This window comes from Pseudorasbora parva, chromosome 3 (assembly GCF_024679245.1).
Source record: "Pseudorasbora parva isolate DD20220531a chromosome 3, ASM2467924v1, whole genome shotgun sequence".
NCBI classification, from domain to species: domain Eukaryota; kingdom Metazoa; phylum Chordata; class Actinopteri; order Cypriniformes; family Gobionidae; genus Pseudorasbora; species Pseudorasbora parva.
This window is the reverse complement of record NC_090174.1, coordinates 24,567,145-24,639,233: the sequence shown is the minus strand read 5'-3', so window position 1 is coordinate 24,639,233 and position 72,089 is coordinate 24,567,145. Positions and strand designations below refer to the sequence as shown.

Sequence of the window (72,089 nt, the reverse complement as noted above, 5' to 3'; positions counted from 1 at the left end):
AAGCACAGATGCTAGACGTGCCCACCTGTTCAAAAACTAATTAATCACAAGACTTATGATACCATTCTGTCTGTAAAAGAAGGGTGGTATACTACTTATTTTCTTCTCAATCTAAAATGACTTACTATCAAGGTCATTTTCACTGTATCAATAAGAATTGATTAAATTGAACAATTTTGCAAGGATGAAATTTGCCCCTTGTAATGTTCACGTTCAGGGAAGAAGGAGGTGGGAACAGGTGAATGATCAACGTAAAGTTTAATTGTAAAAAAAAACAAAAAAACAAACAAAACGAAAGTAAAGCGACAGCCCGTCACGGACGACTGCCGTATATAAACATGATAAAACTACACCATAAAGTCCAGGCCTGGTCCTCTCGACCTTCAATGTCACCACTCTTCATTTAATCCTCCCGAAGCGCATCCATCAGACATGCTCATTAGCACTCGCGCCACTGGCCTTGCTCCGTTCCCACGGCTCTCGCCCCGCCCTTCTTGCCATATACTGCCATTGCCCTTCGCCACCGGCCGTGGCCACAGCTCTAGCACCCAGGGCAGACGAGGTAAGAGAAAAGGAGACAGAAGGATGAAGAGAGACAGAGACAAGACAGGGGGGAGAGATAAAAAAATAGCATCATTACTTAAGGCTGATTTATACTTCTGCGTTGGACTTACGCCATATCCTCTACGCCGCAAGTTACGGATTGGTTTTCATTTATACTTCTGCACTATTGTCCGCGTCAGTATGCAATTACACATGCAGACTGCTAGTGGGCAGTGTCCACAGCCATGTTGATGGTAACCCCCAGTCTCAAGGCAAAAGCCGAAAAATTTACTTGTTTACACTGTTATTGCATGCGTTTAAAACACACCCGAAATATCAGCAGTGAGGGTGGCAGATAGAGGTTTACTTGCACCTTGAGTTGTTGTATGTAATACAAATTAAGCATCTCTAGTTGATTATTAGATTAACATAAGGCGATCTGGCACTGAATGCGTTTGTGAAGTCATGCAGAGTGCTCGTGGCCGCTGTTTTCAGGTGGCTCATGCACCGACTAGCACTTCAATCGATTGCTGTTGCGGAGACTATTCAGTCCGTTGAAATCACAAAATGAAATGCACCCATTGTGATGTAACCATGTTCTTGATATACATCACTGATTAACATTTTTTGGTTTTAATAAGTGTCAAGTTGTGTGTGCTTTTTATGGCTGACCACAGCTCTGCAGAAACTTGAAAACTGCTTTTTCCTTGATGAACGCAAAGGACAACTCAAAACTGTTCACTTTATGATTTTTTATTCTCATAAGGATGGAACAGAATAGGTTGATAACCTTTAAAATACACAGACAAAACCATGAATTAGTTACAAATAAATCTCAATTTCACTTTCTCAAAATAAGTACAAATAAATGTTACTGAATCCACAAACCAAACCAAACAATCATTTAATCATTTAGATTAACCTGGGATTTCTTAATAGTTAACAATCAATACCATGATTAAACTTATCTAAATTCAACAATGCACATGTTTAAACCTTCAAGTGCTATGTTCACATAAAGTATTCACTATTTAACTTAAATTGTATTTTACAACCAAACAAACGTAATATAAAAGCATGAATTTAACAGATTTCAACACATTCCATCCTATTCTGTCCTACCAGTTGCGTCTTCGGATGATCAGGAGCTGTGGTCATTAGTATCTCCTTTTAGGAATGAGTAAGAGAACCAAGCAAGCTTTTACCAAGCATCTCAATGCCATGCACATGCTCTCCTTGTGGGTGCACAGTTAATATGGTCCCCCAGAGCACTTCCTGTAAGTTGGTTCCAACAGCTCCGGTTGCATGGTTGCCCCCTGCAGTTTGGGAGTGCTTTGAGTGCCCTGAATGAATTTAGGCTTAACTGCTCAGTATAGCTTGTAATCATGACTTGACACAACACCTCCCACTTGACCTCCTGGTTCTTCAACCCAAGGAGGTCACACAGTACTGTGATGTTCAATTTAGTTACTCTCTATTTGATCACGTTGCTGCTCTTCTACTGGAAGCAAGACAACTATCCGTCTGACATCCCTGTGAAGAACTGTTGCAGGTATCTTGATTGAATGTTCTTTCACCTTTTTAGTGGGCTTCACAGTTGGGACTGAGTAGCTGGGGAAGGATCGGAGATGTACATCCCTAACAATTCCTTTATTGTCAGTGTTAACGTCAATGACTCTGGCAAGCCTGAACTGACCTCTCAAGGCGTTCTGGTCAGCCATCCAGACAACATCTCCAATTGCCACATTCCTGTGAGCTGTGTGCCACTTAGTCCGGACAAACAGGTTTGGTCCGGCTAACTGACTCCATTTTCTCCAGAACCTGTCAACTTCTGTTTGGATGGTTCTTAATCTCTTGTAAGAGTAGCCTTCAAAGTCAAAGGTTCCTGGATCTCCTCTGGGTCCAGTTCTACCGAGAAGAAGTGAATTTGGGCTTATGTATTCTACACAGTCCTCCCTGCTCTGAGTCCTCGCATCAATAGGCCGTTCATTGGCGAGGTTGGAAGCCATAAAAAGGAACGTTTGAAATTCCCCCCATGTGAAGACTCCATTACCTCCCAGATTTTGTAAAGCTCTCTTCACAGTCCGGACAGCAGCTTCAGCAGCTCCGTTTCTGTGAGGCGAGTCTGCTGGATGAATCTTCCAGCTCCATTCTGTGCCATGTTTGGAAACTTCGTTTTCAAGCTTTGATTTCTCCAGTCGGTCCAGAAACATGTAGAGCTCTTCAAGGGCAGGTCTGGCTCCAACAAAGTTTTTTCCAGGATCCGACCACAATTTCCTCGGATGCCCTCTCAGTGCTGTAAATCTTTGGTAGGCTAACAGGAAGCCTTCAGCTGACTGGTCACTGACAAGGTCTGTGTGCATAGCTCTTGACACCATGCAGCAAAAGACAATTCCCCACACCTTGAGTTTCACTTTTTTCCTCACCTCATCCTTCACTTCATAAGGTCCAAATAAGTCCACTGTTGTGTACTCAAATGGATTGGCTGGTGTTATTCTCTCCGATGGAAGGTCACTCATGATCTGTTGGCATCTTCGGGCCTTAAGTTTCCTGCATGTCACACAATTATCAACAATCTTCTGAGCTAGTTTCCGGCCTCTTAACACCCATGCTTTCCTTCTCATCCGGAGTAGTGTGCCTGCGATATCTTCATGGTTTGCCCTGTGGGCTTCTTGAGCTAGAAGAGTAGATACCCATGATGTGCAGGGCAAGATTGGTACTGCAGTTTTTTCTTCATTAAAGATTTGGAATCTTCCTCCACAAAGCAAAAGTCCAGTGTTTTCCTCCTTGACTACAGCGAGCCTGCTGAGTGTGGTGTCTGGCAAGGTTACCTCCTTTTGAGCCGCAAGGAAGAGATCCCTGAGTGCATCTTCACACTCTATGATGGTAAGTGTAGCTTCCTTTACTCTGGACTTGATCTCAAGAGCTGAAGAAATCTTCTTCGGCTTGCTCGTGGTGGTGGTCTTGGCCAGCATTCCTTTCCACTTTGTGGCAGCTCTCCACACCCAGGCAGTGACTCTTATCAATTTGGTTAAACTGCTGAATTTACTGATATTAAGGATCTTCCCCACTGAAGAACCAGAAGGTAGTCTCCGGACTTGGATTTGGGGCCCGCTTCCGCTAGGGCTGCTTTGCAGGTCTTTATTTTGGTCAGAGGTTGGAGATTTTGGTATTGTAGTGCTATGTGGAGCATGTTGGGGCTTTTTCCCCACTTGTGCTCGGGTCAGTGCTGCTGTAAAACATTTTCTTTGGAGCTTGTTTATACCTTCTCTTGCATCTGCAGCGACCTCTTTGGCTGACTTTGTCGGCCAATCCTCTACAGGTCGTTTCAAAAACTCTGGGCCATTTTGCCACACAGAGTTCTCTTTGAGGTCCTCTGGGGTTGCTCCTCTTGTTGTGAGGTCAGCAATGTTTTGCTCACCTGGAATCCATCTCCAGTCCTCAACTGATGTGGACTTCTGGATCTCTCCCACTCTGTTTGCAAAAAAGGTCTGGTACCCATAACTGTCTCTTTGGATTGCACCCAGCACAGTTTGACTATCTAGCAGATGGAGCCAACGTTCTACTTGCATCCGACTGTGCTTTTCAATGTATTTCCTGAGTCTTGCAGCGAACACACCACCACAGAGCTCAGCCTTCACTGGTTCTCCCTTTTGGTCAAGTGGTGTAAGCTTGGCTTTGGACTCAACAAGTCGGACTAGGATGCCTTGCTCTGTCTCCCATCTGAAGTATGCCACAGCTCCATAACTCTGGTCACTCCCATCTGAGAATGTTATTCCCCAGGGTTCTCCAATCCTTTTGACTGGTGTAAGGCTTCTATGGAAGGTAATTTGGTTGAGGCGTGTGTATTCCTCAAACAGGTGGATGGCTTCTTCTCTAAGTTTCTCAGACAGAGGCGTGTCCCACGTGTCTCTTGTTAGAGTTTTGCCTCCAGTTTCTTGAAATGCTTTTCTGACTAAAATGGCTCCTTTCTGTTTGGCAGGTGTTGCAAGGCCTATTGGGTCATACAAACTTGCTACTTGGCTGAGCAGTTGTCTTCTAGTCAGTGGATTTGGAGTTTTACTTCTCACTTCCTGTCCAACGAGATTTTGACTGATCCTCATCTTCTTTTTTCTCTTTGAGAAGTTTATTGAGGTCATGAGGTACAGTTTGTCTGCTTCGACCAAGTACCCAACTCCAAGCGCTCTGTTGTCTCCTTCTCTTAGTTGATTGGGGAGGATGAAGATTTCATCTGGATGTTCTGATGCAGATGTTTGCCTCCCACTTTGGCCTGATCGGACCCACGGCTTGAGGAGGAATCCACCTGCCTTCAGAATTTCTTCTACTTTTTTGGTTGTCCCGTCGAGTTTTTCCAGGTCATTGTGGGATGTAAGGATGTCGTCTACATAGGAATCCTCTTCAAGGACTCTCTGTTCCTCTTTCAGATGAGTGAACATGGGCAACTTCGCTGTCTCTCTCATGGCTAGTTGTGCGATGCACCCTGCTGGTCGATCGCCAATATTGACCCTGGTGATGGCATATTCCTCAATTTCTCCATCTTCACTGTCTCTCCAGAGAAATCTATGGAGGTGCATCTCCAGGTCTTCAAGCCACACTGAATTATACATCTTTTTGATGTCGCCGATAGCAGCATGGATTCCTCTCCTGAACCTTAGCAGTACTGCTCGAATGGGATTAAGTACATCAGGTCCTTTCAGGAGAAGGTCATTCATGCTGATTCCTCTAAACCTCTGGCTGCTGTTCCATACCAGTCGAACAGGTGTTGTTACAGAGTGTGGGTTTGGTGCTATCAAGTGACTGATGTACCATACTGGACCTTTCCAGTCAGTAATGTTCTTTCTAGTGAGTTTCTTTGCTGCCTTCCTTTCCACCATCTCATGGACTTGAGTTGTGTATGCTGCACGCCAACCTGGTTCTCTTTTGAGCTGTTTTTCCGTCCTCAGAAACGTGGCTTCCACTGCGCTTCTGTTGTTGGGCAGGGAACTTGGATCTTCAATCCAAGGGTATTTTGTGTCCCAGTGAGGCTCCTGACTATGCTCATCTGACTCCACATACCTGAGGCCTTGCCTGATTATCTCAAGCTCTCTTTCTTCACTAAGAGTCATGTCTTTGCCTCCTGGTTGACAGTTACCACAACGACATCCTCCACACATGGGTTCGCAGGCTGCACCAATGCTGTCCCACTTCCACCAGTCCAAGAACTCTCTGCCAATAACAGTTGTTCTGGTTTCAGCTCTCGATTCTTGCATCTGAGCAATTTCTTGATACTTCACTGCTGTGATTCTCATTGATCGTGCAAAATGAGTTTCAGAATTGTGCAGGGCCATGTCCACTACTTCACAGAGGTCTGGATGTGCTCCACCAACGATCTTTCCTAAAGGGCTTTCCCACAGGACAAGATCTCCTACTACCTTTACTCTCTGTGGAGCAAGTCTTCCTTCACGGTGGCTTATGAGAAGCTCAACATGTTCTGGTCTGTGAAGATCTTCCAGGTTGGTATCAGGGAAAAACTTCTTGAGTTGTTGTGCATTGATTACTCTGTGAACTTTTGCAATTTCATCCAACCCATAACAGATCATTTCATGAGCTCTCTCCGTGCCTCTAGGTGTCTTGACTCTTACCTTGAGTAAGTATCTTTTGGTCTTTACCTTCATGGCCATGCCTCCAACTCCATGGACGACGAGCGTGATCTTTTCACTTCGAAGCTTTAGTCTCCTGGCAGCTATGTGAGTGATGTAGTTGGTGTCTGATGCTAAGTCAATGAGAGTTCCAATTTTCTGCCCTGCGTTGGTGGTTACTTCGAGAAGCATAAGAATAACTGGTAATTCACATGTGCTTGAGTCCATCACTCCAGGAAGGCTTCTTCCAGTGCAGTGTGATTTTGCAGCCATGTTGGTGAAAGCTTTCCTGAATTTTTCTGCCATGTCTGGGGTAAGATCACATATTAATTTCTCTTGCTCCTCTGTGAATGTTTGCCTTCTGGTGCTGGGTTTTTCCACTTTCATGTGTTCCTTCCCCTTGACCCCTCCGTTAAGGCAGAGAAAGAAATGGTGATCCGAGGAGCTTCCTCGCCTGCAGTCTCTGTTTCTGCACAGGTAAGTGTCCGTACATTCATCATCCTCTCCATGACATCTGAGGCATCTTCTGCATGCTCCCAGCCTTTCGACAGCATTCAGCTTCTCACCAGGCTTTAGCTCTTTGAACTGCTTACAAAAGAAGATCTTATCACGGTGCTTTTCATCTCCACACACAACGCATCCTCCCTTTCTTGTGGACCTTGTGAAGGCATACCGCTTCTCCGGGTACGTAGCTTTCTTTTCAGGTTTTTCACTTACACCCAACTGGTCTAGTCTCTCTAGAATGTCCTCTTGTGTCTTTAAAAAATGTAAAAGGCTGTCGAAGTGATTGTCAGGTGTAACTCCATTTCTTGGATTGACCATGAAAGTCACCCAGTCCCTCTTCATGTTATCTGGCAGCTTACTCTCTATGGATCTGATGACAAGGGGATTCCTTATGGCTCCAATGCTTTCAAGCTCTGTGAGGTCATTCAGGGCCTTTCCCACTGCTTGAATTAGGTCAATTACCTTCCTTGGTTGGTATGACTTCAAAGGAGGGATCCTCTCCAGGTCCTCAATTATCTCCAAGGCAATTGTTGGCTTGTTTCCATACCTGTTTTGGAGTACTCTAAACATGTCTTCAGCACTGTTGTATGTTGACAGGCGCAGGTCTCTACATATTCTCTCGTCCACACTGTCAAGGAGTTGAAACTTCTTCACTTCCACTGAACCAGTTGGCTCTCCCTGCTTTTGCAGACTCTCCCAGTCTTTCCTCCATCTGTGGAAATTCCTCCTAAACCCAGTGAATTTAGGTAGACTGGTTGGCTTTATTCTCACCACTGGTTGTGGAACTGCTGTCGGTTGAGGCTCTGTCTGTCTTCTTTCCTCTTCTGCAATTTTCTGTGCGGTGAGGAATTCTGCTCTTCTGGCCTCGAGGTTGCTGCCGAATATTTTCAGATCTTTTACTCTGCTTTTCAAGTCTGCAGTCTCACCATGTGGGATCCATTTTTCCCAGTCTTTCAGGCTTTCACTTGCATCATGGATTAGCTTCCTTGCTCTTTCCAGCTGTAATTCATAGCCGTCTCTGCTGATAGCAGTGATGGGGATTTCTGTGGCTCTGTCACAGGCTTTCTCCGCTTCTTGAGTTGCAAAGTCTACCTCCTCTTTACCATATCTTGACCAGAGGTTGAATCGGACTGCCTCACGGATGTCCTCTAGTTTCATGTTGCACTCTTCAATCATGCTTTCAAGATCAGCCTGCTGGTGCTTGTCAAGCTTGACCTTTTCCTCTTCCTTAGTTCCTGCTTCAGCCAGTAGGCCAGCCGCGTAGTCCTCATTTGCATCGCTGACATTCCTCGCCAGGGATCTGAGCTTGCTGAACTCCTCTTGTAGTTCATGCTTAATCATTTCTGCTGCAGCTTTGCTCAGGTAGTTTGCTTGCTTGGTGAAAGCAGATTTAGCTACGGTCCGCTCTTGCTTCAGTTGCTTGACTGTTTTCCCAAGAGTTTCCTTTGCCATGGTGAAGAGTTTTACAGTTAATTCTTCCCTTGCGTCGACAGCTTGACTTCAGGCCTTTGATCCTTGTTCTCACTGCCACGCTGGTTATCAACTGTCAAGTTGTGTGTGCTTTTTATGGCTGACCACAGCTCTGCAGAAACTTGAAAACTGCTTTTTCCTTGATGAACGCAAAGGACAACTCAAAACTGTTCACTTTATGATTTTTTATTCTCATAAGGATGGAACAGAATAGGTTGATAACCTTTAAAATACACAGACAAAACCATGAATTAGTTACAAATAAATCTCAATTTCACTTTCTCAAAATAAGTACAAATAAATGTTACTGAATCCACAAACCAAACCAAACAATCATTTAATCATTTAGATTAACCTGGGATTTCTTAATAGTTAACAATCAATACCATGATTAAACTTATCTAAATTCAACAATGCACATGTTTAAACCTTCAAGTGCTATGTTCACATAAAGTATTCACTATTTAACTTAAATTGTATTTTACAACCAAACAAACGTAATATAAAAGCATGAATTTAACAGATTTCAACACATTCCATCCTATTCTGTCCTACCAGTTGCGTCTTCGGATGATCAGGAGCTGTGGTCATTAGTATCTCCTTTTAGGAATGAGTAAGAGAACCAAGCAAGCTTTTACCAAGCATCTCAATGCCATGCACATGCTCTCCTTGTGGGTGCACAGTTAATATGGTCCCCCAGAGCACTTCCTGTAAGTTGGTTCCAACAGCTCCGGTTGCATGGTTGCCCCCTGCAGTTTGGGAGTGCTTTGAGTGCCCTGAATGAATTTAGGCTTAACTGCTCAGTATAGCTTGTAATCATGACTTGACACAACAATAAGAAAATAAATAAACTATACAAAGCGGATCTATGTATTTATTCACTAACATAAAGAATCTCTGCACTACAAAATAGTGTTATATAGCAGATATAGGATAATTTCTGAACTATAATTTCTGGACACACGCACTCCTGTCACAGATTTATTTATCTATAGACCTGAGGGAGGGGTTCTGGCAGACCAATCACAGTGCTTGCGGTCCGCATAGAGTTGACCCGTAGTTACATTTTTGGAGAGGTGCGCATCAGGGTATGGCGTATATGCACTTGATCTTGATGCAAAAGCATAAATTGGGCTTTAATGATCTGCTATTTATATGCCAAGTGAAAATAGTTGATAATTATATCTATAATTATATTATACTCATATAATTATCACCATTGGTGCTGTAAACAACCTAGTCTTCCATAATTTTGTCTGGCCCAACCATGCGTCAGTGGGTGGAGTTAGTGTAAATACTGTAGCATTTGCCAACAAGGTTACTGTAAAAATACACTGAAAAAAATATTCTCCCCCACATTAGTGTGTGGAAGCAAGGTTTTGATTAGTAGAATATTCAGATTTATTGTTTAAGACAAATTAGTAAAAAATTTTTTTTTTTTTAATACCAACTTTTAATTTAAAAAAACAAACAAATAATAATGTCACATTTGTCATTGTTTCATGTGAAATAACTCTAGATGTAGTTTCTCTGTCTCTCTGTTTGCGACCTTCTGTCACTTTCTGTTAGATCAGGTGAGCAAAAGAGGAAATAGTTCCTATCATACACAACTGATTGCTAGCAACATTAATTTTTCCACTTCATCATAATGCTATATAAACCCATACACTGTCTATTTTATTAACACTCTTTATGACCCTAGCAAAACCCTGAACAGTGTTTTTGGTGTTTCTAGCATGCCTATATCCTTATCCTGACTTTGTTGTGCTGTATACCTTCTGAGTCCTTTTAAGATTAGAACAAACAGAGTGAAATGTTAAATGTTCCCACTGCTTACTGCTCCTTTTGGGGCGTTGGTGGTCTTGGGTTGGGCCCTGCTTGCAACGTGCAGCATAACGTGTAAGTGTGGGTGGCCCAAGTGCCTCTCCTAATTCAATCATCGCCTCCTCTCAGCTTGCTTTTTTATTCCAATTTGATTAGCAGAGCTAAAGCCATCACGATTTCACCCAGACAAAATGAATGCTTGTATTAATCCTGCAATTTCCATTTAAAATGCGGAGCATTGACTTGATTAATAAGTGGGCCGATACTGAATAATTACGCTGCAAACATCGGCTATGGGTGAGAGCGCAGCTGGGGTTGCTTACAGATGCCCTATGGGATCTCAGAGGGGTCAAACCAAAGCATTGGCCATGACTGAGGTGATGAATCAGTTAGCCAATCTTTTCGACAATTAACAATCTGTGGCCCCTGTATTAATTTGCTGCCCCTGGAGTGGAGCCTGATCAGATGTGTCAGGGTCAAGGGTTAGAGGTCGAGAGCACAGGTCAAGCCCGCTGATTTGCCCTGGCAAAAATCAAAAGAAGAAAATAAACACATTACGTCGAAACACATTACCCAACCGGAGCTTACCGTATCAGGTGGCTTGCAAATTAACATTCGGATATGAAGGGGCGAGCTGAGAAACATAAAAGGGAACGTTCTGAGAACGTTTAATTAGTGGTGATCAATCTAGGTGCACTGTGTTTGAGCATTCAATAAAGTGGAATCGATGGCTGCGAGGACAAACAAAGCAGGTGTTCTTAGTGGAGGGATTATAGGTTAACATTTATTCGGAAGAGATATTGTAATGCTCGACCTGCTAGATGTAATATTAAACCGAACAATCCATCGCCATCCATTACAAGTGTCCCATTGATCCTCCGCCCATCGACATTTTGCTTTACCGAGGTGCATTTCGTTCCATCTTGCCTGCTTTATCGAATGCTTCCTGGCTTGTTTTGATAGGCATGTTGTAGATGGGCTGCTCTTTTGCACATGAGCTGCATTTAACTCTTCGGGAACCCCTTGTCATACACTATAGCCGCCGTGGCTCTGTGATTGTAATGATTGCAATGTACACACTGCTATAATGTCACCATTCTTTCTCCACTTAATGACCGTGGTTCAAGTAGAGTTCAAATCCTTTCACACTTTGTGGCAATCACCTCACCAGGGTCAAAATTCGAGCTCACGTGCCATTTTTCAATAATGCTGCCGTCATCGTCAGCGTTATTGGCCTCGACCAGGTTTTTTCCTCACATCAGAGCCCCAAGCTTCAAAGATGCGGGGTTGTCTCAAGGTTAATTCTGGACAAAACAGTGCGGAGAGTTGTCAAAACGAACATTATTTGATGGTAGCTAGGCTTCCCATTTGGGAATAGGTCAGCTTTTATGTCAGAACGAAAGCATTCCCACATGTTTGAAAATATGCTTAATGCTCCTGGGATCGTGTTTCGTGGCAGCCTCCTAAAACCTGCTGCATCGCTCATTGTTAAACGCTGTCTGTGGGGGAAATTAGCCCTGACACTGTTTTTATTATGAAAACAGTTTAGATGGGCCCAGCCTCCCAACTTTACAGCTTTTAAATAGCACTCCTCTGTAAAACTGTCCTAGTGTCTCTGTGCCCCCTTTTCACTTTCTCTCTCTCTCTCTCTCTCTCTCTCTCTCTCTCTCTCTCTCTCTCTCTCTCTCTCTCTCTCTCTCTCTCTCTCTCTCTCTCTCTCTCTCTCTCTCTCTCTCTCTCTCTCTCTCTCTCTCTCTCTCTCTCTCTCTCTCTCTCTCTCTCTCTCTCTCTGTGTGAGTGGCTCTTGCCAAATAGGGGCACATATGTTTCTCTGTAATTAAAGCTCTTGTCATACAGTGCTGCTTCCTTCAAGTAGAAATGATTAACTAATGGAGCGATTGAGGGGAAATTAATAGTTATCTCTTCCCGTCATTCCCCCTCCCTTGTTTTCTGTCTAACTCTCCCTCTGTTGAAACACTGGCACTTTTGTGCAGAGTAATCGTTAACAGGTTGTGAGGGTTACAATATCCACACACAGGTGTGACAGCATACAGTTAAACGTACAATGACAACCAAACAGTATTTGAACACTTAAGAATGTAAGATTGTCGTTGCATTTGACTAAGTAGCATATGCATGCACATTTTTCTCGGAACTAACTTGATAACTTTCATTTTTAAATCCCAAGGTTATTCTGTACTGGATAATTGAAGTAATTTCTTAATGCAGGTGTCCTGAAAGAGTAGTCACAGATGTAGTTACATCGCATTAACCACAAGCATGAGCAACTAACATTTGACCACCAGAAAAAATGTATCATTTTGACAACTATGTTGTTTATGTATATTTTAAAAACCAACAAATGATGATTGAATTGAAGAGCTCTTTGGATCATAAACTGTATCTGAGATCATAATTCACAATTGTTTACTTATTCACAATTAATACATTTTGTATTATTATTAATTATTATAAATATATTATTTTTACAATTTCTGTATTAACTTTGAATGAGATGAAGATAAACATATTGCTTGCCTAAAAGCGCTGTATTCTTTCTTTGTACTCTGCACACTATATGTTCTTTGCTTATTGATTTCTCTGCACAAAAGTGCCAGTGTCTCAACAGAGGGAGAGCTAGACAGAAAGGGTGAATGACGGGAAGACATAACTATTCATTTCCTCTTAATCGCTCCATTAGTTAATTAATGAAGATAATAGAAATAAATGGGGGAAAATTCTGAATTATGTTTATTCATTTTAAGCAATTGCTCATACACTGCCATTCAAGGTTTAAATTAAATAAATTAATACTTTAATGACTAGAAGACAAACTGACCACAAGTGACAGTAAAGAGATGAACAAAAGTTGTGTTTCAAATGCTGTTGGTTTGATCTTTCAATTAATCAAAAATATCATGATTCCCACAAAAGTATTAAGCAGCACAATAGTTTTCAATATTTAAAACAAAGCAACAAATCATATTAGAAAGAAAAGCTGAAAAATCAGATTCGCCATCAAAGGAATACACTTTTAAATTAGAAAACATTGAATCTACATTGTATTAATATTTCACATTATTACTGTTAAATGCAGCTTTGGTGTGCATAAAATACTCTCTCAACATTTTTTTTTTTTTTTTATCCTCCCAAAAATTCATCTAGAGTTAATACAAGTGATATTGGCAGTGATAGACAAATATCTTTTCTTTCTGACTGACACTCGTTATGTTAGCCTTCCGACCTACAGCAGCACCTCACTTCACGGCTCTTTTAGCCATTTTTTAACGTTTCGTCTCCAATTCCAATTCTTTTTCCCCATACATTTACCCAGATTAAACATCTTTGACTGAGCCAGCTGTTGAAGACCTGCCACATCACAGCAAGTTCACTAATAAAACAGGCAGAAAAAAATCCAGCCAGAAGCAAACAAAGTAGCACAAACAACATATGCTTATACTCTCATGATTTAAGAAGCGGTTCCTCTCTAATACATCTTATCACAGCTGAGTGACACGCTCTGCAACGGTGGCATTTCTCCCATCTGCCAGTGTTGAGCCTACACACTCATTACGAGGCGGAGTGAGAGGACTGTTGCACCCTGGGTGCGTTCGCATGTGTGTGTTCGAGACAAGCGAGATGGGTTGCTGGTATCGATCACTTGCATACACAAACTCACTTCCACACCAAATTCTCTCATTGGGATGTGGAACGATCCTTCATTGTTTCCCTCATCTCACCAGACCCCTCCTCTCTCCAACATGGTGCTCCACAGCTCTCTCTCTCTCTCTCTCTCTCTCTCTCTCTCTCTCTCTCTCTCTCTCTCTCTCTCTCTCTCTCTCTCTCTCTCTCTCTCTCTCTCTCTCTCTCTGTCTCTCTGAGGGGTTGGAAGGTGTAGGGATATCTGGAGGATCTGCAGAGGAGAATGGGGGTCAGTCTTGTACTGGCGGACCTGAAAAGGCCTTAAGCCTGGCTCAAGGGGGCTTATGCTGATACCTTGACCTTTCTACCAGGGACTACATTTCACACTGAAATTACCATTACCATGCGGCTCTCCCCTGAGGTCTGCCGTCAAGGTCCCTCCTCTGGGGTTAAAAGTCATCATGGCATGATACCCGCCCTGCATGCTAAATGGCCGAGACACATGTTAACCATGAAGTGGACCACATTCCCACTGAAATCCCCATGCATTTCTGCATGGACTTGCCTTAGAGAGCTGATGCTGAATGGTTTGATATTTGACCTAGCTAGGGATGGTCTTGCAATAGGGAGCACTGGGACTCCAAGATGGCTGGTCGACATGTGGGCCAAATAAACTATGTTCTCAGTAAATGTTAGAAAGATTTAAAGAGGGAAAAGGGTAATAATCATAAGACTATCTTGGGATGCAATGATGGATATGAACAAAATATATACCATAGTTACATTTACTGTTATTACCACATTTTATTTATCATGGAGAGACCATAACTAATTTATTTCAATTCAGTTCAAAATTAAACATGCATGATAAACCAATGAGCCACACAAATATCTAATCATTATTGATCTGAGTCACAGAGGTCTTACACGCTTGATCCACATCTTTGTCTGAAATATATTGCTCTTGTAAATACTTGCCATCATTAAAAGAAATACAGTTCTAGAAATCCATCCAAATGACAGCAATTACATCACCAAACGACTTTGGAGTTTGTCAAAAGCAGTAGGTAATTCGGCCGGGGATTTTTACATTGGTGGTGAGAAACGGACGGCAATAAAATCACTGACTAACCCCAGTAAATGATGGCAATACCTTCCGACCCCTCGAGAAACAATTACCGTCTTTGGCTTCAGCCAACTCCTTCACCACTAACGGAGCGAGTTGGAAAATCAAACTTTTCCCGAATTAACCCTGTTGGGGAGGAGGGCCATAAAACCATGGTGACCAACAAACCCCAGCAAAGATTGTTCTTGCTCCAACTTTAACTTCTGGATATTCGGCAGCGGTGCCACAACGGAATGAATAGTATGAATGGTGAAATGCCATAAAATGCGTATCATATGCACGCGAAAAAAAGCATAGGCACGCCAAAATGAGTTTTGAGTACTGAAGGAAAACATCTCAGTTACGTATGTAACCTTAGTTCCCTGAAGAGGGAACGAGACGCTGCGTCGAAACACTGTGAGAACGCCTCTGCGTGATTGCGTCATGAAGCATGTGTCAAATTAGTCCAATCGGAAGACAGAACGTCATAGGCGGGTGATGTCATAGACCAGGAAACTATAACGCACCCGTGAACACAAACAGAAATTAGCTTCGGAGTGCCAGAAATAAGTGATCCCGGGCATACAGGGAGTATGGCAGGGTGACACAGTGATCGTATGTGTGAAACCTCAGCGCACACGACTACGACAACACCTGTACCCCAACCATAGAGCCTACGTCAAGTTCATAGAATCTGACAAAGGTAAGTGGCGAGGACCAGCCTGCCGCATAATAGGGGTTAAACGATTTTCATTTTTTTAAAGTCGACATTTATGTGATGAAAGTCGAGTCGACGTCGACTAGTTGCTGATGATGTCATTAATTAAAAATAAAATAAACCTGAACCTTGAGCTGAAACTCGAACTCGGGTCTTCTTGTGCACAGCACAGCTGATATGGCATATGACACAGCGCTGCCCATAAGGTTATTGATCCTACATGACAGCTTTTGTATCAGTTTTGTCTTATGGTCGTTATTTATCTCACAGATTTCTGTTCGTTCTGAATAAGATACAGATAAAGTAGCACAATAAAGATTACATGTATATGAAGGCATTAGTAAGTGATTGTGTGTGAATTAATTCTAGATCAGCGTCTCTTTACTAATAGTGAAGCTGTGAGTTTTAGTTATCAAGAAATATATGCTAAAGTTTCAGTTTCTAAGCTATTTTTTTGATAAATCACAGAACAGTGTTGACAATACATTTCTGCGCTACTGAATGGTTTTGTGTGAGGCGCATGGTATCTCCGCGTGATGTGTGATTGGCTATGTGTGTGTGTTGCAATATGCAGCACGCAGTTAAGCGTGATGATTAACTTACGTGTACAATAAGCGTGCATTCTCCCGATCAGTTTTGAGCATCCAGATGGTAATCAAACATGTCTTGTGGAGAGCTCATGGAGTATGCATTTATTTGTAATTTTTAACTGTTCAAAACAGAGCCTGCGTGTCAGGAATTGTTGATCCTCTATAGGCCAGCAACTAGTCAACGTCAAGCTTAAAGCGTCATGGCAGAGCATTAAAGTCGACTAGTCGATTAGTCGACTAGTCGGTGCAACCCTTACCGCATAACAAACATCCTGGAGCGAAGCTCCTGACAACAATGCTTTAGAGGTAGCCATACCCCTGGTAGAATGGGCCCGGACAGTCAAGGGAGACGGCTGACCGACCGCCTCATAAGCAAGCGAGATGGCCTCGACCACCCACTTGCTCATTCTCTGCTTGGATACCGGAGCACCCCTCTTAGGTGCTCCAAAACAGACAAACAGCTGGTCAGTCTTTCTTCACAGGGCAGCTCTGTGGACATAACTGGGCAAAGCAGATTAAGCTTCTCTTGGTCTGACGTCACGAAGGGAGGAGGACAGAAGGCCTGTAGAGTGATAGGACCCCAAGGGCCAGTAGGGACCTTAGGGATGTAACCCGGTCTAGAATGAAGAAAAGCCTTCACCATCCCCGGTGCGAATTCCAAACACAAGGGACTCACCGAGAGGGACTGAATGTCTCTGATTCTTTTAAGAGACAGAATAGCCAAAAGGAAGATAGTTTTTAGTGTCAAAAATTTGTCATACACCTCCTCTATAGGCTCGAAAGGTGCCACAGATAGGCCCTGGAGCACAGTGGCCAAGTCCCAGGCCGAGACCCTCGAATGCACTACCGGCCTCAGCCTTAAGGTACCACGAAGCAAACGAGTAACTAACAGGTGTCTCCCCAAAGAAACCCCACCCAAAGGAGTGTGGAAAGCAGCTAAGGCCGCCACGTACACCTTTATTGTGGAGGGGTTTCCCTCCTGTTCGGAATCTCAATCGGAGAGCCTTCTAGGAGGGATATCAGGTCTGAAAACCATACTCTGGTCGGCCAGTATGGAGCCACTAGCAACAAATGGACCCCGTCCCGGCGCACCCTCTCCAGAACTCCCGTAAGCAGAGCAATCGGGGGAAAAGCATACAGGGGCAGCCACTGCCGCTCCTGTACCATGACATCCAGGCCCAGTGGGGCTGGGTGTGACAGAGAGAACCACTGAGGGCAGTGAGAGTTCTCTGCCGAAGCAAACAGATCTATCTCTGCTCTTCCATACTTTTTCCACAGGAGCTCCACCATCTCGGGGTGGAGCCTCCATTTCCCTGGCCTCGGCCCCTGCCTCGACAGTATGTCTGCTTCCTGGTTCAGGACCCCCGGGATGTAAACTGCCCTGATAGAACGCAGTTTCCCTTGGGCACACAGGAGGATCTGACGTGCCAACTTGTACAAGGGGTGAGACCAAGGGTAGACCAAAGGGAAGCTAGACCAAAGGGAAGTACTCGATATTGGTATGCCTCTGCCCTGAAGGCAAACCTCAGGAACTTCCTGTGATGTGGAACGATGGAAACATGGAAATAGGCGTCTTTGAGATCTATAGTGACAAACCAGTCCTCGGACCTGATCTGTGACACGATCTGTTTGAGTGTAAGCGTCTTGAATTTGAGCTTCGCTACAGAACGGTTTAAAGGACGCAGATCTAATATCGGGCGCAACCCTCCATCCTTCTTTGGTACAATGAAGTAACGGCTGTAAAACCCAGACTCCCTGCTGGGAGGAGGAACCCTCTCTATAGCCCCCTTTCGCAGAAGAGTCTCTACTTCCTGTGCCATAACCAGAGCCTGCTCCGGGCCCACCTCTGTAGGTAGGACACCACTGAAAGGAGGTGGCCGCCTTCTGAACTGAATCGCGTACCCCCTTTCCACTATCTGGAGGTACCAACGAGATATATTTGATAGACGTTTCCATTCGTCTAGAAAATCTACTAAGGGAACCAGCCTCTCGAGGCTGGCCTCTGGTGTACTTCGAACAGCAAGTGCAGTGCCCTGAAGCGGCGAACCGGCAGGGAACGACTGACCTGACTGCTCGAATGCCCTCCGAGAAGGGGGCGGCCCACCCTCAGGTGGCCCGTGGAGACCATCTGCGCCCCGGCATTGCGGCAGGGTTAGCAGCGTGGCCCCCTGAGGGCACCGAAGGAGGGGATTACCCTCACCGTCCTGACCCGTCTGGCGTCAGGACTTCTTCGACGAGGCCATCTTGGTGATAATGACTGTCCTCAGATCAGCCCTACCCCTCGAAGACCTCGCCTGTCTTTCTGGGGAGGAGCACGGGCAGCGACGCTCTGCCTCTGCTACGCCCTGTGTGCGGAGCTTGTACTCGGCTTGGGCTGCTGTGCTGCAGCAGCCCCTGGGACCTGGACGCGGAGAGGGAGAAAGCCCTCCTGCTTCTTTGACTCCTGAAACCTCTCGGTGACCGACTGTACCAAATCAGAGGCCAGTAGGAGACACCGGCGCATCAAGCAGAAAGCTTTTCTCCCTCTCCTTGATTTCAGTGGGGTTGAGCCATAGATGCCTCTCCATGGCCACCAGGGCTGCCATAGAGCGGCCCACACATCTGGCCGTCTCCTTGGTGGCACAGAGAGTTAAATCAGCTGACTGTCTAAGCTCATTGATCACATCACCCCCCACTTCATCTCTGCCATCCAGATCCCTTAGCAGGTCGGCCTGGTACGCTTGCATTATAGCCATCGTATGCAGGCCTGACCTGCCGCCGAGTACGCCTTGCCCACCAAAGCCGACATTGTTTTTAACGGCTTGGTAGGTAAAGGCTTTTAGGGACAACATGGCTGAAGGCGAGAGATGGCTCACAAGTGTCTCTTCAACCTTAGGCATCGCCCCATAACCGTACTGTTTCAGCCCTAATATATTTATATACGTTGATGTTTGCCGGCTGACCACACGATATGACGCCGTTTTTTTCCAGGACCTAGACACCTCAGTGTGAAGGTCTGGAAAAAAACGGCAGGCCCGGACGTTGAGGTTCTTTTGCATGGGATGGTAAAAAGCGCTCATCTAATTTGCTCTTTCTGTGATGAGGCTCTGATCTTTCAACCAGCCAACAATAATACAATATTTTGTCTTACATATGAGTTTGCCTGAAAACTGAACTATGATGTTGCTAGTATCATTGTAGGACATGGTTCAGCATTATCTATTCATTTTTAAATAAATAAATACATGCACTTCTGATGCTGTTTATAGATGTTGTTGTTGTTGATGGTATATTTCATAATAAAATGGTCTGGCTTTTGTCTTATAAAATGGTCAGTGTGAATGTATCTTTCAAGATAATCTGTAAATATATTGACATTAACTTTAAAATGGTTGGTTTGTTAGCTAAGGCCGATGTTGAGATTCAGGTAATTACATTATTACCTTCCTCTGGTGCTGTACAGTCAGTTGGGACACCCTCCACTGCGTTGAAAAGACACAAGGAAACGAGAGGCTGTGGGGTAGCCACATCAAACACAAACACACACACACACACCATTTACCGCTGGTTTATTTGTCTTTAATTCTCTCGCAGGTGGGGGTAATCAGAAAGCAGTGACAGCTGTCATTCTGAAATGACCTTCAATGAGCACTGAGTGGTTGTGGCATGATAATTGTGATGGGTGAGTGTGAGTGAGAGAGTGAGTGAGAGAAACTATTACACCCCTGAGGGCATGATGCCAGTGTGCATTGGTGCCACTTGCCAGCAATTCAAAGTGACAGAGTGCCAAACAAACAAGCATATGAACCCAGGTGGATGTGACATGCAGCTATTAACACTTACTGTATACAGAGTGCACTGTATAATACTGTATATGAGATATGTGTTGTATTGTCACATTTGAGCAGTCAACGCTCACAGGAGAACAGATATTAAACAAATTAATCAATGTTCATTTTATCACCTCATGACAAATGTTCACATAATTATACATTTTGTTAGCAACCACTCAGAGAAAGTGATATGACAAAACTGTCACCATAGCTTATCTGCAAAAACAAAGAATCACACAATTATGCCACAAATCATGTTCATCCATTCAGAAGATTAACACATTAGTAACAGCCACTGAGCTTTCACAAAAATAAATAAATAAATAAATAAATAAATAAATAAATAAATAAATAAATAAATAAATAAATAAATAAATAAATAAATAACAACCCACTATCATGCAAAAGTACTACTGTTTAAAAGTTTGTCATTAAGTCAACAAGGGCAATAAGAATTGTTTTTTAAAGAAATTAATGCTACTTAATACATTAAATTGTTTAAAAAGTGACGGAAATCACAAAAAACAACCTATAACAAATGTTTTTCCTTTGAACTTTATATTAATCATAGAATCCTGAAAAAATGTATCAACGATTCCATAAAAATATTTACCTTTAAATGCATGACATCATTCACTACCCTCCTCCTCATTCATTTTTTAAAGTTAGACATCAACCTTCTTAGTATTCCTCAACAAATCCATTTGAAACAATATAATAAGATAAATAATAATAAAACAATTATAATAAATGAATGCCTGTTTTTCCACTACTTTTTTTGTCAAAATGGTATAGGGTCGCTAACGACCTGAGGTGTGTAAGATGTATTTTTATTTATTTTTTTATTTTTTATTTACACAAAAATAAATTCATCTTTAATGACAAAATAGGTGCAATTCACATTTATTCCTCAAGGTGGCAATGTCTAATATGCAATGATGAAGTGATGGTTCACACAGTTACCTCAGACAGAAAACGAAACATAATAATTATAATTTGCAAAACTTGAAATGGCTTAGTGATTTACTGCAGAGAGCAAGTAATGAACGCAATCATCAAATATTAGTGTCACTGTCTCTTGATGATGGAGGTGGTCAAGAAGCTGTCAGTGATCAAAATATTGATTTTGAAGACGTTGAAAATGAGTTTGGAGAATATGTGTGAGATGGCGAATATGAGCCAGATGCTGAATGTACTGGTAAACGAGCTCTGACGAGGACATGATGATAGTATTAAACATCTGCTCAAATTGAATAATTCCAAAAGGTAATGAAATATATAATATTTTATTCTTCTGTAATTGTTACTCTAATATCAGGAGTTATATACATATATATATATATATATATATATATATATATATATATATATATATATATATATATATATATATATATATATATATATATATATATATATATATATATATATATATATATACACTGTAAAACCCAACAAGTTACGGTAACTCAAACCATTTGAGGAAACCGATTGCTTCAAACCAATTAAGTTTTAAAACCATTAAGTATGAGTACTGAAAACTCATATACATTGAGTTAAATTAACTCATATTTTAGTGTTGTTTAAGTGTTAAAACTTATATTTTAGTGTTGTGTTGATCAATTATTAAGAGTAAACTGAACTTAAAGATTTTAAGTTACTTTTATTAATTCAGTTTGAATTCAGGTAACAAATCTAACTAAGTCTTAACAACTACATGGTTACTTAAATGGTTTTAGGAAACAGATTGCGGCAAATGGTTTAAGTTCATCAAACTCAAAGTGATTAAGTTACATAAGACTAAGCACAAGCTAACATTGGTACAAAATGAAGACAGAACAGGAGGGTATTTTTAAGTAATTTATTGAAATATAACATTTACATCATAAATACAGTATGCCATATGTTCACAAATATAACTAGACAAAAAATATTAGACTTTTTCACCAAATAAAACAGCACAAACATGTTTAAAAAAGTCATAACATTTAAATAACCAAACATATAAAATAAAAAAAATTATGTAAAAAGGTACGTTTCCTCAAAAAGCAAAAGCACTGTATGATCTTTAATGTACTCTAAGTGTATTGCACTGACCGAAGACTTGGCAGACATCACCACCTCATCTTTAAAGACAATCAAAGCATCCAGTGGGTTTAAAGGTAACGTTCCCTCTTCCTCCTCGACAGTAAGGATGGTGACTGTTGGCTTCTGCACCTGGTCAAGCTCCTTTTTCTATATGCATTGGAAAAAAAGTTTGTATGTCACCACATATAAAAATAACCCTTGTCAGGGCAGACACCATATTTCAATTTTCATAAATAAAAAAAACGTTGTTATAAGGAACGGATTATTGTTGATTTAATTGGGCGTGTGCTTATTTAAAACCCTGTAGTTCAATTTTGTAAAGATGTTAAGTTGTTTGTCAGCAAGGTTTAATTGGGGGAAAAACATTTTCAGGGGTGTATCAGCCGAATGTTCTAGACCTTGAATTGAATGACGAATTGAATTGAATTGAATTCAAGCGATAATGCACACATTGCAAAACATTTGTTTTTCATGTCAGTATGTCATAAATAGAAAGAGGCAACAGTTTACTGTCAAAGATTTGTCGCTCACATCACGCCGCATCCAGTGTAGACAACATAACGGACTATAAGGGGCTCTTTTGTCCTGTCGCGCTGCTCACATCCGGTGTAGACAAGGTGAAACAAGACAGATTTGATTAACAAATTTTAAATGGATAATGGCAAGACATCCTTGGTGTAAATTACGTTCTTCTTTCAGATTAATATAATCAGAGCAGTATTAATAAATGTCCTGGTTAATCCAAGCATTATAATGGCAGTAAATGGCTGTCCAAAATTTGAAGCCAAAAAAGTGCATCTATTCATTATAAAAGTAATCCACATGACTCTGGAGGGTTAATAAAGTACTTCAGAAGTGAATCGATGGGTTTATATAAGAAAAATATCCATATTTAACTCGTTATAAAATAAGAAAATAACTAGTTTCCGGCGCAACGATGACGTCGGATATAGCGTAAAAAAGCTTAACAGCCACGGCGTTGACGGCGGACGCAGCGTAAAAAACATAAATGATGTGACGATGATGTCGGGCGTTGCACAAGCGTTTTGAATCACGAGAGGATATTTTTCTTACACAAACCCATCGATTTAATTCAGAAGGCCTTTATTATTCCCCCGGAGCCGTGTGGAGCACTTTTAAAATGGATGGATGCACTTTTTTGGGCTACAAATTTTGGGCTGCCATTCACTGCCATTATAAAGCTTGGACGAGCCAGGACACGTATTAATATAACTCTGATTGTATTCGTCTGAAAGAAGAATGTCATTTACACCAAGGAGGACTTGAGGGGGGGAGTAAATCAGGGTGAACGATTCCTTTAAGCTTGAGCTGAGATTGGTTTATTATGTGTCAAATAAGCTTTTGCTGTGCTCAATGTATATGCTAATGAAAGCCTAAATTAAACGTTTTGAAGACTAGATTTTCAATGGACAGATTAAAAAAATTCTTATGTGTTTGGAACAATATGAGGGTTGGTAATTTATGAATCATGACTGAATTTGTATTGGCAAGTGGACTATACATTTAAGACAACTTGAATGATCAACTATCAGTCACTGTAACCACACCATGCATTTATGCTGGTGGCAGCTGAAAGGTTAACATGTTGCTAAATAAATGTAATGTAGTTTTGACATGTGTCCTACCTTGTGTCTTGAAAACATCTCCTGACTCTTCCTTTTAAATAGTAACAGACCTGCCAGGATCGTAGTTTTTTCTATGATTCATGACAAGACTTCTTTCAACCACTGCAAATCTAGCATTGCCAATTACCTTACACCTTTACAAACCCAAGGCAACTTCAGGATAACTGCCAGTGAAAATATAACACACGAAATGTTTCTGTTTATATTAGGAAAGCCGACTATAACAACAACTTTCAAGACTTGACCAGTATTCTCCTGAAGCAATACAACATGACTTTGAATGATAGACAGACTGGACTTTGGACTTTAAGCCTTTTTAAAAAATCATATTGCTTCAGAAGACTTACAAGTTGTGCTAAAAGACATTTATGGTCATAATTACGTTTGCAAAAATAGCAATTCATTCAAAATTTTAAATTGAAGAACAAACTTATATTTGTATGAACATTATGTAACTGTTCATAACGTTATCATTTGCATTTTGCACAGTAACGTTACAAAATTCCATTGATTTGTTCAATGTTAATTCTAACTTACTTACTCATAGAATTGTAGCCACGTTGCTGCCATTGCACCTTCGTCTTTGCTCTGAAAAGATTTAAAAGCATGGCAACAATGTGTTAGTGTGAGTTTCAAATGAGAAAACATCATGAGAAACAAATAACAGTTTAAAATTTTATCTAACGTTAGCAAAACAGGATCTAAAATGCTCCTCAAGTCACTTTGTTCACCCCGGAGCTTCAGCTGCTTTAGTCAAATTAACTAGCATCACATATGATAGAGGAAACTCGAATTCGATTAACAATACATTTAAAACGGTTGTAATATAAGGAATGCGTGAGTTTGCATTAACGTTACCTTTTGCTTTAACATAAGTTAGTTAACGTCACTGTGGCACGAGACGAGAGACATGGAAAGATGGCCAACGGTCTCAAAAGCCAGCGTTTATCTGTCCGACTGTGAGAAAGCACAAACATATATTTTTTAATTCCCCGCTGACAAACTGCAGTGTAAAACAGCATAATTAACTCCAAACGTGTACATTACCGTTGATAACACTGGTGCAATAGCGCATTTGCTCCTAATGTTAGATTGTTTGCTGGCTAACTTTACACACAACATTACTGAGCTGGTTAATCTTCGGATAAACATAAAAGAGTTACGAAAATAACACTGAAAACGTTCAAACATGAGCGAAATATGAATAAATAAGTTTGAAACGCTTACCTTTTGTTTTTCTTGACTGTAGCGCGAGCCGTCCTGCTGTGACTGGACTGAAGGAGGGAAAATGGTGCGGTTTTTGTTACCTCGGAAACTCACTGGGATGATACTTTGACATGACCAAATGTAATGACTTTAAAAGAGCTTAATGTAAGACTGTAGGCTTAATATGAGGTAGATTAATGTATATACTATTGTTTATTTATTTATTTTATCAGCTTTTAGTCTTTCCTGTAGCTCAATGAGTAGAGCATGCATGGCGCAACGCCAAGGTCATGGGTTCGATTCCCAGGGAAAGCAAGACTTGACAAAAATGTAAAATGTGTACCTTGAATACAATGTAAGTCGCTTTGGATAAAAGCGTCTGCCAAATGCATAAATGTGAAATGTAAATGTAGTTATTTAATTGGCCATAGATGTAAAATACTAGATTAAATAAATATCTGTAACTTAAACCATTAGAGTTAAAAAGTTTTAGTAACTTATTTAGATTGAGGTTTGCTTACAATAATACATTTTTGAGTTAACATCACACATATTTGTTAAGTTGAATTAACTTTTTTGGTAACATTAAGTAAAATGAACTTATTTCATTTAGTGAATTTCACTGTTAGGTTTTACAGTGTATATATACATATTGCAACAGGTAGTGATCTATTCAATTATAGATCCGGGTCTCTAACGACCCGAATATGTAGGAATGTTTGGCGAAACAGTCATGCATTTAAGGGTTAAACATTGATAATAATAAGAAATATTTATTGAGTACAAAGTTAGCTTATTATAATGATTTCTGATGGATAGTGTGGCCCTAAAAGCTGGAGTAATAGCTGCTAAAATTTCAGCTTTGTTATTTGCAACAACAACAAAGAATTACAAATCAAAGGGAGTAAAAAATAAATAAATACAATATATATATATATATATATATATATATATATATATATATATATATATATATATATATATATATATATATATATATATATATATATATATATATATATATTTAAATATTGTCTTCTTTTATGTAGACTATAATTTGTATATTTGTGAAAGTTACTTTGATTTAAATCATATATCATTGGATCAATTACAATTTATGTAAGAACATTTAAAATATGCCACAATGGTAGTAGCAATAGTCTACATCATGCTAGACACATGCAATATAATGTAAGCAATATTTTAAGAAGCAAAGAGAACACCCAGGAGATTCACACGAGTAATATAAATTCTAACCACATATAGCTTTAAAGGTTCCCTAGAATGAGTTGAAACAATATGATAAATTGTTCTCTGATATCTATATAGAGGGTATGTGGCTTATTTAAGGTCAAAAATTGTCCAGATACAGTTTTACAGGTCCATTTACAACACTATAAATTGTCCCTAGGATGTAATGCTCTGTTTTTGCCTTATTTGGAAGAGTCATTAATATTAAAATTAGAGCTCTGCTCTGATTGGCTTATTTCAGCAGCTCACAGCACACAGCAGTTCAGTTGTTCAGCGAAGTGGCTCGTGAGTCCTGACCATCCTGACAGAACATAGACCGACTGAATGACACTTTAAGCAGAACATCTCAAATGGAGATAGCTAAAATGCAGCCTACTTGTTTATTGGTGTTTGCAGATCATCCGCGCGTGAGACAGAGAGAGCTCACGTGCATATGGTTGCCAGATTGTAGATTTAGGTTAAACACCGGATATACGTGTTCTTTTCACAGAAAAGCTCTGTTTGGGGATATAAATTACTGAAATCTGGCAACCGCAAGAACGCTATTCATTGTCTCAGACAAAACCAAAACCAGTGATTTTAGACTCGTCTTTTTTCGTCAACGATATTGCATGTTTATATAACGTTAGTCACAATGTAGGTGTGCGTTAGTTGATGCGTTAATGTATATAACGTTAGTCACAATGCAGCGTTCCGCAGTGACTGTGATGTACTCTGAAATACAAGCATGCAAAAACATCATACTTAAGTTCTCAAAAATATAAACATATATATTTTTACAAAATGAATAGCCTTGTCAAATGACTATCGTGTTAACTTATATGCTGGAAAAGGTGTCGTTTGCTAGAAGGATCGAGTGAATTATCTGTTAGCAACCTATCTATGGTTGTATTTTGTAATACAAAATAATTTTAACCTTTGTCATTAGACACACTATTTCGTTTTGTATAGTACTTGGTGTTTCCAATTGTTACTGTTCTAGCATCTTGCTTCATCTAGACAATGCAGTGTCTGTAAGAAACTTTTAATTTAATCAGAAATTGTTTAAACAGTCAATAAGTGGATAAAAGCGCTGCTTACCGCTTGCAGGACTACAGTTGTAATTGCCACTTTCTTCAGTTTAAGACGCTGAGCGAAGCTTGCTTGAAATGGGCTGAACAAACGCACCATCTTGAATTAAATTGTTGTGGTATCCGATTATAAACATCAACCATGACTTTTGACATTTTTTATCTGCGTGTCCATGAGAGCTGCCGTTTTTGCTATCCTCAAATGTCGCATGTTTACCTGCAGTCCTGATGATTTGGCTGCAGTTCCGCCTGACAATAGCTGTGTCTCATTTCGTTAAATTTCGAAGGCTGCGTCCTCCGGAGGACACATCCTGTGTAGGATGCAGTATACGGAGTGTCCTCAACCAGAATTAAACGAGACGTCCTTCGTAGGACACACAGGCAGGAAGTATAACGTTGCTATCCCAACACGTTCAACCTCGTTGCGCTCTCATGCCAGTTATATGAATAAAAATGATTTATAACTTGAAAATGACTATGAAATGTTTCTTGTCTTGACAGCAATGTACTGTCCTAAACCTTTTAAAAAAGCACTAAACAGTTGTAATCCTGTTTACCACAACTATCTGTTTGAGGTATTAGAGCTTAAAAAACAAAAACAAGCTTGAACTACTTACATTTAAACACCACATCTACGCTCGCATGTATATCTGACGGTGGTGGCATTTTTTCATATAATATTTAAAAAAAAGATGGTTGTTAACGCCGACGCAAAGAATTGTGGGTTATCTCCAGCCGTGAAGGATACACCTCATGCACACCCCGAATACCTGTGAAAGAAGGACACATTCGAAGGTCGTATTTGGAGTGTCCTTCTCACTTTTTTGAAATGAGACGGCCTTATGACGTATGCAGCCTTCAAATGCGACCTCCGGAGGAAGCAGCCTTCTGAATTGAGACACAGGCAATGAACATGTTTGGACATATGCAAATGTTGGGCACGTACATGTAAATGATCCCCAACGATTGCGTCACTGTTGGCGTTATGTTGAGAATCACTTATTTTTCGATGGTGTTTTTTATGCACAGGATTTACATATGAAAGAGGAGGCATTGATGTTTGAGACTCACAGTATGTGATGTCCATGTACTGAACTCATATTATTTCACATGGGCAAGGTTAATTAAATTTTTAAATCTAGGCCACATTTAACACAAACCAGAACCGACAAGCAATAGAACCGAACAGGGTGTATACACATGGAGAACTAAACAAGACTCAGGTGGGGCTTATCAGTAACTAATGCAACCGACAGAATGTTATTAAGGTGTAACTGAAGGTTAAGGTGTAGACACCAACGAATGAATGATCCTTGTGGAGCCTAAAGATGGTGGACCAGAGCAGAGGTAGCACAAAGCCAAGCTGGAGCCACAGGCTGAGGTGAAGAGATAGGCCTGAAGGGGTTCATCATTGAATCTGGGGTGGACATGATGGTGGGCTTCAGCCTCGGGGTGGATATGGTATCTTGGTCTGGCTTGGGTATGGAGTTGGTGGCTGGCTCTGGCTCCGTGACTGGAAGTGGCAGAAGGTCATGGTCCGGGGCGGGTGCTGGTTCGGGAAGGATTTGGTGTCAACGCTGGGTCCTTGGCAGAAAATCTTCTGTCTGTGCTGGGAAGATGAGGATTCCGGTCTGGAAAGGGCAAGGAAATGGTTGCTTGCGATGGTACAGGCTCTGGAGAGTCTGAGTTGTTGGTGTCTTCCTCAACAGCTCCCACTGTGATGAAGGATTCACACTCCTCCACAAGCAGCATCTAGCCTAATATGTCATGTATCCCACTCTTCCTCATCCCAGGACAGCTCAGGGTATAAATCCAGGACAATGTCTAGAGTCATTTTGAGGATTGGTTTGGAGGATACCTAACAGTGAGTTATTAATGTCAAACTGAAATGAAACAAAAGACAAGAGATGACACAAGAAATGACACACAAAAACAAACCTAGCATAACCGTAACAATGACCTTTATCAGAATCGATTTGCTTTTATTTTATAAATTAATACATTATACATTTAATTATGTTTTAAAATATATATTTATTTTTTTAAAGCAATTAATTTAAAATATGTAACTTTTTATAGATTTTTTTGGATCATGCCTTGGTTAGGAAAAGAATTGAGCAAGTCTACGCCTGGTTCACAATTCCCCAGCATGCACATATTTCTGTTTTATTGTCTCTTTGCTAACCTGCAGGAGGGAATTTAGTCTATGCTTTGTGTGGATGGTAGAGAAACAGACAAAGGTGGTGAGGTGATGGCTTGAAACTTTGTATCAGGAGGAGAGAGAGAGCGTAAATCCACAAATCAGCCCAGACTGGGTCTGATGACTGGGTTCATCCCTCAGTTCAGCGCTTCCACTGGGAGAGGTTGGTGGTGGGCCGTGACTGTGTTAAACCACAGGAAAAGGTGATGTGATAAAAAACACTTTCATCTGTTCATATTCCACTAATGTTGTAGTTGGAAAGCAGACCCTTGAGATGTGTAATTGGGATGGTGTATGGCACATAGAAGCACACACCCGCACCCATCCGCACCCACACACACATACCCTGCTGCTACAAGTGATGAACCCTGGGTGAGGTGAGCATTGAAAAGAGAAAGCAAAGCCCAGCCTCTGTTATTGACCTCTTTCTATCTACCCTCCGTCATTCAATGTGTGCGTGTGTACACTTGCCTACGCTACAGAATCCATACCAAGCCGCTCACCCTCCTAAAACGATTATATGTCAGCAATCCCCCCCAATTTGATACTCGCTAAAGCGGGCTGTGAACTCATCGCTCCCATCTGGAGATTTATGCAAGAAAAAAACGCAGCTCTCACCTGACAGCGTGGCTCAGCCCACCGCCGCAAACGGCTGCTGGTCATGTGATAAGTCGACCCTGACCAGTTCAAAGCTGATTCGGCGACAGGCTGATTGCTGGCAGCTAATCATTTTAGCAACACCTATGAGCAGAGAGCACGGCTCAAGCGAGGGGAAAGAGAAAAGTTTTCCCTGATTTGCCTTATTCTTTCTCTCTTCCTGCTCTCCTGTCTTACTGCTGGCCTTCCGCCGCTGAACTTGGAGTGAACCTGGCTATGTTATTTATATATTTTATGTCTTCTTCCATGCTTTTTTTCTTTTTTTGGGGTGAGAAATTTGTTATTCAGCAGAGCTCCGCATTGTTCTGCAGGCCTTGCCGCAATAGGTGATGTGCACAAGGTTACCTTTTGAACCGGTCTAGCATTATAAGCCTGACTTCTTTCAAAGCATTTCCAGGAGTGGATGGGGATTTGAAATCTTTATTAGCGCAACAGGGCTAAAAGTGATTAAGCTGGAGTTTTTCGAAGTTCCCCATCCATCTGAGATATTTATGAAATCATTAGTGGCTCCATTTATAAAAGCTGATCTGTAATCAGATCTTTGGATTAATGACTACAGGTCGCAAGTAAGCAAAATCCCAAAACTGAGTTGGAATAGTAGGAAAGCTGGCAATCAATGCAGTGTCTGTAACCGTCTGTAACGAGAGAATGGCAGTGTAGCTTACAGCTGTAAAGAAATCCCACAATTCTCACTCACTTGTTCCTCCTGAGTTCTGCATTCTCTATAATGAGCTCTCTAACGGCACGGATAAAGACATGGAAAGAGGGGGAAAGGAAACAAGGGATGCTCTCTCCGTCATTCCGACTGCATTAGGTTGGGCTCCCTGGCCGGCTTCCTATGTATTTCTAGCATGCAGATATCCTCTATAGGAGTTCACCTGAGGGTTTTCTTCTCTCCAACTTGTACTATTAGTATTCACTAATTCAGTCATATAACATGATGTGTAAATATGTTTTATCTCTCTTAAAGAAACATTCAGTAGTCTCATGTATATGTAAGATATTGCATTTCACATAGCAAAAGAGTAATGTTTGCTCTCCAGCAGCAAATTAAAGAGACATGAAGCTGGATGCGGCACAGCAGGTCTCATAGAAAAAACAGCCTGTCGAATCGTATGTCTTTAAATTAGCATCTTGCACCCCACTATTGTGATAAAAATTGCGTCGCTAACATATTTTCATAATATATTCACCCAAGACACACTGTGAAACTCCATCTTGTAGCAGTGTGTCGATATGCTTTCGTGCAGGGGAGTTATTGCGCAACAGCGCTGGTTTTTGCCCAGAGCACAAACCACAAGTGCACAGAGACTACAAAGTTACTTTCTCATCTTTTATTTATTTATTTATTTATGTCTTAAGCGGGCTGTTTTATTTTATTTATTTATTTTTTATAAAGGAGCAGAAACATGAGAGTGTTGTTCATTTAACATGCCAGCTTTTGCATCTCCTTTGCATTTTTAGGACCAGAAGCGGTGAAGATTTCTTCAGGCAATTTGTTTCAGGTAACGAGAGCTTTCAGGTGCAGCAAAAGGTATCCTGGGAACTGTTAGAAAAGAGAGGAAGGAGAGAATGAAAAAAGGATGGGAAGAGCTGTTTAGATCCTTCATAGATTCTGCTTCGCGAACAAAGTGAATAAGGTGTGCTTTGCACTTGATATTGAAGGCAAGTCTTTTAAAAGCATTTACTCATCTGCTGTATCTCTTGGTAAAGGTTGCCATTTGGTTTTAATACACCAAACAAGGCTGCTTTTGAATGGATATTCAGACAGACACTAGAAGTGCTCTTATGTTGTGCATCATTAAAGCAGTTTTGATGTTACTACATACAGTCATTAAAAGAGGTAGTTCATCCAAAAATAAACATTCTGTCATCATTAACTTATCCTTATGTTGGTTTAAATATGTTGACTTTATTTCTTCTGCAAAACTCTAGCTGTGAAAAGAACATAAAAGCATCATAAAATGCTTGGAGGCTCCGGGGCCTTGGGTGGCCATGTAGGGTCTGGGGCCTCGGGTGGCCATGGCGGGTCCGGGGCCTCGGGTGGCCATGGCGGGTCCAGGGCCTTGGATGGCCATGGCGGGTCTAGGGCCCTAGACAGGGCTGGAGGCTTGGCCCACCCCTCTGTTCCCCACCCACAAACCTATAGCTCCCCTAAAAAATAGTTTTCCAAGTTTAGGGGCTTGGCTGGGGGGGCTCGTGGGCGGCTGGAGTGGGGTGCACGTGGGAGTCTGTAGGCGGCTCTGGGAAGCCAGGAGGCGGCTCTGAGAAGCCGGGTGAAGACATGCTGAGGGCTGGAGCGGGCTCGCGAAGGGCTGGGAGTGGGCTCGCGAAGAGCCAGGAGTTGGCTCGCAAATTATATATATATATATATATATATATATATATATATATATATATATATATATATATATATATATATATATATATATATATAATTTAAATAGGTGTTGGTCATATAATTAGAATATCATCAAAAAGTTGATTTATTTCCTTAATTCTAATCCAAAAGTAAAACGTATTATATATTCCTTATTAGTGCAACCCACCCTTAAAATGCCTTAATGTACTATAACAGAGATTTTAACAGATCAAATTTACCTTTTTCATGATGCATACTATGCACAGACAAGTAGATGAGCCAAGAATACGTGTTTACTTTATACTGGTTTTGATTGTGAAAACTATGAATATGTAGTTATGTATATTATATATTATGCCTACTTATGCCTACGTAATGCCTACTTTAACATTACTTGAAACAGTGTACTAGCGGGTGGCGCATGGGGGCTATGATGAGCCGGAGGGAGTTTCACTTTTATATAAAGTCGTCACACTGCCAGTCATTGCAACACACTATGAAACAAAATTAAATTTATTGTTGTGTTTGTTGATTTTGCAGAGTGTGATGAAAATAAAAGACCATAAGTGCCACCAGAAAACACTGTCTCTTCTGTGTGTGCAACATAATCATGGCGAGTCATCGGGATAAGCTGATTGGATAATTATGTGAAAAAGACAGTTCCTACTTGAGACAAACCTGGAAATAAATGTTACTGAATAAAGGCCATCAATACAGACAATAAAGTACATTGTAAAGACTAAATAAAAAAAATGAAGCCTGATTTGAAGTCTGTCGCCATCTAAAATGCAGTGAACTGGAGAATGTCTGTGAGTTACACAGTCTTTATTTAGTGAAATTCATTGTTCTTATTTTAAGAAAACATTAACTGTGTGTGCAACATATACTTCTTTTTCCTCAAGCTTCGCAGTGTCTAAAATTTTACATAAATTCAACACGGTCATAGCTCTATTTCTCTGCTTTGCCTCAATTGGAACAAACTTTTCTCATTCAGTTCTCTGATAGCATTTTTCCCCAACAGCAAAAAGGAGCAGCTTAGGTCTAAGCTGAGTCTTTTATGTAGGCCACAGAATCCTCTGAGGCTGAGAGTTTAAGGAGTGGGAACATTTAGCCCTGTGCATTGAAATGTCATGCTAATGGAGTGGAGAATACTCTTATGGTGCCAGGCTAGTACGGAAAGCTCGGCTTGACCTGTGAGGCACACAGGAGTAATTAGGACATTTGAAGCCTAAGGAAGGGGGCATCTCAGCGGCTTTGACTATATGCGGAGATCCTGCAGCATGTAGATAGGTCACCATAACCTTAAAGAAGAGAATGTTAACCGATACATGGATGGTAGATGGTACATGGAATTTTTTTTTTTTTTTTTTTTTTTTTGACAGCTGTTTGCAAATGTTGAGAAGTGAAAGAGTCAAGGAGCCATTCCCTGTGAACTTAAAGACAAGTTTGGCATTCCACAGAGCGCAAGCAACTTTTATAAGACAATGTTGGAAACCGTGTGCCCCTAAACCACATTTGCTTGTTCTCATTTCAACTTTGACAGCGACACTAGCCTCAAGAACAGCTAAATGAGTTCTCGCTACATGGGATTTTTCATTTGGAGATACAGCAATATGTGCCATTCAATATATATTTCAGTATATGAAAATAGTTTTTGGAGGTCACAAAGCACCTCTAGCAAGCTGACAGACACACAGTATATGTGTCTCCTTTATAAAATGCCTGAGAACTTTGTTTGACCCCCATTTTGCATATCTGTCATTGGCAATTTGCAGCTGTAGCAGTGTCCTGGGCAATGCAGGAAAGAAAGAAAAAAGCCAATCTACAAATATGTCAAGGGCACGCTTTGAAATGAGACAGGCACATTCCTTTTTTTTCACCTTATGTTTCAGAAATATCCAGGGCTATATTAATGAAATCTACTACACAATGCCACCAAGCCATAGCTTCTGTGACAAAACAGTTGAGTTCAGTCTTTGTGGCCTCATAGTGTATGTTCTTGTTTTAGAGAGGTCAAACCTTCACAAAGTGAAGGTGTCATTACTGACATCTTCTCTGGACTAAAATAAGTCTTCTCGCAATAGATAGTGGTATTGGGCCAGTTGTCTGACCCTCTGGCGATCTAGTTGCCCTTTCAACACAACTTAGCTGCAGTCCACTCCACAAACCACGCCATCCGACCTGGCAGGTGAATATATCAGGAATGCTCCTGGACCTTAGGCACTGAGACGTACACTAGTGACAGCTCTCAATAAAACTCTTGGCGGATTGCTGTTTCTTTAATCCCCGTAGGCAGGTGATGGCACGAAGCCGGCAGACATTAAAATCCCTTCATCAGCAGAACGTATTGGCTGATATTTAGGCGACAGCCCAGCCCGTGCTGAACGTTTCTGCGTACGCGCACCCAGCCGGTAATTATTACCGCGGCCTTCTCGGCTTTGATCTCAGCGGATGATCGTATGCAAAACCATCTGAGAGTGAGACCGGTCGCCCAAGTGCCGGGCGAAAGAAACGATTTTGATTCTCTTTCAGGCCTCTCTCTCTTTCTCCCATTCATCCTGTCTTTCAGAATAAGTTAATTTCTCTGTATGCCACCTTCGATGAGGTGAGTGAGAAAAAAAAATCTAAACTTTTGAAGATTTGCACAAGCCTCTCAGACATACAAAAAAAGGAGAAGAGAAAGAACAAGAGCTCGTTGCTAAAGAGCCATTTCATCAAATCCCACCTGCAAGTGTAAAATGTCTTCATTAGGGCCGGCACTACTAAAGAAAATACCAGCCCTTGCACAATGCCGAAGGTCTGCTCCTGACCTTTCCTTGGTTTTAATCATTGCAACTCTTGACAGCTTAATAAGTTGAAGGTGCTGGATTGCAGCCTAACTTAATAAGGCCTCACAGCCCGAGCCTTGGCCACCTATGATTGCTCCCATAAGTCTTTGCACATCTGGTGCCATGTCCTTGGGAGAGAAATATTTTCCATAACTTTGCCTCTGCTCCGAAGCCCTACTGCCGGCCATGCCTTTATTAGCGGAAGAATGATACAGTGTGTTGTGTGACACCATGGCAGGACCCGTACGCTTGATGTCAGACATTCTTTGTGACCCGCCACTGCTGAATAAAGACTTCAGCATTGCCCCAGACTCGAATATTCAACCTATTAGATATTCCAGTAATTTATAGGTGAACTTTGTAAATCATATTGTCATGTTTAATCTATTCCAGTGAGGTGTATTGTTACACAGGATATATGCTCTCCTTATTCTGGAGTTTATTACTTTATAGATGAATTACTCTCCTTTTATGATACACATAAGCTAGATAATGCTATAAGCAGTAAAGGCAAGGTTTTATGGGGCTTTTCTTTTTTTTCTCACTTGCATGGGCATAGTTTCACTCTGTCTCAAATAAGGATGTGTTTTCAAGCGGCATTTCACTACTACCAGACTCTTAGTCATTCAAAATAGACCTTTACAAGCAGCATCTTGTGTATCCTTAAATATGTGTAAAATGTGCATCTTTGCATCAAGGCAAATGCTGCTTTTCAGTGTGAAGATAAATGTCATTTTCAGCACGTAATATTTCTAGAGCTGGTACAGTGTTTGATTAAGGATTTTTTTCTTAATAAATTGTCTTGTGACATAGCATATTGCATGTTAGACAATGCTGTCATTTTACCATAATCGTTACATTTAAGCAATTTTTCTTTTTTTTCTTTTTTACATAGTATGCAGTATAGAAGTGACAACTGTATCTTTTAGCCTTGTACAAAATACACTCACCTAAAGGATTATTAAACACCTGTTCAATTTCTCATTAATGCAATTATCTAATCAACCAATCACATGGCAGTTGCTTCAATGCATTTAGGGGTGTGGTCCTGGTCAGGACAACCTTCTCAACTCCAGACTGAATGTCAGAATGGGAAAGAAAGGTGATTTAAGCAATTTTGAGTGTGGCATGATTGTTGGTGCCAGACGGGCCGGTCTGAGTATTTCACAATCTGCTCAGTTACTGGGATTTTCTAGGGTTTACAAAGAATGGTGTGAAAAGGGAACAACATCCAGAATGTGGCAGTCCTGTGGGCGAAAATGCCTTGTTGATGTTAGAGGTCAGAGGAGAATAGACTGACTCAAGCTGATAGAAGAGCAACTTTGACTGAAATAACCACTTGTTACAACCGAGGTATGCAGCAAAGCATTTGTGAAGCCACAACACGCATAACCTTGAGGTGGATGGGCAACAACAGCAGAAGACCCCACCGGGCACCACTCATCTCCATTACAAATAGGAAGAAGAGGCTACAATTTGCACAAGCTCACCAAAATTGGACAGTAGAAGACGGGCAAAATGTTGCCTGGTCTGATGAGTCTCAATTTCTGTTGTTGATTATTTCTGTTGAGACATTCAGATGGTAGAGTCAGAATTTGGCATAAACAGAATGAGATTCATCATGCCTTGTTACCACTGTGCAGGCTGGTGGTGGTGGTGTAATGGTGTCGGGATGTTTTCTTGGTACACGTTAGGCCCTTTAGTGCCAGTTGGGCATCGTTTAAATGCCACGGCCTACCTGAGCATTGTTTCTGACCTTGTCCATCCCTTTATGACCACCCTGTAACCATCCTCTGATGGCTACTTCCAGCAGGATAATGCACCATGTTACAAAGCTTGAATCATTTCAAATTGGTTTCTTGAACATGACAATGAGTTCACTGTACTAAAATGGCTCCCACAGTTACCAGATCTCAACCCAATAGAGCATCTTTGGGATGTGGTGGAACAGGAGCTTCGTGCCCTGGATGTGCATCCCACAAATCTCCATCAACTGTCAACTGTTATACTATCAATATGGGCCAACATTTCTAAAGAATGATTTGAGCACCTTGTTGAATCAATGCCACATAGAAAGGCAAAAGGGTCAAACACAGTATTAGTACAGTATGGTGTTCCTAATAATCCTTTAGGTGAGTTTATATATTCTTAAATAACAGGTCTGGGCCTAACATTTTTTTTTTTTTTTTTTTGGTTGAGACAAAATGTATGAGCAAACTGGCCAATGTATAAAAGCAAAATCACAGTTGCGGATATGAGCACAACTGTGATATTGGATATTAGCACAACGGTGATTACCTACCACAACACTCTTGAGCATGCAATATTGATTGATAGCATTTCCCTGTGCATTATTTTAATAAACAATAATGAATAATAGATAATACAGACGAAAGGTAATCCTCTCTGTAATTGGGAATTGATACTACCCACCTTGTCTTGCCAGTACTATACTTGAGACATAATTGGATTGACACTGGGACAGAAAAAATGGCAGTATCTCTGGCCATTGTTTTTGTTTTTTACTGTAGTTTTGTGCATAGCTGTAGGCTGACATCTGACCCTGTGTTTAGAGTTGAAGGCACAGGAGGGATTTCAGCAACCGCAGCCTCGATTTTCTGTCATCCTGGCCGGAGAGTCTTGCATCTTGGCAGACAAGAGAGAAAAACAGAGGAGGGGCATGTAGAGTGAGAGAAGGAAAAGGAAGAAAAAAAAAACATTAGGCCTAGAAGGGGGATCATCATTTTCCCCCTCATTTCCTCTGTGTGGAGGAGCTCTCACCTGAGAGAGAGACAGACTGAGAGAGAATACAGTTTATGATACAATTTATTGCCCTATGAGCAGAGAAAAACATCATCATTCTTTTACCTTTCATTATCTAGGGCAGGGGTTGTCAACCCTTTCTGAACCAAGGACCTCCCACTCAGAAGTTTAGCCAACAAAGGGACCCCTAAAAAATGGAAATAATTATTTATGTCTAAGTAATAATAAATTAATTAATTAAAAAATAATTATTATTTATATATTATCAAGTCAAGTCATACTAGTCAACTTTATTAATATAGCGCTTTTACAATGATGATTGTTTCAAAGCAGCTTCACAGTTCAATTCTTGAATTTAAAATTGAATTTGAACTGATGTCAAAAACAGGATATAGAATTACAATTTGAATTTGAATTAAAGGAAGTAGAATTTAAATTCAAGAAAAATTCTAAGAAATCCATATGCATGTCCATCTCTCCATAGCAGTTTCCTCTGCACCTGTTGAGAGAATCTTTAGTGTTGCAGGAAAGATCTTCAGAGCAGAATTTATAAACCGTTTGAGAGTAATTGAGAATTAGATGCATCAACGTTGCTCAGTGAGTTTTGCAGTGGAATTAATGATAACTGCATTTACAACAACTTTGTGTTATTTTATTACTTAAAATGAAAATAACATGAACAAAACTAATTTAACAACATTGAGGGGGTAATTTATTTCAACTGATCATTATTTATATTTTAGAACAAAATGTATGCAGGGTTGAGGAGTGACACTAACAAATTAATCATGGGTCTTGTAATTTTCACACAAAAAAATAAGGTGATAATTAAAAAAAGTGTGTATATTTTTATATATAATTACTATTATATATTATTTATAAGAAAATTGTGGTTCAGTGTTGTATAGAAATAAAACCAAGAGATAAAATAAAAACATTTTTTTAAGGAAATGTAAGCAAATGAACGGAGGAACTGATTAAGCTGATAAAATTAAAGGAAAATAGGGTTACTTGTATATTTTAAGAGAATTAGCTCAATTGTGCAGTTTTATTTAGAGACACCATTGTTAGTTCCCAACATGCTTTGCTTAATTAAGACTTGTATATTGAAATGAAGTGTTCCCTTTATCGAGGGAACTCGCACGGCGTGACGTCTCTGAAGCATGAATGAAATCTGTCACCAATCTGATTGGTGCTACGTCATGACGTAGTAAGTGACGGCATATGCGGAAGCTATTAGAGGACGCTGTCACATAGTAAAGACAGCTTTTGCTCTTCAGCGGAGGCGCTCTGTGTGAAAAGCATAGTGTTTGTCTATTTATTGTTTGTCTGTCCCATATATATATTGCTAAAACAAGCATGGCAAGCGAGCAGTTTAGACCAATGCCCATGTTTCATTACGGGCACGGACACACACCAGCTGTTCTCGGTCGCGACTGGCCGTGTTTACTGAGACCGGCCAGGCTCGTGAGCCCCAGGGATCGGGTCACGCGTCTGTTGAGGCAGCGCAGCGGCGGCGATCACGGGGTGGATCTCGCGACGGGAGGCGTGCATGCTGAGGCATCTTCCCAATCCTCGTCTGATAATTCAGAAGCTCTCCCGCCTCGTGAGGAAGCCTGCGGCGCAGCTTCTTCCTGCGAGGCGGATAACCCAGTGAGGATGCTGTCTGATTCTGAGGGGTCAGATTCCGTTCCATTTGGGTGGAGTGCAGGTGGATTCACCTCTTCACTCCCCCGCTCAGGAAGAGCTTGTGGAAGTGCTGACTCGCACTGTGGCCAAACTTAACATCGAATGGCCACAGGAAAAACAAATCGTGGGAAAAACCGTACTAGGCGTGCCTAACGAACCCCTGGTGTGTCATGTGCGAGAGGTTAGGTCCAGTGGAGGTGGATCTGTTCGCGTCTCGAGTGACGTTCCACTGTCCACTGTGGTTCTCCTTCAGGCATCCGGCACCCCTGGGGCTGGATGCCATGACACAGACGTGGCCGAGGTTACGTCTGTACGCATTTGCCCCGATCACTCTGCTCCCGGGAGTTCTGGAGCGGGTCCGCCAGGAGGGCATCAGCCTTCTTCTAGTAGAACCCCGGTGGCTGACCACCGGTTTCGTTCTCTGACATCGTGGCACTCCTAGATGGCCTTCTATGGCAGGTCACTCTGAGGAGGGATCTGCTGTCTCAGGCAGGGGGCATGATCTTTCACCCCAGGCCCGAGCTGTGGGACCTCTGGATCTGGCCCTTAAGAGGGCACAGTACCAGGGGATGGCCTGCTAGCCGATGTCGTGGAGACAATTCTCAGCTCTAGAGCTCCCTCTACGAGGAGACTCTATAACCTTAAGTGGAATGTCTTTTCCAACTGGTGTCTAGAATGGGAGGTGGACCCAGTCAACTGCGCTGTAGCCTCAGTGCTGGAGTTCCTCCAGGACCGTTTCTCCGCCGGGCTAACCCCATCCACTCTGAAGGTGTATGTGGCTGCCATAGGGGATTTCCACTCGCCTATAGGTTCTGGACCTTTGGGGAGGCACCACTTGGTTGTACGGTTCCTCCATGGGACCCGGAGGTTGAGGCCTGCGACTCATTCCAGAGTCCCAGCCTGGGATCTGCCAGTGGTTCTTGAGGGGTTGGCCGAGGCCCCCTTTGAGCCACTGAAGTCGGCCAAGGCAAGAAACCTAGCCCTTAAGGTGGCCTTTCTCCTTGCCATCACTTCTCTGAGGAAAGTGGGGGACCTCCAGGCCTTGGTGGTGATGCCAACCTGCCTGGAGTTTGCCCCAGGTGGGGTGAAAGCCATCTTACACCCCAGACCGGGCTACGTGCACAAGATTCCATCTGTGGGGATGAGGTCAGTGTTTCTGCAGGCTTTTCATCCTCTGCCTCACGCGACGGCTAAGGGAGTTAGGCTGCACCTGCTCTGCCCGGTTAGAGCCTTGAGAATTTATCATGAGAGGTCAGCACAATGGAGGAGATCGGACCAGCTGTTGGTGTGTTTTGGCCCACTCAAGAAAGGGCTGCCTGCTGCGAGACAGACCATCAGTAATTGGAATGTCCAGGCTATAGCCATGGCTTATCAGTTGCGCAGTTTGCCTTCACCCATGGCCGTGAGGGCTCACTCCACGAGGGGCTTGGCCTCCTCGGTGGCCCTCCTTTTGGGACATTTACATTTACATTTAATCATTTAGCAGACGCTTTTATCCAAAGCGACTTACAAAAAAAGGGTAGAGCAATAGAAGCAACGAAACAAACAAAGCCAACAACCTGTAAGAGCTGTAAGAAATCTCAATTAATTAGCAGAGTACACAATTTTTTTTTTTTTTTTTTTTTTAGCCAGCTACAACAAATACTCACGTACGGAAAATACAGAACACTGGATTTGGATAGCTAAGATAACAACCCATTAGGACTAAGGCTGATGCCCCAACTGTTGTCGTTAATGCGGATTCAGTGGCCCAATGGGTTGGTTTTGTATGGCATTCTAGCTAAACGCGCAGCAATAGCCATCGACAGCAAAAACTCACGTACGCAAAATACAGAACACTGGGTTTTGGTAGCTATGATAACTATGTAACATACCCGCCTGAAGGCACAAATCCGGATGAGAGACGTAGATATGATCAGTAAGTGCTATTCTGTATTGGTCAAGTGCAATAGGAAAAGTGCAATTGGAAAAGATGTGTCTTAAGATGTTTTTTAAAAATGGCTACAGACTCGGCAGCACGAATTGAGATCGGCAGGTCATTCCACCAGGTGGGAACGGTCCAGGAAAATGTCCGTGATAGCGATTTCATGCCTCTTTGGGAAGGAACCACGAGGCGCCGCTCATTCGCAGAACGCAAGCTTCTGGAGGGTGTGTAAGTCTGAACAATTGAGTTTAGGTATAATGGTGCAGAACCAGTGGTTGTTTTGTAGGCGAGAACTAGAGCCTTGAATTTGATGCGAGCAGCCATTGGCAACCAGTGCAGTTTGATGAAGAGAGGCGTAACATGCGTTCTCTTCGGCTCATTAAAGACCACTCTCGCCGCTGCATTCTGGATCAGCTGCAAGGGTTTGATAGTGCATGCTGGAAGCCCAGCCAGAAGAGCATTACAATAATCCAGTCTGGAGAGAACAAGAGCTTGAACCAGGAGTTGTGCAGCCTGTTCTGATAGGAAGGGTCTAATCTTTCTAATGTTGTATAAAGCAAATCTGCAGGACCGGGCTGTTGCAGTAATGTGGTCAGTGAAGTTTAACTGGTCATCAATCACAACTCCAAGGTTCCTGGCTGTCCTTGATGGAGTTATGGTCGATGAACCAAGCTGAATGGAGAAATTTTGATGAAGTGCTGGGTTGGTTGAGAAAACAAGTAATTCTGTCTTTGCAAGATTGAGTTTAAGATGATGCTCTTTCATCCAGTCAGAAATGTCTGTCAGACAGGCAGCGATACGAACACTGACTGTAGGATCATCTGGTTGAAATGAGAAGTAGAGTTGAGTGTCATCAGCATAGCAGTGATAGGAAAAGCCATGTTTCTGAATGACGGAACCTAATGATGACATGTAGATGGAGAAGAGAAGTGGTCCAAGGACTGAGCCCTGGGGAACCCCAGTAGCTAGATGATGTGACTTAGACACTACACCTCTCCATGACACCCTGTAGGACCTACCAGAGAGGTAAGACCTGAACCACTGGAGGGCAGTTCCTGAGATACCCATCGTCTTAAGTGTTGACAGGAGGATCTGGTGGTTAACTGTGTCAAAAGCAGCAGACAGATCCAGCAGAATGAGCACTGAGGATTTGGAAGCTGCTTTTGCCAGTCTCAGTGCCTCAGTTACCGAGAGCAAGGCAGTCTCAGTCAAATGGCCGCTTTTGAAGCCGGATTGGTTGTTGTCTAGGAGGTTGTCCCTTTCAAGAAACATAGAGAGTTGATTGAACACAACTCGCTCAAGGGTCTTTGCAATGAAAGGCAGAAGGGATACCGGTCGGTAGTTTTCTAAAAGTGCTGGATTCAGAGAGGGTTTCTTAAGCAGTGGGGTTACCCGAGCCTGCTTAAATGCTGTGGGAAAGGTTCCCGTATGAAGAGAAGTGTTGACAATGTGAGTGAGTGCAGGAGAGATTGAAGAAGAAATGGCCTGAAGGAGGTGAGTGGGTATAGGATCAAGTGGACAGGTAGTAGGGTGATTGGAAAGGATGAGTTTAGAAATATCTGCCTCGGAGAGCGGAGAGAAGGATGGAAGCGTGTTCGTGTTAGTTGTTGAGATGTGCTTGTCAGTTTGTGATGAGGAGAACTGTTTGCTGATGAGGGATGTTTTGTTTGTAAAAAATGATGCAAACTCATCAGCTGTAAGAGTTGATGAAGGAGGGGGAGTAGGAGGACAAAGGAGAGAGGAGAATGTTTTAAAGAGTTTGCGAGAGTCAGAGCATTTGTTGATTTTGTTGTGGTAGTATGTTGTTTTAGCAGTGGAGACATTTGTAGAGAAAGAAGAGAGAAGTGACTGATACAAGGTAAGGTCAGTATAGTTTTTAGATTTCCGCCATTTCCTCTCTGCCGCCCTGAGTCCAGAGCGATGTTCACGGAGAACATCAGACAGCCAGGGGGCAGATGGGGTGGGGCGGGCTGGTCTGGATGAGAGGGGGCAAAAACTGTCTAAGGAGGATGTCAGAGTGGAGCAAAGAGTGTTGGTAGCACTGTTAGTGTCCAGTGCTGAGAACTGAGCAGGTGGAGGGAGTGAAGATGATACCATAGTGGATAGGCGAGAGGGAGAGAGGGAGCGTAGATTACGCCGAAAGGTGATCTGTGTTGGAGTGCGTGTTGTATCAGGAGTCAGTATGAGGTTAAGAGTGATGAGAAAGTGGTCTGAGGTGTGTAATGGAGTAACTAAAGTGTTGTCCGTGGAGCAGTTGCGTGTGTATACAAGGTCTAATTGGTTACCTGATCTGTGAGTAGCCGTAGTAGATACTAACTTAAGGTCAAATGAAGTCAGTAGAGTGCTGAAGTCTGCAGCTAGGTGTTTATCAAGATGGATGTTGAAGTCACCAAGCAGAATCAGTGGAGTGCCATCCTCAGGGAAGCTAGAAAGTAACACATCCAACTCCTCCACAAAATTACCGAGGTGACCTGGAGGACGATAGACCACTACCACATGGATTTTAACAGGGTGAGTAACAGTGATTGAGTGCGATTCAAATGAACTGGCCGGTAGAGATGGTAATGGATCAAATTTCCAATCATTTGAGATAAGCAAACCAGTACCCCCACCCCTCCCAATAGGCCGAGGAGTGTGTGAAAAAGTTAAATTGGTTGAAAGGGCTGCAGGAGTGGCAGTGTCCTCTGGTTTGATCCAGGTCTCAGTTAGGGCCATGAGGCTGAGCTGAGAATGAGTCCCAATAGATGAAATGAAGTCTGCTTTGTTTACAGCCGACTGGCAATTCCAGAGACCAATTGGAATAGAGAGTAAAGTAGCAGAGGATGTCAGGATATAGCGCAAATTATTAGGATTGCGGCGTCTCATGCGTACAGCGCGTGAATTACGAGTGCTAGTAGTTATAGTTGAGATTTGGAAGCACATGGTGCATACAGATTAGAGAAAAGGCCAGATCGGAATTAGAAAAGAGCCGAACACAAATAATGAAAGGAAGATGATACTCAAGTGGCTTGTCGAGGTCCTTGCTCGAGAGGAGTTGCACAGGGAAGAGTTGAAGTCTTTACACTCGTCGGTCTTGCACAGGGAAGAGTTGAAGTCTTTACACTCGTCGGTCTTGCACAGGGAAGAGTTGAAGTCTTTACACTCGTCGGTCTTGCACAGGGAAGAGTTGAAGTCTTTACACTCGTCGGTCTTCACACAAGGAGGGCTTCACACTGCCGCTTCCGCTGCCGCGGACTATCACGCTATTTATACTCACTTGAGTATCGTTATTGAAAGCAGCTGGGAACGCCCCCAACAAACTGACTCCCAACGTGGCAAAGACCAAACAAATGCTAACTCAACAAATGCTAACTCCCACACACACCACCACAATACACCAAAACTACTAATACACACTACTGCACCACACAGACACACTTATCCAACACCAAATGAACAAACAATCAAAAATGAGAAAAGTTACAAACACTTACACAGTAGTTGTCTATCAGTCAATCAATGCTTCACCTCTAACCAGCTGCTAACAAACACACGAGGCTTTTAATACCTCGCTGGCCACGCCCCCAACAAACTGACTCCCAACGTGGCAAAGACCAAACAAATGCTAACTCAACAAATGCTAACTCCCACACACACCACCACAATACACCAAAACTACTAATACACACCACTGCACCTGTAAGAAAGGCCCCCTTGTGGCCGCTAAGCATCAGACACTTTACTGTGACTCTCTCTCTCTCTCCTACTGGAATATGCCTCGCTTCACCTGGACTGTTAGCCAATCACAAGTTGTCTTAGGAGCGCTGCACGTTGGTAGCGTTCTTTCCGGGTTTTGAGTTACAACCCACCTTGATACAACTGCGTAATGCTGTGTGCGTCTTTACAAGTAAGAATCTATCTATTTTGTTGTTATTTTACTGCCATTGGTAAGGTTAGATTGGTAGCTTTTTGTCCGTTTAGTGTTGCTAAATGTAAGCTCAGATTTTCCTGCCTGGCTAGGCCTCGTGATGTCGTGATGCTTCTTTCTAACAATGTATAGATTGCCACTCGGGCATTATTCTTTGTTTAAACATTGTAGAATACCAGTTAAGCACCATCTGTGTGTATTGCGTAAGCTATCGCGGTGATATTTGCCTGCGATACAGTTAATTAGTTATAGGGCACGCACCCCCCGCATGCACACGGGTCGTCACGTGACATCTCTCGGAGCGGCCTGGTGTAGTTCTTTGCGCGACCAGAAGAGGGAGACATTGTATTGCGACTGGATCATCCTCTCTCATTGATATATTTGTAGCTGCTTAGACCCACAGCACAGTCCTTTTCATTCCTTTAATGTCAGTTTTGGCTATGTTAAAATATAATTGTATTTTATTTCTGCTATATTATTGGAATAGAATACAGTTACTACAAATAGAGGTTTGTTGCATGATAATCATTTATTTGCATTTAACTAATTATGTTTGTTTTATTTCTTTATTTGTCCAGAACCACTCTTCACTGTACATATGCAGTTGTCAATTCAATAAATACTTCCAATGAAGAAATCTTGCGTGATTCTGATCAATCACCCGCTGTGAGCTCTATCTAACGATCCTCAAACTATCTAAACCAAAGAAGCCAGTCCTCTTCTGCACAAAGTGGTCCTTCGAGCCGGAGCCAGAGCCTGCAGCGGAGCAAGATGTTTACCACTTCGGATAAAGAGTCTAGTGTTCGATCCAGGAGGCAGCGGTCCCTCCCTAATTACTTGCAAGATTATGACTTATCTGATCTCCCGACCAGCTCTCAAAACAAGAAGCCTTCTGAATCACAGTCTAGAGAGCCTCTAGACGAAGAGGATAACCGTAGACCTGATTCACGTTCTACATCCCCAGAAAGTCAGCTGCACCACAGCCCAGCGCGATTGTCAGTCACTGATAAATGGGAATCTTCAGCAGCTGAGTGGAGAAGGGAGTGCTGCATACTAGAGCGTGAAAGGGAAGATCTCTTGGCATCAATGGAGGAATTAAAAATACAGAACGAACAGCTCAGAGCCAGAGCAAAACCCATCAATTCCCGTTCAGAGCCACGTATTGTAGCTGCTAGAGATAGACTTTACAGAGAAGGGCTGGATTATGGAGGTGCTTCAACCCAGTTTAAATCAGTCTACTTCCGGGACAGAGAGACACCAACACAACGGCCCTCAGATAGGCATCATGACTACAGTAGAGAGACAAAGGACTACAGGGAATCAACCAGATATGACTTTCCTTCACCTAGGCGCTCTCCCGAGCCTGTACGCACCAAGCACCAGGCCTTGCGACGACGCTATGACTCCACAGAAGGTTGCTACAGTTCTCATTCAAATTATGAACAGTGCAGCCACCACCGCTCACCTGAGCACTACTCCAGATACAGAGACTCTTGTTATTCCTCCAGAGAATACAAAGAACCATCAAGCCGAGGTGACTACTCTCCTGCACGCCGCTGCAGCTACTCTCCAGACCAGCGTGAGAGACATAGACCCCCTTCACCCCTGCATGAGCCCCGACGTTCATTGACTCCCCCTGGTGGACAGGAAAGAACATACAGAGGGCCCATTCCTACAATCCTGAACTTCAACAGTCCTAACCCAAGAGACTTTGCGAGACTCCGTATTGCCCTAGACAATCTCCTTCCTAGAGATGCCACTGAACGTTTCAAGTTCCAGATATTAGTGGATCATCTGAAGCTGGAGGAAGCTTTGCTGGTGGCAGATTCTTACAGCAATTCTGACTACCCATTCACTGACACTATGGCAGCTTTAAACCAGCATTACGGGCAGCCACACCAACTCGCCCTTCAGCGTATTGCCGAACTGATGGACGGCCCCAACATTCAGAGTGGAGACATCAAGTCATTCAGGTTGTTCGCACTGAACGTCAGATCACTTGTGAGCATGTTGGAGCAGCTCGGTTTAAAAGGGCAAGTAGAGCTGGACTGTGGTTCTCATGTCATCCGTCTACTGGGCAAGCTACCACACGACTTGAGGTCCAGTTTCAGGCGCTACATCCACCCGCTCCGTATTCCTATCCCCACTCTTCTGGACCTAGCAGATTGGCTGGAATACGAGCTCCAGATCCAGGAGGATATAGCACAATATCGCTTGAGGAAGGACACTGGATCTAAGCCCAGAGATCTCAAGAGTAATGTGAAGTCGTCACCTAAGGCCTCAGTCCTCATGCTGGGGGCTGAACCCAAATCGATTAGGGATCCGACCAAATTCACTCCTCCAACCAGTCTAGATGCAAAGAAGTTCTGCCCATTCTGTGAGAACTACAAGCATACTCTGAATAATTGCGCAAATTTCAAACTGCTCAGCGCCACCCAGAAACGTACCTGGATTCAGGACAACAACCGATGTTGGCGATGCGGCAGAGAACACAGATCTGCTGAATGTGATCTGAAGATGTGCTGTAGAACATGCAACAGCAGACACCTGCTTGCTCTACATGATGTCAGCGAAAGAAGTTTAGCCAAGACTGACAAAGTTGAGAGAAGACCTGACCAGGTGAAGTCCAGTGAGAGCAAACCTTTGTCCGTTCCAAGTGCAGAACAAGTGCTATACATTGGCAAGCCACCGCAGGGCCATCGTGTGCTTCTCAAGGTCAGTAAAGTTATCCTTCGCCACGGTGACCAAACTCTGGAGACATACGCTGTGCTAGACGATGGGTCCGAACGTACCCTTCTCCTCCAACCGGCTGTCCAACAACTGGGAATTGAAGGCCAGCCCGAGGATTTGCCCCTACGTACCGTTAGACAGGAGCTGCAGACGCTTCACGGGGCGGCTGTCTCATTTAGTATCTCTCCAGCCTGTTCTCCAGCCATGGTATACAACATCAAAGGAGCCTTTACCGCACCCAAGCTCGGGCTGGGCCAGCACACATATCCCTTCAAAGCACTGCAGAGCAAATAGAGACATTTGAAGAAACTTTCTATCCCTTCATTTAAGGACATTGTCCCGCTACTGCTTATTGGCTCAGACCACCCTCACTTGGTGACTCCAGTTGAGCCAGTCATCTTTGGTCCCCCTGGTGCGCCGGTTGCTGTCCGCACCCGTCTCGGATGGACGCTGCAAGGTCCTACCAACAATCTAAAGCAGCACCTTATCGAACAACATTGCCTTTTCACCACCTTCGGGGCACCTCCGGCTGACATCTACCAGCATGTGGAGAGGCTGTGGCAGCTGGACGTCCTCCCATGGCGCAGCGAAAAGGCCAGTATGAGGTCACAGCAGGACAAGGAGGCCCTTGAATGCTTGGATAAACAGACTGTGCGAGTACATGTTAATGGTGTACACCGCTATGCTACTCCTCTCCTACGCGTGAAGAACTTTCCCCACCTCTGCGCACCAAAGGAGGCAGTACTGCCTCAACTTCGGAACACGGAAAGGCGGCTGGCGAAGAAACCAGAGACAGCCCAAGTCTACAATGCAGAGATCCAGAGACTTGAAAAGGCTGGTTATGTGGAGAAACTACCCCCTGGCACAGAGAACACCTCAAGCAGCTGGTACATCCCTCACCACCTTGTGGAGCACAATGGCAAGCACAGAGTGGTTTTTAATTGCTCCTTCCAGTACAGTGACGCTAACTTGAACAAACTCCTGCTTCCTGGTCCAACTCTTGGTCCACCACTCCTTTCAGTTCTCCTGCGATTCAGAGAGCATTGTGTGGCCTTTAGTAGTGACATACGGGGTATGTTTCACCAGGTCAGGCTCCTTCCTGAGGATGAGCCTCTCCTCCGCTTCCTCTGGAGGGAGCTCAAGCGTGATGAACAACCCACAGTCTACCAGTGGAAGGTGCTGCCCTTTGGGACTACCTGTAGCCCCTGCTGTGCTACATATGCCCTGCAGAAGCACATTATGGACCATACTCAGCCAGCGGATGCAGTGAGAGACTCTGTGTTAAGGCATTTCTATGTGGATAACTGTCTACAAAGCATGCCTACAGTTGAAGATGCCAAGCCCATCATTGACAAGCTGCAGACTCTTCTTGCCGAGGGAGGCTTTGAGCTTCGCCAGTGGGCCAGTACACATCCAGACACCATCCGTCACCTCCCTGTTGAGGCAAGATCGGCTAGTGCCGAAAAGTGGATCGCCCAAGGTCACCCAAGCCAAGAAGAATCAGCCCTGGGCCTGCAGTGGGACTGCCGAGAGGACACTCTGTCCTTCAAGTGTCGAGAGGCTGTAGCCAATGAAGAAGTGGTCACTATGCGCTCAATCTATAAAGTGGTGGCAAGCCAATACGACCCCCTTGGTTTTCTAGTACCTTACATAACCAGGGCCAAAGTTGTCATCCAACACCTGTGGGACAAAAAGCGTGACTGGGACGACCCTGCTCTGCCAGATCACCTGCTAGCCGCATGGAGAGAGTGGGAGGATGAGTTACCTCACCTACAGAACATAACACTTCCGAGATGTTACACTAGCTGTGAGTTAGATTCTCCCACCTGTGAGCGTGAGATCCATGTGTTTTGTGATGCCTCAGAGCGAGTGTAACAACAACGAGCTTATGAGTTTAATGTCTCGGGGAATAATTAACTCAAAAGGGATTTAATATTCAATATTCATGAATTTATGAATATGATTTGCCAGTTGTTCATTACGTATTAAAATTTTCCAATAGGGAAAATTGTTTAATTAAATACAAGTAACCCTTTATGAAATTGCTTGAAATTATCCTACTAAGTTTGTCCTGCAAATTAGTTATAGACTTTTCAAATCAATTCTCAATAAAGGGATTACTGCTTTACGAGCGCATAAGAAACATTAACTTTACTGATCAGGATAAGTTCAATATTTCAAATGGTCATACAGTTTACTTTACTAACATAGTAGCATAAGCAGTTAGGTAACGTTTAGATCGCAAGTTTCATTGACTTTGTGTATGTGGCAGAATAACAGATTCAACTCATTAAATGTCTTTCGGAGGTTTAATAAACACAGACTAAAAATAACACTACAATTCACACAGAAAGTACATACTAAATATGCATCAAGAGAGTAGAAGTATAGATATTAACGAAAGAATACATAAAAGAGAATAATGAATAGACTGAAGTTAGAGAGAGATACAAGAGAGAGAGAGAGACAAAGAGAGAGAGAGAGACAAAGAGAGTGGGGGAGGGTAAGAAACAGCTTTCCTTCAGTTCAACCAAATACGACCTTCACGGAGTTAATTTATCCCAACGGGAGAATAACACACCCTCTTTACAGCAGTAAGAATAAGAATACTTGCATTCTTTTTGGTTTCGTTTTGGCTTCTCGCTTGTGTGCGTATGTGTCTCTGCGTGTCTCTGCGTGTCTCTGCGTGTCCGGCGGTCCTTTCCGAGGTTGGGAGGGAAGCGGCTGTTTGCTTTAGCAATGCTTCGTGTTCTTGAAGATCGGATTGTAGAAGAGAAGATTTTTGGAGGGGCTGAGGCCTGCTTGGAGGGCCTGCATTGGTGGCATGGCTTAAGTGCCAGCCCCCCCCCCCGTGGGTGTTGGCTCCCACAGGAGAGAGTTGAAGAAGTGAAGAGAGCGGAGTAAGAGAACAAGAAGAGAAGGAGGGCATCCGAGGTCCTCCTTTTATGGTCTGGCCGTAGTCCCACCCTCCAGGGTTAGACTTAACCAATGAGATTGTTGGGATTTCCCGGCGGGAAATTCCTCAGCAGATTTATGGCTCTTTGTTTGAAAGTTCGACTCAGTGGGTCTCTGAGTCTTCATACTATAATTAATGCAACAAACACACATTGCATTTTCTGAATAAGTGATATACATGGAAGTGTAAGTCGTGAAGTGAGCATTAATTTGATAGGAGACATGACATATATGAGGTTATCTGAACTAGTACTTTGTTAAGACACAGACAAAAAGATGCAAAATACCATACAGAAGAAACATTTTACAAAACAGTTATGTGTTTACATATAATGTCCTGGGGTGCATGTTCATCTATAGATGGTTTGTCTATAATTTGAGGCAAAAGCTCTGTGTCTTAAGCTCTTTGTGTCTGAAACTTCATGTGGCTAAATTCCTTTCGGGGCCATAAACACCTTATCAGATGGTTTCCAGGGTGACTGAAGAATCTCCCTCTGTTGTGTTGGGGGAAGGTCTGCCATCAGCACAACTTTCAAAGCATATTTGTTAAATGTAACTGGCGATTGTGTGTTTGATTCGCCTGAGTCGCTACATAATCCCCCCTTTCGCTAGTTGTTGTCCCTCCTATGGACAACAACGAGCGATATCAAAAGTTCAGGAAGATCAGACACACCATAGCCATGTTAGGCTCCAGTTGTTTGTGTCTCCTGAAGTGATGTTCGTTCCACGGCAGATAAGGCAGACAGTAGCCAGTTCAGGTCTCTGTGCTTGTGCAGCAGGTGTCGAGGCAGCAGGTGCCCTGACGGTGCGTCACCTGTCATCCAGAAGTCCGTTTGTGTGGTGCAGGTGTGCTGTGGGCTTTCTGCAGCCCTGGGTGGAACCATGTTCCTCGCAATGGCCAGTCAGTCCTTTAGGTCTCCTGCCTAGGAAGATGGACTGTGTATCTTGACACTTTTATGTCTTATGCTGACTAGGAACTTTTCCAGAGCGTGCCTCGCATTGTGGCCAGGCTGGGTGCCTTCTGGTGATCCACTTTGGTTTCTCTGTTTCAAAGTTCAAAGTCATTGGGGTTTTGAGAATCCCTTCAGAGGCGGCCTTGTGTTCGTTAAAGGCCTTCTTTCTCAAATCACATGCATGACATAGTGTGGGGCTTGGCAGTATTGCCTACAAGGTGACTAACTGGTGTTGGAGGAGAAGGTTCTTGAAGCTGGTATAAGGTTATTCAGAGGGCTTGGGCTCCTCCCCCCCTTTGTGTTTGTGTGCAGGGCTGGAGGAGCTTGCGCTGCTGATGTGAAGTTCAGGAGAGTACGTCTTTCTTTTAAGGATTCATTTGCAGTTGGTGATCAGCAGTCCAGGTTGCTCTCTCAGTGCGATGCCCGAGGTTGGACCCGGTGTGATGATGTCTGGTGGTGGCTGGCCTCTGATTGTCTGGAGGCACAGGAGCATGATCACGGCCGCGTTTCTTAGGCATTTCCAGATCTGTTGCATGGCCTCAGTAGTGAAGTGGATGCCTCTGTCTGAGTTGATTCTCAGTGGCAATCTTGACAGGAAAAAGATGTGATTCATCAGGTGGTATGCCGTGGTCTGGGCGGTGTCGTTGGGTGCTGGTTGACACTCCACCCACTTGGTAAACTGGCACACCACTGTGAGAAAGTACTTTTTGCCTTTTGTGGACCTGGGCAGGGGTTCTACCCAGTCGATTTGTAGGTTTGACCATGGGAACGTGGTCCCTCTGTGTTGCAGTGGGGCTCTGTGGTTCGGGTTTGCTGGTTGGAACCGGCAGCGAGCTAGCCATTCTCTAACATACTCTGCCGTCTCTTGATGCATCCCAGGCCAATATGCCACCTGTTTCAGTGTATCATGCGTGGCTCTGGTGCCGTGGTGTCCAGCACATGGTGTGTTGTGGGCGTACATTAGCATCACCCCCCTTTGCGACCGTGGCACTACAAGCTGTGGCGCTGTGTTGCCATCGGGTGCACACCAGAGAATGTTGTCCATAATACGCATCATGTGTCTGGAGTTATGTAGATGCTTGTGGCTAGAGTCATCAATGAGCTCAGAGTCAGTGATAGGGTGGTTGGAGGGGTCTGAGAGGTGGTCAAGAATTGTCTTTATTGCAGTGTCAGAGGTTTGCATATCCGCAATATCGTTGTTGGAAATTTGCGGAGTTAGCGATAGCAGCTGCAAGGCCGGCATTGTAGCCGGTGTCGATCGCTTGCTGTGGGTTAGCACTGCAACAATGGGGCTGGATGTGGGGTTCGGGGGTGCCCACATGTCGCCGTGTGTTGTGTTTTTACTGATTGCATTGCACAGTGGTAGACTTTTGGTTGAGTTGTCTGCCCACAGTGCAGGGATACTGTTCGTTGTGATAATGTCATTCAGCTGTAGGTCATTCATGACCTGGGGGCAGAAGGCATCAGAGTCTTTGGATAGCTGAAATGCGCAAAGTAGCGAACTTGAACTTGGCTTTGGGGCTGAGGCTGTGTTGTCACAGTGTGCTGCAGGGGGTCCCGTGGCCTTTGTGACCTGGCAGTCTGGCTCTGTGGGAGTTCTCGTGACCTCTGTGACTTGACAGTCTTGCTCAGACGATGTGTGTGTCTGAAGGGGCAGAGGGTCACGCACTTGAGCCCAGACTTTCAGCTGTTTGAAGTCCAGTACGGGTTCGAAGCGGTCCAGCAGGTCTTTTCCGATGAGAAACGGATAAGTGTTCATAGGGGAGATATAGACTGGGTGTATCAGCCTCATAGGTCCAATTGTCAGGTGGATGGAAGCTACGTGCTTGAGCTGGATGTCGTTTTGGCTATACGACTGCACATTTAGCTTACAAGTGTGAAGGTTAAGGGTGCGATTTTTCCTCTGTGCTTCAAATCTGAGTCTTTCAAACAGTTGGGCGGATATAAGCGTGAGGTCAGAGCCAGTGTCAACTAGGGCTTCGAGCTTAAATTCCCTTTCCATAGTGATAGTCAGATAGAGTTTTCGAGCCATCCCCTTCTCGATTAGGTTTCCCAGGAGTCTTGGTGTGGGGACCTGTGTGTTGCTTGATAAGCCGTCTGGATATGTGTCAGGTGTCTCATTATGCGTGCAAACAATCAAAGCAGCGCTTTCTGGTACGCTGGGCTGTCCCATGATGCTGTCTTGATTAGAGGCTGTTGCTGTCAGCTGTAGTGAGTGTGTGCTGCTGACGTGTGGGGGTGCAACAGTTAGTACACTAGTCCGTGGTTGGGGAACAGTGTTCAGGGTGGATGATTCAGTTGCAGGAAGGGCGGGAAGGTTGATTTCAGGTATCATGTCTAGTCGTGCTGTACCTGGTCCGTCCTTCTTGTCTTCCTTGTGAGGTTTCTGTCGGAGGAGCTCTTTTAGGATCTTTATGAGCTCTGTAACTTCAGAAGCAGCTACACTTTCTTTGCCAGACGTGGGTTCAGGTCTGGGCCTACCATTGTCCCGTCGAGAGTGGCCTCTTCGCTGGCTTTTTGGGCGAGGCGGGTCCCAGGATCCTTCAGAGCGATCGCTCTGGTACCGTGGACGGTCGCCATTATGACCACGCTGCCCTCTGCTGGCTTGGAGTGGTTTGGACTCTCTGTTGAGGGGTCGGTACCTGTGGTTCTGTTTGGCGCCCTCTAGGGTTAGCTCTGGGTGTTGCTCAGAGACAGGGCAGATGGTGGGCTGTTTTACAGTCTTTTCAGAAATGGTTTTCTGTTTGACGTAAGCTTTGTGAGCCAAGTCTCTTAACTGTTGCGTGCCCATGCTGCGCGGGCACGCCAGCACCCCCAGGTGGTAACTGATGGTAGGGTGCAGGTTTCGGAGGAAAAGAGTTTTGAAGTTGATGTCCTCCTCCATGCCTGGGTCATTGCGTGTCCCGAAGTAGGCACGTCGCAGTCTGTTATAAAAGTTCTGTGAGGTCTCACGTCGAGCTTGCTTGAGGTCCATGGCAGTGATGAACCCCTGGTCTGACTCGGGGTCGGAGTACTCACGAATTAGAGCTTGTCGTAGATGCCAGTAGTCCGCTTTGATGGCCTCTGGTTGTCGATCCAGAAAGCTGCGTACGTCACGATTAGACGTGGCCCTGAGCAGGTACAGTCTGTCCCAGTTGTTCGCGTGAGCGACAGTTTGCAAGTAAAAGTCTATGTCTTTTAAGTATGCGTGGACGTCGTGTCCTCCTGCCGGGTCTGGGCTGAAGGTAGGAATATTTCTGGCCAGCTTGTCAAGGTTCTTTGAAGCTTCGTGGCTGTTGACCTTGACTTCCTGGAAGGGCGTCCTTTCCTTTGCTGCTGACGGGGAGTCGTGGAGACTGGCGGGTGATCTTTTAAACAGGGGGCTGTCGTCCCCCCTCGTAGCTCTTGCTTCGTGGCTAAAATGTGCGGAGTAACTGGTCAGGGGAAACTGTGTGTTGTGTGTTTCCCCCTTCCGGTAACGTTGCACTATATATGATTGTCTCAGTTCTCTTTGCACCATGTCAAGTTCATTTTTGAGCTCGTGTCTTTGCTGGATGAGCTCGTCGATCTCGGCTTGTGCCGACTGCAAATGTTTTGCATAGACTTTAGCTTTAATGTCTCTGTCTTTAAGTTCATCAGTGGCTCTCTCCAGGAGGGATTCGCCACGCCGAAGCTTTTCGTCGAGGTTTTTTCTGGCGTCTTTCTCTGACTGTATTCGTCGGTCGGTGTCACGACGGAGCTCCTCCAGGGTCTCTTGAAGTCTTTCTATTTCTTTTCTTTGTTCTTTGTCTGTTTCGTCATCTTTCTCTGTGTCCAGAAGCTGATCTAGACGAAGCTGGGTGAGGGCTTGGTCTCTCCGGGCCTCCTCGGCTTGAAGCTTTAGCGTTGCTGCCTCCTGTTCCAGGTTGGCGTAGCTCCCTTCGCTTAGCCGTGCCTGTGCGATGAGGACGTGGGCGAGGCTTCCGAGGATCTTGGCCACTTCCTTGTTGGAGTAGCTCTGCGTGGGGTCGTGTGTCATCAGCTGGTCTAGCTCTGTGTCCAGTTGTTCCTGGTTCAGCTGTCCCAGACTTCCTTGACTGGTGGCCGTTAGCGCTTCCAGCCATGTCGTTAGGCGGTCCCACGGGACGGCGGAACTGGGTGCACGGAACATTACTGCGGACGAAAGAAACACAGCACACACACACACACAGAGAGAGAGCCAATGCAAGCTTGTTCTAAGCTAATGAGCTATCGTACGGATAGCTGGGAATTTTGGCTAACTGATCTAGACAGTTAGATAATTAGACAATTCAGACAATTAGGTGGGCGGTAGCCCTGGGGGGTCACTTGGTGAACTGCTGCTCGGTCGTCCCGGGACTATTTAATTCTCCTTGGGGTCTCTTGGTGAACTGAAAGAAACACAATCGTGATAGTCCAACAGTGAGGATAGGAAAGAGCACAGTGGAAACAAACACAAGATGAATTGGTCTGTAATGAAAGGAATGTCAGCGTGCGCGCCGGGAGTGTTAGGGAAATTAATTGGCTAAATGCTCAAGATATACTAAAATTCGGCTTGTACTATGGGTTATCCCATTTAGCTCATCCGGGGTGAATTGAGGTCGCTTAAGTGGAAGATTAAATATCAAGAGCAATTTAGAAAAAGGCAAAAGTTTCTGTCAAGTAATGATAAAACAAAAGCACTTTTGATACTGTTTGTAATTACCAGACTGAGCTTTATTCACAATGGGAGGGGAAAAGAAAACTTTTGCAGAGAGAAATAAAAATAAAAATAAAAATAAAAATAAAAATAAAAATTTAATAAAAGAAAAAAAATTAATTAAAATTAAAAATTAAAATTAAAAATTAAAATAAAATTATAAATAAAATAAAATAAAATAAAAGAATTAGAAGCTCAACTTAATTCAAATTAAATTCAAAGCAAGTTTAAATGAAATTTAAATAAGCCTGTAAGGAAAATCAAATAAAAGAAAGCCAATCAAAAATCTTATCCTATAACGTTTAATCTCTAAGTGGGAGTTATCCAAATAAAATAATTAATCAGAAAGGGAGTAGGGATTTAGTGTTGCGCTGACTTGACAGGGTATAGCCACACGGTGGCGTCCTTCCTTCCAATTGGACTGTCTGTGACTTAAACCTAATTTCACTTTGAGTTAGAGGAAGTTATGTTTGTTTTTAAACTTCAAATTCGAATAAGGGTGTTTAATCAGCGAGAAAGGAGACTTGGTTGTTGCTAGAAAAATTGTATAAATGAAACTGTGTACAACAGTAAGCAATAAACAATTTATAGGCTCAAACCTATTTTGGTAAGGCAGAATCAAATAACGGAGAGTGAAACTATCCGAATTTATCCACACGATGGCGCTGTTGCGCCCGCCCTAGACTAGAGTTAGTTAGGCGGAAATGCTCACCAGATGGCTTTGTCTGGTTCTAGAGTCGCCCTCCGGCGTGCTGCAAGCGGCGTTGCAATTCTTGAGTCGCCCTCTGGCGGTTTGCAAGCGGCGTTGCAATTTCTGAGTCGCCTTCGCGTTTTGCAAGCGGCGTTGCAATTCTTGAGTCGCCCTCTGGCGGTTTGCAAGCGGCGTTGCAATTTCTGGGTCGCCCTGGCGTTCTGCGCTTTACTGGCTCTTGCAAATCATTTACAAATGACTGGTGCTCTAGATGCACGCGTAACAAGACGGGTGAATGCAGGAATTTTCGTCTGCCTATTCACGCATTTTACATGGACTCCAATAGACATTTATCAATATGGCTGACGGTTTTCAGCATCTCTGATTCAAATGTTTTAGGTCTCAAGTCTTTGGTTAGCTAAGCCAGACTTAAACCAGGAGTTATCGTTTATCTTAACGATATAATAATTATTCTGAGGCCCCTTATATTGTACAGGAGAGTCTCGCCCTGTCCCAATCTTCCGCAATGATAGAACTTTCCGTAGTTCAGATCAAGCGGGATAACGCAACGTACGTGTCTACAGACAACATCAAAATCTCATTATTTTGATGGAACACATAATATATTGCTCGAGTCAAATGTATGGGTTTCCTACAATACATTTGTTAGGAAATCACGCGGATAAACCCTATTGCGCCTACGGCCTGCAGAGTTTTTCGGAGATCACGCGGATTTTCGTACCGTTCATATTTTTATTAATATAATCCGGCTACTTCAACATTTCTCAGCATCTGTTTATGCTTGGGTTGGCTTTGCGCGTACCGTTCATATTTTCATTAATATAATCCGGCTACTTCAACATTTCTCAGCATCTGTTTATGCTTGGGTTCGCTTTGCGCGTACCGTTCATATTTTCATTAATATAATCCGGCTACTTCAACATTTCTCAGCATCTGTTTATGCTTGGGTTCGCTTTGCGCGTACCCTCACAATTCTCCAAACAACAACAAAACAAAAACGAAACAAAACGCGCGTGCAGGTTATTAATACCTCAAAAATACACAATGAATAGAATATGAATACCATTCACACATACACAAACGTTTGAAACTTGCCCGCATTTTTCTCCACCATAAAATGTAACAACAACGAGCTTATGAGTTTAATGTCTCGGGGAATAATTAACTCAAAAGGGATTTAATATTCAATATTCATGAATTTATGAATATGATTTGCCAGTTGTTCATTACGTATTAAAATTTTCCAATAGGGAAAATTGTTTAATTAAATACAAGTAACCCTTTATGAAATTGCTTGAAATTATCCTACTAAGTTTGTCCTGCAAATTAGTTATAGACTTTTCAAATCAATTCTCAATAAAGGGATTACTGCTTTACGAGCGCATAAGAAACATTAACTTTACTGATCAGGATAAGTTCAATATTTCAAATGGTCATACAGTTTACTTTACTAACATAGTAGCATAAGCAGTTAGGTAACGTTTAGATCGCAAGTTTCATTGACTTTGTGTATGTGGCAGAATAACAGATTCAACTCATTAAATGTCTTTCGGAGGTTTAATAAACACAGACTAAAAATAACACTACAATTCACACAGAAAGTACATACTAAATATGCATCAAGAGAGTAGAAGTATAGATATTAACGAAAGAATACATAAAAGAGAATAATGAATAGACTGAAGTTAGAGAGAGATACAAGAGAGAGAGAGAGACAAAGAGAGAGAGAGAGACAAAGAGAGTGAGAGGGTAAGAAACAGCTTTCCTTCAGTTCAACCAAATACGACCTTCACGGAGTTAATTTATCCCAACGGGAGAATAACACACCCTCTTTACAGCAGTAAGAATAAGAATACTTGCATTCTTTTTGGTTTCGTTTTGGCTTCTCGCTTGTGTGCGTATGTGTCTCTGCGTGTCTCTGCGTGTCTCTGCGTGTCCGGCGGTCCTTTCCGAGGTTGGGAGGGAAGCGGCTGTTTGCTTTAGCAATGCTTCGTGTTCTTGAAGATCGGATTGTAGAAGAGAAGATTTTTGGAGGGGCTGAGGCCTGCTTGGAGGGCCTGCATTGGTGGCATGGCTTAAGTGCCAGCCCCCCCCCCCGTGGGTGTTGGCTCCCACAGGAGAGAGTTGAAGAAGTGAAGAGAGCGGAGTAAGAGAACAAGAAGAGAAGGAGGGCATCCGAGGTCCTCCTTTTATGGTCTGGCCGTAGTCCCACCCTCCAGGGTTAGACTTAACCAATGAGATTGTTGGGATTTCCCGGCGGGAAATTCCTCAGCAGATTTATGGCTCTTTGTTTGAAAGTTCGACTCAGTGGGTCTCTGAGTCTTCATACTATAATTAATGCAACAAACACACATTGCATTTTCTGAATAAGTGATATACATGGAAGTGTAAGTCGTGAAGTGAGCATTAATTTGATAGGAGACATGACATATATGAGGTTATCTGAACTAGTACTTTGTTAAGACACAGACAAAAAGATGCAAAATACCATACAGAAGAAACATTTTACAAAACAGTTATGTGTTTACATATAATGTCCTGGGGTGCATGCTCATCTATAGATGGTTTGTCTATAATTTGAGGCAAAAGCTCTGTGTCTTAAGCTCTTTGTGTCTGAAACTTCATGTGGCCAAATTCCTTTCGGGGCCATAAACACCTTATCAGATGGTTTCCAGGGTGACTGAAGAATCTCCCTCTGTTGTGTTGGGGGAAGGTCTGCCATCAGCACAACTTTCAAAGCATATTTGTTAAATGTAACTGGCGATTGTGTGTTTGATTCGCCTGAGTCGCTACAGAGCCTATGGCTCTGTGGCATACCTCCGAACCAGGGATCCTCATGGAGTCGTCCAAGTAGCTTTTGTCACTGCAAGATCCAGAGTTGCTCCAAAAAAGCAGCAGTCAATCCCACGCCTGGAGTTATGCGCTGCTCTTACCGGAGCACAAATGGCCCAGATCCTCAAATCTGAACTTACACTGCCCATCCAGCGGGTGGTGCTCTGGTCGGACTCTACCACTGTGCTCCAGTGGTTGCAGTCGGAATCATGCCGTTTCAAAGTGTTTGTTGGTACACGCGTGGCAGAAATTCAAGATCTCACCAAGGGTGACACATGGCGGTATGTGGACTCTGCACAGAACGCGGCCGACGACATAACGCGTGGCAAACCTCTTGCCACATTGACTCCAGACAGCCGCTGGGGTCAAGGCCCAACCTTCTTGTGGTGTTCCCCAGACAAATGGCCACAAAGTCCTCAGATCCAAACTGAGGCAGGTCAGGGTGAAGAGCTCAAGAAACCTCAGTTCTGCTACCTCAATACTACCGAGTCAAGTCACCTCCCGGATGCTAAGCAGTTTTCTTCCTTCAGAGACCTCCTGACTGCCACGACGAAGACTCTACATGGGGCGGCCTCAGGCAACGTCACAGCCTACAGGGAAGCCCAGCTGGCTCTGCTACAACAGGTCCAACAAGACAGTTTTCCTATTGACTATGCCCAGCTGCAGTCAGGGAAACCAGTCGCTAAGAGCAGCAGATTGCTCAAGCTTGCACCAGAGTTCGACCACAGTGACAAGCTCATCCGGGTCGGCGGACGTCTGCGTCATAGTAACCATCTGGAAACGGATATGGTTCACCCGGTGGTGCTGGATGCCAAACACCCAGTCACACAGCTGCTCATCCAAGAGTATGATTCCCAGCTGCACCATCCAGGCCCAGAGAGGGTCTTCTCAGAGATGCGCCGCAAATACTGGTTACCAGGAGGGCGAGAGGCTATCCGCCGCTTTCAGCGCAAGTGCCAAGAGTGTCAGAAATGGCGTGGAAAGCCACAAATCCCTAAGATGGCAGACCTGCCTCCATCTAGAGTCCGACTTTTCAAGCCAGCCTTTTACTCAACAGGAGTAGACTGCTTCGGGCCATACTCAGTGGCTATTGGAAGGAGGAGGGAAAAGCGCTGGGGAATAATCTTTAAATGCATGACCACCCGAGCCTTGCATATCGACATGCTCTCCAGTTTGAATAAAGACTCATTCCTCATGGCCCTAAGACGGTTTATCGCCCGCAGAGGAAAGCCATTCGAGCTGATTTCAGACCAGGGGACTAACTTCAGAGGTGGTGATCGAGAGCTCCAGGAAGCATTCGCCGACTTTGCTCCAGAAATCCAAGCTCAACTTGCATCTCAGCAAATCGACTGGAAGTTTAATCCACCCAACGCCCCCCACTTTGGCGGATGCTGGGAACGCGAGATACGTTCAATAAAACAAGCCCTGCAAGTAACCCTTGGAGCCCAGCTTGTGACAGATGAGGTGCTGAGAACCCTACTAGTTGAGATTGAAGGGATTCTCAACTCCAAGCCGTTAGGCTACACATCTGCAGACATCGCCGACCCGGATCCAATAACTCCCAACTCATTGCTCATTGGGCGGCCAGATGCCTCTCTCCCGCAGGTGGTGTATCCTGAATCCGAGCTCCTGAGCAGTAGGCGTTGGCGTCATAGCCAGCTGTTGGCTGACCACTTCTGGAAACATTTTATCCGCTTCTATCTGCCCAGCCTCCAAGCCCGACAGAAGTGGAATGCTGAAAACCCAGACCTGCACATCGGCAAGACGGTTCTCATCATTGATCCGCAGCTCCCCCGCTCACTGTGGCCAGTGGGTAAAGTGACCAGGGTCTCCCACGGCCTCGACAGTAAAGTACGGTCTGCTGAAGTGAATGTAGGAGACCGGGCTTACACCCGCCCGGTGGCTCGACTCATCCAGCTTCCAGAATTATCAGACTAACCACTACCGGACGAGTGGGCGCCTTTTCTTCTTCTGCAGATTCCCTTCAGTAATCTGGGGGCGGCTGTAAAAAAGGCCCCCTTGTGGCCGCTAAGCATCAGACACTTTACTGTGACTCTCTCTCTCTCTCCTACTGGAATATGCCTCGCTTCACCTGGACTGTTAGCCAATCACAAGTTGTCTTAGGAGCGCTGCACGTTGGTAGCGTTCTTTCCGGGTTTTGAGTTACAACCTACCTTGATACAACTGCGTAATGCTGTGTGCGTCTTTACAAGTAAGAATCTATCTATTTTGTTGTTATTTTACTGCCATTGGTAAGGTTAGATTGGTAGCTTTTTGTCCGTTTAGTGTTGCTAAATGTAAGCTCAGATTTTCCTGCCTGGCTAGGCCTCGTGATGTCGTGATGCTTCTTTCTAACAATGTATAGATTGCCACTCGGGCATTATTCTTTGTTTAAACATTGTAGAATACCAGTTAAGCACCATCTGTGTGTATTGCGTAAGCTATCGCGGTGATATTTGCCTGCGATACAGTTAATTAGTTATAGGGCACGCACCCCCCGCATGCACACGGGTCGTCACGTGACATCTCTCGGAGCGGCCTGGTGTAGTTCTTTGCGCGACCAGAAGAGGGAGACATTGTATTGCGGCTGGATCATCCTCTCTCATTGATATATTTGTAGCTGCTTAGACCCACAGCACAGTCCTTTTCATTCCTTTAATGTCAGTTTTGGCTATGTTAAAATATAATTGTATTTTATTTCTGCTATATTATTGGAATAGAATACAGTTACTACAAATAGAGGTTTGTTGCATGATAATCATTTATTTGCATTTAACTAATTATGTTTGTTTTATTTCTTTATTTGTCCAGAACCACTCTTCACTGTACATATGCAGTTGTCAATTCAATAAATACTTCCAATGAAGAAATCTTGCGTGATTCTGATCAATCACCCGCTGTGAGCTCTATCTAACGATCCTCAAACTATCTAAACCAAAGAAGCCAGTCCTCTTCTGCACAGCACCACACAGACACACTTATCCAACACCAAATGAACAAACAATCAAAAATGAGAAAAGTTACAAACACTTACACAGTAGTTGTCTATCAGTCAATCAATGCTTCACCTCTAACCAGCTGCTAACAAACACACGAGGCTTTTAATACCTCGCTGGCCACGCCCCCAACAAACTGACTCCCAACGTGGCAAAGACCAAACAAATGCTAACTCAACAAATGCTAACTCCCACACACACCACCACAATACACCAAAACTACTAATACACACCACTGCACCACACAGACACACTTATCCAACACCAAATGAACAAACAATCAAAAATGAGAAAAGTTACAAACACTTACACAGTAGTTGTCTATCAGTCAATCAATGCTTCACCTCTAACCCTCTTGGGAGCTTCACTTATTGAGATTTGCGAAGCGGCGGGTTGGGCCAACCCTCACACCTTCGTGAGGTTTTATAAGCTGGATCTCCCGGCTAGGGTGCTTGCATCCTAAGTGTGCCTGGGGGGCGAGCTTCACACTAGGACGGGCATGATGCGGTGTGGCATAGTGGGTATTCGTTCCCCAGAGTGTTGTCACTCGACGACGCAGTGCGAGTTACCTCGATAAAGGGAAAGTCTCGTCGCCAAACCTTCCACGTAGAGCGCCCGCTTCATCGCAAAGCTGTCTTTACTATGCAACGGCGTCCTCTTATAGCTTCTGCATATGCCGTCACTTACTACGTCATGACGTAGCACCAATCAGATTGGTGACAGATTTTATTCATGCTTCAGAGACGTCATGTCGAGGGTGTTCCCCAGAGTGTCGTCACTCGACGGCGCAGTGTCTCGTTCCCTCTCAGGGAACAAGGGTTATATACATAACCCGAGACGTTGTTTAATCTGTTTTTGAGTGAAGGGAAACATCTGTTAAAGGGTTACTTTAGCGATTAGCATATGGTTTTGTATCAGTAGAAACCCTGGAGTATATTCAAATGATTGTGCTTCCACCCCTCATATCCCCCTGAGACAAGAGATTTATGCACTTTATTTCTGGAAAAATTCCTCCAATGACGTAAATTGACGATATTTGCATCATCGGAGGGATGTTTGGCCAAAAGCTAAAGACTACAGCCAGAAGAGGGAGCTATTTCCTCATGTTTTACACCCGCGCATGGGGATGGGAGATCGCACTCACAGCACTCAGCTCGCAGTTGCAGACTCAGGCATTAATGAAAACTGAACTATGCTGAGACAGAGAGCAAAGTAAGCATTTTAAATTCTCAAATTAATTTCTATGAAAGTTAAGCTTCCAAAAGCATGAACTGAAAATGTTCCAGACTGAACACGCATTGTGAACGTATGCCGCGAATGTGGTCACGATTACCTCAGCTCTCATCACGAGCTCATCAGCTCATGATGTTAAATGTAATCTCACTCCTGCAGTTAGTGCTCAGTGCTGTGACACTCACGCGGTGACTCACTCATTATATTGAACAGACACGTTCAGTATTTCATTGTAGTGTCTGTTCTCAAACTCAGTCACAGTAATCAAGTTGGTGGCTTTGGGAATGGCCTCACAGGGCAGCGAAGCATTCTGGGAATTGTAGTCTTTCATCCCCATGAGACAAAATACATTTTCTGTCTTTTCTCAGTCTAGAAGGCACCAAATTAAAAAATAATTTCACCTTTCTACTACATTAATGACCCAGTTTAAATACAGATTCATCTTCCCAGCGCTAAAGTATCCCTTTAATGTATAATGTTCATTTATGTTTGACATTTGAAAGAGTTTCTGTTATGTTGAAGTTTTGACCGTTACCATTGTGCAAAAGAGTAGAGCTCATGTGAATAACTGCAAGTATTATTATTAAGAATGTTACTTTGTTCAGTGAGCAATAACTTTGCTAATGCTAGTGCAATAACAAGGTTGTTTCTACTAGTGCCAGCATCAAACAGACTATTAATTGAATAACATAACTGAAAGTCAAATATAAACAGGTAATTTCAATTTACTCTTTTTTTTTTTTTTTTTCAAAGTCACCTTAAATTAAAAAAGCACATTCCACTAATAGTTAATTCATCATAACAACTACTTAAATATTATGGGTAACATTATTACAGATTTTTTAAAAAAGTAGATACTGTGTAATATATGTACAGTGTAGATATGTGTAATGAAATTGTTATTAAATTACACAATTAATGTAATTGTTGCATTACTGAGGTAAAATGTGTAATTTAATTAGTTACTAATCATATTAAAAGGAAATTGCTTTGCATTGATAAAGTAATCCAAAACTACATTTATAATGGGTAACTTATAACAGTAAGCGATTACATTTACAAAGTAACCTTCATACACTGAATGCATGTGAGATTCAACAAATTATTTCTGTGACTGTGGAATTTCTTTGAATTGTCATGAATGAATTTAATTCTTCTTCCTGTCATTCCAGTTCAAATTCAAATTCCTGTGGGGCGAAGTCAATTCAAATTCCATGAAGCGAATGGTGACCAATTCTGTTATTCTGAATTTTGCAAGAGCCTGCTTCAGTGTTAAAAAGGAAAATATTGCAACAAAATTTGATTCGGCTGTACAGTCGCTCTGGAGAAAACGGTGATGTCATCAGCTCATTTTCAATTTATCACAAAGCGACAATGTGGGCAGATCAGTAATATAGTTGATAAAGTTAATTTAGTAATTAATTTTAATTGGATATTTAGTTGAAAACTTTCGAAATTTGAGTGCCCCCAACTGAGCGAGCCAAGCCAAATGTTGACCGTAGCAAGGAACAAAACTCCATCAGGCCATGATGGAGACAAATAAACCATGTGAGTAACCAGGATGACGCATCGATAAAACAATTATTAAATATGAATATTCTAATATTCTGATAGATAACATTAAAATAACATCAATAACCATGACACAAACTACATTAAATTCGCATTTTGGTCTGTTCCAATTTAATTGAATTTAATTTAATCTTATTTTGTTTATAAAAAATATATAAAATATGTATATAAAAAAACAAATAATATTTTTTTTTTAAAGTAAGGATGTGCTAAATTGATTAAAAGTGACAGTAAAGTATATATATATATATATATATATATATATATATATATATATATATATATATATATATATATATATATATATATATATATATATATATATATATATATTAGGAGTTTATTTAGGCAAAAGTCGTAGTTAATAGTGAATATGTTTTCCCCATACTAAAGTGTTACCAAACTTTTATTTTGGATGCAATTTATCGATTACCCAGCACTACTTATTATGCTATTGAGATCTGCATCTTTATGTTTGACTTGCTGACATACATATGTGCACTACCATCCACAAGTTTGGGGACAGTATGTTTTTTTAAGAAATTAATACTTTTGTATTGATAAAAAAAGTGACATTAATCACTTAAACTAAGTAACGAAATTAGTTACTTTTAAGGATGTAATATTTAAACGCATTAGTTTTAAAAGTAACTTTCCCCGACACTGCTTAGAATGTTATTTCTCTTTCAAGAAAATTTCCTTGTGTAGGAAGTGATCAAATTATAAAAGAGAACGAGAACAAAGGATCTGTGCTCGCCAATGTGACCCGGACATCTTCAAAGGCTGGACCTAGAGGCTCTTTCACTCTCTGTCTATCTGTCTGTCTCTCGTTCTTCCTTCCCATCATAACCGCCCTATTGGTCTGTCTGTCTGTCTGATGTTCATTAGCTGCTTGACCCATTATAGCTATCTCTGTATGAGAGGTGTCTGTGTGTTTTACCCACTACCAGAGTAATGAACCTGCCTCTTTTTTTGCACTACCTTTCCATTTGATCTCTATTAACATCACTGAGCACCTCAGCCAAGCTTTTTTTTTCTTTCTTTTCTCTACAATACAGCTGGAGATGTTTTAATGAGGGCTTCCATTTGCTCTCCACTCTTCCCTCTGCACCATTATAACTTGTTCCTTTTCCAGTTACAAACAGGAGGTTATGTGGGACACATGGGGGGTTTCTTTTTTTGTCACAGTTCTTTTTTTTTTTTTTTTTTTTTACATTTTTAATGAGAGAGATATTTAAATGTAAATTGAATTTAAATGTCCTGTTGGTCAGTATCTGCACTTGTGATAGTATAATACAAATCCCACATGCTTTAGAAATTGTTTATTTGTGTAATACCAAGACATTGAAAATTACCTCATATGGCATCCATAAAAATATTTTTGCACTTATGATTTTTAATGAATGCCACATTTCTGCATACAAATTTGATGTCCATGCATTGCTGTTTGTACAGCCATTACCACATGCCATAAATTCTGCTTCCATTCGGAATTCTTTCAGGGTTTTTTTTGTGAGGTCAAATTCCATTCCCATTAAAAACTTTTTTCTTTTTCTCTGTTGAGGAGCAAATTAAAATGAAACGAAACTGAGGCTAGGTGCTTGTCCCTGCCTCTAGGGCTTTTTACATCACTGCTGACAGAGGCCTCTGTGAATCATGGGAAATGTTTCATCACTCACAAGGCATTATGGGGTGAACTGAAAGCTGCATTAAACTTTCCAGTTACTCCTTCAATGCCTCACTTTTACTGTTTAGCATTTATTCAATGACATATTCGCCACAGTATCTGTGCAAACATTTCTTTCCATTTGCCTGTTTCTGACTATGACAACAAATCACCACACACTTGGTGCCATTAAAGATTAGTTAATGTTAATTGAAGAAAGAATATAAACTGCTAAAGAATCTAGCCGACTGTAAATCTTCACATATTTGCTACGTTATACATTTCCATAATGAGCTATGTGTTGATGTGATGATTAATATCACAGAACAGTGATGTAGACATGTCTGATTTTTTTGCTGACGTGAGAGAAAAGACACATTGTGAGCGTTTACTCTAAACACATACTGTACTGTAAAAAAAATTACATATCTTTCCTCCACACAAGAGATTGTGATTGGCTAATGTGGTTCATTTATTGTCGACAATGTGCGCTCCATCAGGATATCTCGCTCATCCTGTGAGGAGCTTAGTAAACCATCCTCTTCCTCTCGGCATGTAAAGAAGATTCTTGATCCCGTGTAAATACATGTCTTCACTTCACTGAAGGTCCATCCATTCACATTCATTAGACCTCATGAAGTGTTCCGAGCTTGTAAAAATACTCTATTTTCGGCTGTTCTCTGTGGGATGATAGGTATGTGAGCACCTTTGTGGCCATCTGAAGTTTGGAATTGATTCATTTGGATTTGGCTGTGGAACTGATTGGTTTATGGGTTTGGAGGACTGGGTTTGGATTGGCGCTTATGGTCCGAACCATAAACCATTACTGGGGCATGTATGACAAGGATTTCCATTAGGATTACGTGTTTGCGGGCCTTCATCGCCTATGCAGACATCAAGGCAGACATCCGGACGATCTAGTTAAAGGATGAAATACATCTTTTCCCCCCTTTTTAGAAATGAGTAAGCTCTTATGAAAAACTCCCATCATCCACTGCTTCTATGTGAGTATGCAGTGTACACAAATCATTTTTTAATGCAATGTTTATGCGGATCTCTAAAACGTATGACTCTTAGAGTCTTGCAAAATACATTTTCTGCAACTATTTGGCCTGTACCATCGTAGTCGTATAATAGCAGAAAGGTCAAGTATTGATAGTGTTTCACAGAATGACACTGTAAACATTCCCATCCGGCTCTCTCTGGTTTGGCATGAGCCTGCCCTCGGTTCAAGAAGATGGCTGATGCGGTCATTCAAGCTAAACAGCCCTTGATCACACCATCAGGAAGCTTGTTATGAAACCCGCAATGACCATTATATTTGGTATCAATCTGAATTTCTCTCAGCTCAGAGAGGAGAGTACGTGGGCCGGGGTCAGCCAAGGGACAAGAGGAGAGAGAGAGAGAGGAGGCCGGAGCAGGAGATTAGGAGGAAAATAAATGTAACATGGACAAGAGCTGTATTAATAGGATTATAGGCTCATGGATTTCAATACATCATCTGCACAAATAGGGGAGAGACCAAATTTGAGAAGGCAAAAGTGGGAAAGGAGGGAAAAATCATGTTAATGGGTATTTGTCAGGACTGTGGGACATTTTGGTGGAATGTGATTGCTGTGAATAACAAGGCTGAATGTGCAGGGGTATGATGGGAGGGGGGTAAAATAGTCACCGAAAACTAATAGGTATGGGCTAAATGTATTTCTCATCTGTAAGATATGATGTTCACTTATTATGCTGTCGTCAAACACGACAGCAGCTAAATTATTCCATAATTAGTTAGGATCATTTGAAAGACCTCATGTTGAACAGAAAAGAGGCTTTTTTTGTTGTTGTTTATTTACAGCAATTTCTAGTCTTTTTATTTGATTGGCTGTGAGGCTTCCCTGTAGGCTGATATACAGTCCAGACTTTTCATTGTTCATTGTATCACTCTGCCTGTCTGTGTTTGTTGAGTTTGGATAATAGAGAGCAGGGAATGGAAAAGCTTGTTGTTTGCATTCTTTTGGAACTATTTTAGATTTTTTTTTTTTTTTTTTAAGTAGGGAATAAAACCTCAGCACATTTTGTTTGGTTTATTTATAGAACTGTTAAGAGTGTGAGCTGTTGGAACTGTAGGCAAATAATCCACACTTAAGATAATAAATTGCATTACTTACCTAAAGAATTGTGAATTTGAGTAATTATTAACCATTAAATACATGAACGACTCGCCAATCATTATTACATATCTGGGTATTTTGCAACATCTATATCTAGCACGGATGGATCTCTACCTGTCATGATAATATAAAACTATTAGAAAAAAATATTTAATAAAGCATATTTTGTTACCTTGTTGAGCAGATGTTTTATTCCATCATCACTGTCCTCATCAGAACTCATTTCCCAGTACATTCAGCATCTGGCTCATATTCGGCATCTCAGACATATTCTCAAAATTACAATTTTCAACATCTTCAAAATCAATATTTTGATCGCTGACAGCTTCTTCACCAGATCCACCCTCAAGTGACAGTGACAGTTGACTGTGTTCAAGACTTGCTCTGCAGTAAATCTCTGAGCCATTACAAGTTTTGCTGATGCTGCTTCCTATTCTTTTGTTTTCTGCCTGCGCTAATTATGAGTGGAACATCACTTCATCATTATTTGTGTATCAGACATTTCCACCTTGTGCAATAAAGGTGAATTTAACTTATTCAGTCATCAAATATTCAATTATTGTTGTGCAGAAAAATATATACTTGCACTGTTACACATCTCGGGTCATTAGCGAGCCAATACAATTTTTACAATTAAATTAAATTAACAGGAAACCAGGCATTCTTTTATATTTGTATAATCATATTGTTTATAATGAATTGATTGAGGAATACTAAGAAGGTTGATGTCTAACTTTAAAAAAAAAATGAAGAGGATGGATTGATGTACTAACAGTGGTATGTGTAAAAGGGTTAAATATATGGCAATATAATAATTGTGAATATTAAATATTAATAATTAAATTATATACAGTAGTTAAGAAGAGAGAGAAAGGAGGGACAAGTGGAAATTACTTTTTGTTGTAATCAACATAAAATAAAAATATATAAGTGCTGAAGATTGGGCTGAACTTGTATTGAACCTGGGATGTTTTGTTAACTGAACATTTATGTATTTTATTATTTTGTTTTCACCACTACGTATCTCCTTATCTGACATTGTGCCTTAGAACACCCCTTAAAACCACTGTAATGCATGGCCTTCTGTGGGTTATGGCTTTACTATTGTATACAGTAGACAGACTAGTTTGCGCATCAGTCATTTTAATGCAAGCATGATACTAGCAGCTTTTACTGCAAAAAAATATAATGCAGTGCTTGTGTTAATAGGTTACAATTGATATGAGTAATAATCACAGTATCACCCTTAGCAACAGCACTTGTAAACAATGAATTATGCAGTCTCTTCAAACAGCACAAGTGATGTTCATATTCACTCCATTTATTGTCTACATAAGGGGAATCGTTTTGTTTTTTAGCTGTTTTATTGCATATTCAACACACTGCCTTATAAACAATGCTGGTGCTGCCAGTGAGAAGCAGTCATCCTGAGAGAGAGACCATAAAGACGCTGCCATCCTTATTAGATGGAGCCGCCTTTTGGGTTGTCAAGAAACACAGCAGTTAACCTCCTTAGCATGCATTAGCCGGACCATGTGTAAATCTTATTTCTATTACTCCGAGCATGCTTTATGATAGCAATATTGCCTTCAAAAGATGGAGATAGCTGTTTCATGTGGAGCTGTTTTTGCTTCATTAAGCATACATGGTTTTGCGGTTCAGGAGACAAGAACCATTATGACAAGACGGAGTGCATCCACAACATAATCAAAAGCGCACTTCTGCACTGTTTCAATTACTTCCCACTTTATTTTGCAAGGTAAATCCTTCTCTTTCTGGTGCTATGTGCTCTTTTATGCTTTAGGCCAGGTGCCTTTTGCTGCACTTTGCTGAGCGCATGGCGTGCCATAAATTATTTGGATGTAAGGGGTGGTATTGTAAACTCATCCCTTTTGTTGAGTCTGCCATAGAGGTGCTGGAAAACACACAGACATTTAAATCAATCTGTTGTAACGCTGGTTTATTTCGTGGGAGAATGCCTCTGTAAGGAAGAAGGGAGGAGCACAAGCTGTTAGCGCTGATCTGCTTGATTGTCTTTATTTCACTGGCCTCCTGGTGGCTTCAAACAGCTGCCTTTCAAGGAATCAAAAATATTTTGATGATTGTTACCATTTGAATCACAGTTAAAGACCCAATGAAATCAACATTTGACTTGCTTGATTGCTTCAACTTTATCTTTTAGCTTT

General features: G+C 42.5%; 1 protein-coding gene and 1 long non-coding RNA gene across 4 annotated transcripts; both read right to left on the bottom strand.

The window, feature by feature from the left end:
* Positions 1–1,280: 1,280 nt before the first annotated feature.
* Positions 1,281–8,963, bottom strand: LOC137070782 (uncharacterized). 2 transcript variants are annotated; one of them, XR_010904331.1, is made up of 2 exons: positions 1,666–8,963; positions 1,281–1,333 (listed from the first exon to the last, which is right to left on the bottom strand). XR_010904331.1 is itself a non-coding variant. In XM_067438220.1 (2 exons), the coding sequence occupies exon 2, from the start codon at positions 8,115–8,117 to the stop codon at positions 2,007–2,009; it is 6,111 nt and encodes a 2,036-aa protein (XP_067294321.1). In that variant the 5' UTR covers positions 8,118–8,358; positions 8,691–8,963; the 3' UTR covers positions 1,281–2,006. The 2 variants fall into 2 exon arrangements, 1 of the variants encoding a protein (XP_067294321.1); XM_067438220.1 differs by having other exon boundaries at positions 1,281–8,358; positions 8,691–8,963.
* A 12,595-nt stretch (positions 8,964–21,558) lies between these two features.
* LOC137071844 (uncharacterized) lies at positions 21,559–24,882 on the bottom strand. Of its 2 annotated transcripts, XR_010904520.1 has the most exons (4): positions 24,788–24,850; positions 24,419–24,517; positions 24,102–24,148; positions 21,559–22,061 (listed from the first exon to the last, which is right to left on the bottom strand). It is a non-coding gene; the product is annotated as an uncharacterized lncRNA (long non-coding RNA). The 2 variants fall into 2 exon arrangements; XR_010904519.1 differs by having other exon boundaries at positions 24,419–24,882.
* Positions 24,883–72,089: the final 47,207 nt, after the last annotated feature.

What these genes read in the sequence shown, in the direction of transcription:
- LOC137070782 (XM_067438220.1), bottom strand. Translation starts at nt 8,117, where the DNA reads ATGGCAAAGGAAACTCTTGGGAAAACAGTCAAGCAACTGAAGCAAGAG.